Source organism: Caretta caretta, chromosome 23 (assembly GCF_965140235.1).
Source record: "Caretta caretta isolate rCarCar2 chromosome 23, rCarCar1.hap1, whole genome shotgun sequence".
NCBI lineage: Eukaryota > Metazoa > Chordata > Testudines > Cheloniidae > Caretta > Caretta caretta.
The window spans coordinates 11,243,345-11,313,818 of NC_134228.1; the positions used below are offsets into that span (position 1 = coordinate 11,243,345).

The 70,474-nt window shown below is 51.7% G+C and overlaps 2 protein-coding genes across 6 annotated transcripts; both read right to left on the reverse strand.

Annotated features, from left to right (window-relative positions):
• Positions 1-12,922: 12,922 nt before the first annotated feature.
• On the reverse strand, positions 12,923-25,590 carry LOC125627956 (epididymal sperm-binding protein 1). Its single transcript, XM_048832609.2, has 9 exons — positions 25,483-25,590; positions 23,394-23,540; positions 22,693-22,857; positions 22,184-22,339; positions 18,889-19,053; positions 18,301-18,465; positions 16,391-16,555; positions 15,323-15,476; positions 12,923-13,130 (listed from the first exon to the last, which is right to left on the reverse strand). The coding sequence occupies exons 1-8, from the start codon at positions 25,547-25,549 to the stop codon at positions 15,328-15,330; spliced, it is 1,179 nt and encodes a 392-aa protein (XP_048688566.2). The 5' UTR covers positions 25,550-25,590; the 3' UTR covers positions 12,923-13,130; positions 15,323-15,327.
• Positions 25,591-33,117: 7,527 nt separating this feature from the next.
• LOC125627959 (leukocyte immunoglobulin-like receptor subfamily B member 2) lies at positions 33,118-44,246 on the reverse strand. 5 transcript variants are annotated; one of them, XM_048832614.2, is made up of 11 exons: positions 44,120-44,246; positions 43,913-43,948; positions 43,105-43,377; positions 42,266-42,556; positions 39,937-40,050; positions 38,838-38,957; positions 38,398-38,425; positions 38,209-38,234; positions 37,806-37,843; positions 34,916-34,960; positions 33,118-34,112 (listed from the first exon to the last, which is right to left on the reverse strand). In XM_048832614.2, the coding sequence occupies exons 1-11, from the start codon at positions 44,148-44,150 to the stop codon at positions 34,065-34,067; spliced, it is 1,050 nt and encodes a 349-aa protein (XP_048688571.2). In that variant the 5' UTR covers positions 44,151-44,246; the 3' UTR covers positions 33,118-34,064. The 5 variants fall into 5 exon arrangements, 3 of the variants coding, with proteins under 3 accessions (XP_048688571.2, XP_048688572.2, XP_048688570.2); XR_007354123.2 differs by having other exon boundaries at positions 34,058-34,112; positions 34,916-37,168; XR_012665849.1 differs by lacking the exon at positions 33,118-34,112 and adding an exon at positions 35,073-37,168 and having other exon boundaries at positions 34,869-34,960.
• Between the last annotated feature and the right edge of the window lie 26,228 nt (positions 44,247-70,474).

Below are 70,474 nucleotides of genomic sequence, written 5' to 3' on the forward strand. Positions count from 1 at the left end.
CTCCTCGTTCTGTCATCTGCTACCATTGAGAACAGTCTAGAGCCATCCTCTTTGGAACCCCCTTTCAGGTAGTTGAAAGCAGCTATCAAATCCCCCCTCATTCTTCTCTTCTGCAGGCTAAACAATCCCAGCTCCCTCAGCCTCTCCTCATAACTCATGTGTTCCAGTCCCCTAATCATTTTTGTTGCCCTTCGCTGGACTCTCTCCAATTTATCCACATCCTTCTTGAAGTGTGGGGCCCAAAACTGGACACAGTACTCCAGATGAGGCCTCACCAATGTCGAATAGAGGGGAACGATCACGTCCCTCGATCTGCTCGCTATGCCCCTACTTATACATCCCAAAATGCCATTGGCCTTCTTGGCAACAAGGGCACACTGCTGACTCATATCCAGCTTCTCGTCCACTGTCACCCCTAGGTCCTTTTCCGCAGAACTGCTGCCTAGCCATTCGGTCCCTAGTCTGTAGCTGTGCATTGGGTTCTTCCATCCTAAGTGCAGGACCCTGCACTTATCCTTATTGAACCTCATCAGATTTCTTTTGGCCCAATCCTCCAATTTGTCTAGGTCCTTCTGTATCCTATCCCTCCCCTCCAGCGTATCTACCACTCCTCCCAGTTTAGTATCATCCGCAAATTTGCTGAGAGTGCAATCCACACCATCCTCCAGATCATTTATGAAGATATTGAACAAAACCGGCCCCAGGACCGACCCTTGAGGCACTCCACTTGATACCGGCTGCCAACTAGACATGGAGCCATTGATCACTACCCGTTGAGCCCGACAATCTAGCCAGCTTTCTACCCACCTTATAGTGCATTCATCCAGCCCATACTTCCTTCACTTGCTGACAAGAATACTGTGGGAGACCGTGTCAAAAGCTTTGCTAAAGTCAAGAAACAATACATCCACTGCTTTCCCTTCATCCACAGAACCAGTAATCTCATCATAGAAGGCGATTAGATTAGTCAGGCATGACCTTCCCTTGGTGAATCCATGCTGGCTGTTCCTGATCACTTTCCTCTCATGCAAGTGCTTCAGGATTGATTCTTTGAGGACCTGCTCCATGATTTTTCCAGGGACTGAGGTGAGGCTGACTGGCCTGTAGTTCCCAGGATCCTCCTTCTTCCCTTTTTTAAAGATTGGCACTACATTAGCCTTTTTCCAGTCATCCGGGACTTCCCCGGTTCGCCACGAGTTTTCAAAGATAATGGCCAATGGCTCTGCAATCACAGCCGCCAATTCCTTCAGCACTCTCGGATGCAACTCGTCCGGCCCCATGGACTTGTGCACGTCCAGCTTTTCTAAATAGTCCCTAACCACCTCTAGCTCCACAGAGGGCTGGCCATCTCTTCCCCATTTTGTGATGCCCAGCGCAGCAGTCTGGGAGCTGACCTTGTTAGTGAAAACAGAGGCAAAAAAAGCATTGAGTACATTAGCTTTTTCCACATCCTCTGTCACTAGGTTGCCTCCCTCATTCAGTAAGGGGCCCACACATTCCACACAGTAAGGGGCCCACACAATCAATCAATCCCCCATCAATATCCCCCTTGGGTCAGTAATCTATGGCTGCTGTAGGAGCTGCCAATCAATCGATCAATCCACCAACCAGTCCATCCCCCAGTCATTCTCCCCCGCTCCAGCCCTGTGATCTCACCAGTCCACTACAGGCTCTGCGGGGAGCCTGACTTCAGCCCTTAAACTCTGATTTCTGTTCCTCCCAACCACCCTCCTCAACCCCTGCAATGCAGGGTGGTGTCACCCAGTGGCTAGAGCCCTGGCTGTTCATCCCAAGGTTCTCCCCAGCTCTTCACAAAGGAGGCTGGGCTGGCCATTTGACAGATGGGGAAACTGAGGCATGGATCGGGGCCCTGCCCAGGGGCACGCAGCACAGCTGGGTCCATGGTGGGTGTTCAGGTGACCCTGGAGGGTCCTCTAGTACTGTGGAGGGCAGAAAATGCGTGCCTCATGTGGGCAGAAATGAGAGGGACCAAGCACCCTGGCAAGAGGCGGGCAGTGGGATTGCCCATTTCTGAGCCACCTTTAGCAGCCATCCAGGGGGCAGTGTGGCCTAGAGGCTAAAGCCTGGTTCTCAGGACTCCTGGGTTCTATTCCCTGCTGTGCCAGGCCCTTTCACTTTTTCTGCCTCAGTTTCCCTCCCTGCACAATGGGGCAAGCAGCCCTAGCCTCCCCCAACACTTGGTGTGCTGCAGTCTGGGAGAGCTGGGGAGGTGCTGTTCCATATACCCAGGGTGGGGGAAACAGGATGTCCCAGACCCACAGGGGGGCTGGTTTGGGGCAGGAGGGCCAGGCTGGAGCTGGGGAAGGCCCCATTCCCTGTGGGAGTGAGGTATGGTTGGGTCTTGGATCTTGGGGGCAGACGGTGACAGCAGAATGTTGTGGGAAGTGCAGGGGGTGGGTATGACAAGGGAAGGGGGCCAGTAGTAGGTGGTGGTGACAGGGCACAGGGCAGGGGGCTGGAGGCTCAGAGGTTTGGTCCAAGGAGGTGGAGAAGCCATGCGCTTTCCCTTAGGGACATAGTGAAGAAGGGGCCCCCCGATCTCTGGACCTGTGGCTCCGTGACCCAGGACTGTTGGCATTTGAGCCGGGATGTTTTGCTTTTTTCCTGGTAGGGTGTTAAAATGCAGGAACTTGCTCACCATGCCCGGCCAAATCTCACTGCCAAACCCACCCCCTCCCCCTGCAAAGGGCCCTGTTGGGTTTGGTTCAACCACTTCTCCTTCTCCACAAGATTATTTGCTAAAATCCCAGGGGTGGGAGTCGCTGTGTATTACAGATCCATTGGCCCTCTGTGATGTTATTGACATGAACAGTGACCGTATAGATCAGTGTTGCAACCAAGATCCTATGGTTGCCCAAAATCTTGTACAAAGGAGATCAAGTAAGGTGTCTACAAAAAGGTTGCAATTTTCTGGTTATGATTATGCTGTCTGTATGTGGTGTATCATTTTTGTATTTGAAGTTATGAATACTGACTATGTACTTGGGGATTGGTCCTGCTTTGAGCAGGGGGTTGGACTAGATGACCTCCTGAGGTCCCTTCCAACCCTGATATTCTATGACTCTATGACTCTGTGACTTGTATCTCAATGTGTTTGATTCTAAGGGCACGTCTACACTGGCAAAGTTACAGAGCTGGCAGTTACAGCGCTTCTCAGATAGCGCCGAAGGAAAACCGCTGTTGTGTGTTCTGTCGGAGTGTGGGAACATCCGGGCCCTGCACCCCTCTTCCTGGGATTCACTCTGACTCTCAGCCAGCCAGTAAAACAGAAGGTTTATTGGACAACAGGAACACAGTCCAAAACACAGCTTGTGGGTACACCCAGGACCCCCTCAGTCAAGTTCTTCTGCGGGAGCAGGGAGCTCAGACCCGAGCCCTGGGGTTCCCTGCATTCCACCACCCAGCACCAAACTGAAACCAAACCCCGCCGCAGGCTCTCTCCTGCAGTCTCTCTCCACATTCTCTGGGCAGAGGTGTTACCTGACCCTCCCCCTCCTGGCTCAAGTGACAGGCTCTCAGGTCTCCCATCCCCAGGGCACATTCCCAGGTCAACACTCCCCCCTCCCTGCTGCGTCACATGTTCACACTGGCAGCTGCCTGTGCAATAGCACGTTCACACTTGCGGCGCTATTCGGAGCGGTGCACTCTGGGCAGCAATCCCACACAGCATCTCCTTCTCTTTTGCCGCTAAGACTTGTGGGAAGGCGGAAGGGGTCGCGGGGCATCCTAGATCCTGTCCCAATTGCCCCGTGATGCATTGCTTCACATCCCAGAAATCCCTGTCCTTCCGTCCGCATTTGGCACCATCTTTCAATGGTTTGTGTACTGTGCCAGAAAGAGGCTGCAGGAATGGATCCTGAGCTGTTGACAAGAATGCTGTTCGCACTGGCCAACACGTCACGAATGGCAGTGGAGTTATTCCTTAAACTACCAAGGCAAGAAGAGTGCGACATTGATCTCACCACACGTAGTAGCTATGACATGAGAATGCTTGTGGCATTCACGGAGGTGCAGACCACAGTGGAACGCCGCTTTTGGGCTCAGGCAACAAGCACTGAGTGGCAGGATCACATCGTGATGCACATCTGGGATGATGAGCAGTGGCTGCAGAAATTTTGCAAGAGGAATGCCCCATTCATGGGACAGTGTGATGAGCTCTCACCAGCCCCGCGGTGCAAGGACATGAGAATGAGAGCTGCCCTGCCATTGGAGAAACACGTGGTGATTGCACTGTGGAAGCTAGCTACTCCAGACTGCTACCGATCAGTCGCTAACCAGTTTGGAGTGGGAAAGTCGACCACTGGATTTTTGTTGATGGAAGTGTGCAGGGCCATTAATGGCATCCTGCTCCAAAAGACCGTGACTCTGGGCAACGTGCGTGAGATTGTGGATGGCTTTGCACAAATGGGCTTCCCTAACTGCGGAGGTACGACAGATTGCACGCACATTCCAATTCTGGCACCAGACCACCTAGCCACCGAGTACATTAATCGCAAGGGGTATTTCTCAATGGTTCTCCAGTTGCTTGTGGATCACCGTGGGCATTTCACAGACATTAACGCAGGCTGGTCTGGAAAGGTGCATGACGCACGCATCTTTCAGAACACTGGCCTGTTCAAGAAGCCGCAAGCAGGGACTTTTTCCCCAGACCAGAAGATCACCACAGGGGAAGTCGAAATGCCCATTGTGATCCTGGGAGACCCCGCCTACACCTTAATACTGTGGCTCATGAAGCCATACACAGGGCAACTTGACAGCAGTAAGGAGCAGTTCAACAACAGGCTGACCAAGTGGAGAATGATTGTGGAGTGTGCATTTGGCTGTTTAAAAGGCCACTGGTGAAGTTTGTATGGGAAGCTGGACATGGCTGATGACAATATTCCTATGCTTATAGCCATGTGCTGTACGCTCCATAGTATTTGTGAAGGGAAGGGTGAAAGCTTCCCTGAGAGCTGGACCGCAGAGGCTCAGCGCATGGAGGCTGAGTTTGAACAGCAAGAGACCAGGGCTATTAGAGGGGTACAGCGCGGGGCCATAAGGATCAGGGATGCTTTGAGGCAGAAAGTTGAAGCTGAAAGCCACTAATATTTGTTGCTATGCTTGGGATTGCAATGCTTGTAATGCTAGGAGGTTATTGGTGCACATGATGCAAGAAGGGGCCTTAACATAACTGTATGTTGCTTTGCAGTGCTCTTTTTGCTTTCACTTAATAGAATAAAGATTGCTTTCAAACAAACACAATTCTTTTACTGAAAGACAACAACCAGAGGAGAGAGCCAAATGAAAAAATTCATCAGCAGGGAGGGGGATGGGAGAATGGAAGGAATGGGGGAATGGAAGGTCTCAAAAGGAGGAGGGGTCCCGGGATGGCTACAGATTTGTGTATGTCCAGGGATTGTACCCAACCTTCTCCTTTGGAGTATGATGCAGTGGGGCCAAACTGCAGAGGGATGGGTGTTGAGTTCAGGGGGTATTGGGAGTCCACACTGCTGGACTGTGAGGAGGGAGGAGTGGAATGCAGCGGGTAGAGAGTGGAGCCAGGAGGTCGATAACAGTGTGTTGGCGGTGTGTGGGGGGAGCTCATAGGAAAGAATTTTACAACAGCAGCTGCAGGGGAGGGCGGGCGCAGAGCTGCTCGGTTTGAAGAGCTAGTACCACCTGGAGCATGTCCACTTGACGCTCCATAACTGCTAAAAGCCACTCCATGGCTTCCTTCTGGTGTGCCTCATTCTCCTTTCGTTCCCTCTTCTCACTGTTCCACCTCTCCTTCAATTCCTTTTTCTCAGCAGCAAACTGCATCCTTTTTCTCTGCATCACTGTAGAGTGGCCTGATAATCATTCCTGTTCCCACACTTTCCACAGGAGGTGATCATTATGGAAGATATCTTGCTGCTGAGGGTGAGCAGGGAATCAAGGGAGGGTCTTCTCCAAACATGCGGCTTCCGCCCTGGCCCCTATGCGGCTAGCCTGTGTGCAGCTTTGGTTCCCTCCCCCCACCCACCATGACGGCACAATGGCATAGGAAAGTTACCATTAATGGGGCAAGAAACAAAGCAGCTCTGCTGAGGAACCTGGGGAAGTGGATTGCCCAATATCTCCACAAGAGTTTCCTGGAGATCTCTGAGGGAGATTCATGTGAAGTGAGGGAGTGTATCAACAGCCAGTTCTGCTGCTCAAACTAGGCAGGAGGTGGGAGACAAGCCTGCTTTCTGCAACCCTCCCACCCCCAGCAACTTGCTTCAGCAATTCCCCAAATCAGATCCACTTACCAGGGGCCTCCTCTCCTGTTTGCGCTTCACCAAGATCCGACTGATGTGAGTGGCTAGGCTCCTCCGGTGTAGAGAAGAGCTCCTGGCTGCATGCAATTATGACCTCTGAGTCATCCTCTGCCTCTGGCCCCTATGCGGCTAGCCTGTGTGCAGCTAGGGGTCCCCCTCCCCCTCTTCATCCAAGAATGCCTCCTCCTGGCTCAGTCCACTCTCAGCTGGCAACGAAGTCAATAAAGTATCCACAGGGGACTTCACAGTGGAGGTGGGGTCACCACTGAGTATCACGTCCAGCTCTTTGTAGAACCGGCAGCTCATGGGTGCAGCACTGGAGTGGCAGTTTGCCTCCAACGCCTTGTGGTAGGCGTTCCGCAGCTCCTTCACTTTGACCCTGCACTGAAATGTGTCCCAGTCATGGCCCTTTTCTGTCATGCACCTAGAAATCTGTCCATAGGTATGATCATTACGTTCTGTAACCTTTTGAAAACTTTGTAACTTTTAGTCATTGTTAGCATAGTCTTTTAAATTTTGTAACTTTTGCAAGCTTTGTAACCTTTTCAGTGACCACTTGTATAACCTCCAAGCTTTGCAATATTCCATCACGCAATCAGGGAGAGTGTGAACAAGGGAGTGTATGTGGGACTGGGTGGAGAGGAACTGCAAGGAGAAAAGAGCCGGGAGACAGGAGCCAGGTGTGTCTGATGTAATCTGCCCTGAGAAGACAATCACAGGGTGCTGTAAAGAAAAGAAGAACCTGGTATGCATGAAAAGAACAAGGTCTGGGAATGCTTCTTGGTGACGGACACAGAAGGAAAACTCAAGTGTACATGACAGGAGCCGTCCAATTCCAATAAAAGGAAGAGAGCACGTTCACAAGCCCCTCTTCTTGACCTGGTCGCCGGCCCAGACCTATGACCACATGCAGACATACCAGATCTACTATGCTTCGGCTTCTCAGCTTCCTCTGCTGTTTCTGGTAACTCTCCGCCTGCGTGAGTGTGTGGGTACATGAGGATATGAATGTGTTGAATGTGTACATGCATGAATCAGCTACATCCCTTTCTATTTGATCCAATAGCAGCATTTAATAAAACCAATATAAGTGTAAACCCAAGGGTTGGTTTCTAGTGAAATCTAGGTAACATTAGTGGTGGAGAATGCGGGTAACCACCGATAGGGTACACTAGAGGAAAGGGGTGACATGGAGTAGAAAGCACGTACAGGTAGCCTAGGAATCCCGGTGCACCTGCTCCCCCTTCCTGTTTTTGGGCATGATGCCACTGTTCAGAAAGGGAAAGAGGTCCCCCCCAAATCCACAATGGAGGGGAAGGTGGCAAAAATTCCCCTCCTCCTCCTCTGGGCACACTCCAAGGGTGGTGACCCATGCGTCCCAGGGTGGTTTCATCAGGGGACACCATGGTGGACATAGAAAATATGTACCAGAAATATTGTGAGTTTTATCATCTGGATTCAAAGACTAAGGATTGGGCGGTGGCATGGTTGTTGTGGCAAACTTGTTGTGCTTGGCAAACTGCTAATGCGGATTATAATTCTGAAACTATGCAAGTGAAGCAGGAGTTGGAGTGAGTGAGGGCAGGAAGGGAAATGTGGAAGGCACAAGCGCAAGTGGCAGGGGCAAGTTGTCAGCACCTAGCAATCTCAGCCGTCAAGGCTCTGGAGAGAGCTGAACAGGCCGAGGAAGAGAGGGAACAATCAAAGGAGTTGGAGGTCAAGGTGAAGTGTTTGCAGGGATTGCTGTTAGAGCAGAGAACCCATCCAGGCGGGAGAGCAGCAGGACCTCCAGGATCAGGGACAAAGATGCCGCTCCAATATGACCCTGGAGACTGGGACATAGGGTATGACCCCGACCCAGGATGGCTGCCAGATGGGGCAGAAGCTCGGCTGGCCCTGGTGGTAGCTACGCAATGGTTAACTTTCCAGCACGGTCCCCCAGCCCAGGGAGGGAGCCCCGGATCCATAACCAGGGTAACTGTGCAGGAAATAGCCTTGACCCCCCCTGAAATAACTTCTCTGACCCAGGGATTAGAGCTGGCCAAGGTAAGCAAATTCTCGGAATGGGCATATCAATTTTTGGCGGCGATAGAGGATCAAGGGTTAAACCCAGAGGAGGTTAGGAAGCTGTTGAGGATGGCATTCACAGTACCGGGGTGTGGTACGGGAATTGCACTGCGGATGCAGGTGACCAGACGGTGGTAGTCCCCGTTCGCACTGGTTCACAATTTGGCTCAAGGAGAGGCATTGCAGGAGGTCAGCCATCAGTATGCAGCAGGCTCCTCTGCTCCTGGGGAGACCCTTGCTGTCTTTGTGGAGAGAATGGTATTAGCAGGATTGTTAACTGGGCAGTATCCAACCCGTTTCCTGGGGGTGGGGAGGGGCAGGGAGCGATCCCCAGGACCCTGTTTGAGCTTGTGTTTCCAACAGCCAAATCAAGGCTTATTGCAGCAATATTGCCCAAAGACATTCAGATGGCTATGGGAGTGTGGAGGTATGGAGAGTGCCTAGACATATCACACCTTAAGAAAGCAGAGCTCCAGGCCACCAGAGTGGTTGGTCAGCCTGGAGCTGGGCTCCCGCTCCTGTCGCTGTGGCCGCAGCCCCAGTGCCTTGACACAGGTGCCCCCAATCGGACACCAGTTGGTTCCGCACACAGTTGTGAATGGCCTTAAAGGATCATGGGGAACTCATGGGCCAGTGGGCTGGGAAACCCAGGGAGTCCCTAGCACTATGCTGTATTCAGCTTGGGCTGAAGCTCCTGGAGCTGTGGGGGTGACACTGGGGCCAAGAAAGCAATTTAAGATTAGGGGGGCCCCGACTCCCCAAGTCCACTGGGAGAGGAAAGCATCCAGGGATGGAGATTGGTGGGACCTCTGCAGGTGGGTTCGAGAGTAAGGTTGCAGGTGCACCTTCGGGTGGGGTGGGGCCACATGAGAGCCCTGAGACATCTGAACTAGATTTTGTGGTGCTAGTGGACACCAGCACGGCTATCTCATTGCTTCCCTGCCCCGTGCTGAGATTGCCAGTCCAGGGAACTATTGAGATCCAGGAATTTGACAGCACCTCGGTGCAGGGGCAAGTATTGGGATGACTGGTCACCCAGTTGGGGAATCTTACCCAAAGATGGTCCTGGATTTATAGCCCAACAACTACAGAACCAATATTGGGCATAGATTGCTTGCGGGAGGGAGGAATAGTGGTTGATTGTGCTAACAAAGGTTTATGGAGGACCCCAAAGAAAGACTGGACCCCTGAAGTAAGGAAGGGAGATACCAGATTGCTGACACTTAGTATGTTGGGAGTGGCAGCAGTGACTGGAGATAGCAAGGAGGAATGGAGGAAGCGTTTTCCCCAGGCATGGGTGGCCCACAAGTTGGACTGTGGTAAATGGACTGGAGAACCAGTGAAAATAGAAGGACCAGCGGTCACCCCACAGAAACAATATTCTATCCCCACTGTGGCACGCTGGGCTGTAGCAGAGATAGTTAAAGAGTTGGAAGAGCAGGAAGTAGTGAAAAGAACGACTTCCTTCCTTAACTCCCCCGTATGGCCTGTGAGGAAAGCTGATGGTGTTTCATGAAGACTGACTGTTGACTATCGGAGAATCAATGTGATGACCCCGCAATGGGTGCCAATAGTTGCAGATATGACCCAGGTGTTGCAAGACATACCAAGGGAAGCGGAAAGTAAATGATGAAGAGGACATCATTGAGAAAGTGACCTGGATCGGTTGGCAAACTGGGCACAAGTGAACAATACACATTTTAAAATGGCAAAATGTAAAGTCATGTATCGAGGAACAAAGAAAATTGGCCATACTTACAGACTGGGGGACTCTCTCCTGGGAAGCAGTGGGTCTGAGAAAGATTTGGTGGAAGTCATGGTGGATAATCCCAGTGTGATGCTGTGGGCAAAAAGGGCTAATGTGATCCTGGGATGAGCAAATCTGGGAATCTTGAGTAGGAGCAGAGAGGTTATTTTACCTCTGCATTTGGCCCTGGGGTGGCCACTGCTGGGACCCTGTGTCCAGTCCTGGTGGCCACCATTCTAGGGGAAACAAGGATACTGAGAAGTTGGAAAATGTTCAGAGAAGAGCTGCAAGCATGATGGAAGAATTGGAAAACTTTGACTCCAGGAGCTGAGTTGGTTTATTTTAACACAGAGGAGGTGGAGGGGGGAGGATCAGGACCTACACGAGGAACAAATATTAAATAATGGACTTGCCAGTCTAGCCGACAAAGCTCTAACAAGATCCAATGCCTGGAAGTTGAATTAAATGAATTCAGACTGGAAATAAGGCGTACATTTTTAACAGGGAAGGTAATTAACCCTTGGAATGATTTACCAGGGGTCACGGTGGGTTCCCCATCACTGGGGATTTTTATAACAAACCTGAATGTTTTTCTAAAAGATCTGCGCTAGCTCAGACAGGAATTGTTTCGGGGAAGTTCTCTGGCCTGCGTTGTACAGGAGGTCAGACTAGATGATCACAATGGCCCCTTCTGGCCTTCCAATCTATGGGATCTATGAACATTTGGACTTAAACCAGCTGCAGCTGCATTGGAGTCAATAGGGCCAGATCCCCGGCTGGTGGCAATCGGCCACAGCTCCATCAGCGTCAATGGGGAGAGCCCCCAGCTGGTATGAACCAGCCATTGCTCCATTGGAGTCAATGGGGCAGGCCCCCAGCTGGTGTCAATGGGTGCTGTTCCATTACTGCCATCAAGTCGGCATCACTCCATCATTTAAATACTGACCCACACCCACTAAGGCCAGCTGGGGATCTGGCCCCCTTGCCATTTGCAAACACGGAAATGATCAGTTAAGGCACCTAAAGATTCATGACAGGACCTGAGCACTGCTGAAAACTCAGATTGTGTGTTCTTGTCACCTTCGAAATAAGAGGTGAAAACTTGACCAGAGCTTTGCCATTGATGTCACTGGAGCCAGGACTTCACCCAACCTCAGGAAGAACACGGAGCCATTTCCACTGGGCATTTTGGGTAATTTCCCTCCAACGCATCAATCATGGACATAAAACTGGTGAGGCCAGGCCAGACCCAAGATCTGTCTAGTTCAGTATCTCTGGCAATGGAAGCATGACAAGCTTCAGAGAAAGCACTGGAGAAATGTGGGGTAATCTGTCTCCCAGGATGTTCCCTTCCTGATTGTGACAGGCTGGGTCACAGAAACCCCCTTGGGACCGCCACCTGATGTGCTGAAACTACCTCTGAGCCCATTTTCCCTGGCAGCTTGGGACTTCAGTACCCTGCCTTGTTGAGCCAGACACGCTTTCCTGCTGCAAACACAGACCCAGGTCTCAACCATGTCCCCCAAAAGCTGCCGACTTAACTGAAAATAGCTTAGAAAGTGCTCCTGTCTCTAGCAGCCAGATACCCAGTTCCCCATGGGATCCAAACCCCAAATAAATCGGTTTTATTCTGTATAAAGCTTATACATATATGCACAGCTGTTTGCTCCCCCAGGTATTAAGTACTTACTCTGGGATAATTAGTAAGCAAAAAGTGATTTTATTAAGTATAAAATGTAGGATTTAAGTGGTTCCAAGTAATAGCAGAGAGAACAAAGTAAGTCACCAAGCAAAATAAAACAAAAATATGCAAGTCTAAGCCTAATACAGTAAGAAACTGATTATAGATGAAACCTCACCCTCAGAGATGTTTCAATAAGCTTCTTTCACAGACTAGACTCCTTTCTAGTCTGGGCCCAATCCTTTCCCCTGGTACAGTCTTTGTTCCAGCTCAGATGGTAGCTAGGGGATTTCTCATGACTGCAGCCTCCTTTGTTCTGTTCCACCCCCTTTTATAGCTTTGGCAAAAGGTGGGAATCTTTTGTCTCTCTGGATCCCCCACCCCCCCTTCTAAATGGAAAAGCACCAGGTTTAAGATGGATTCCAGTTCCAGGTGACATGGTCACATGTTCTGTGAGACCCCAAACCTTCATTTTTCCTGGCTTGACTCACAGGAAGGCTTGCAAGTAAACAGAGCCATTTACAACCAATTGTCCTGGTAAATGGGAGCCATCAAGATTCCAAACCACCATTAATGGCCCACACTTTGCATAATTACAATAGGACCTCAGAGTTATATTTCATACTTCTAAAAAGAAAAGGAGTACTTGTGGCACCTTAGAGACTAACCAATTTATTTGAGCATGAGCTTAAGGTGCCACAAGTACTCCTTTTCTTTTTGCGAATACAGACTAACACGGCTGTTACTCTGAAACCTGTCTTCATACTTCTAGTTTCAGATACAAGAATGATATTCATACAAGTAGGATGACCACACTCAGTAGATTATAAGCCTTGTAATGATACCTTACAAGAGACCTTTTGCACGAAGCATATTCCAGTTACATTATATTCACACTCATTAGCATATTTCCATAAAATCATATGGAGTGCAACATCACACTGACCACTAAGAGCGATCACCTTCAACCCTGAAGCAGGAGGATTTATAACCCTTCCAATAAGCCATGTTCATTGGGAAATGCCCAATATGCATCAGAAGCAAAAGCCATCGCACTGTCCTCATCCCAGGGAAATGGATAGGTCATTGATTGCCTTCTGCCTGGACACAGAACTCACAGACACCATGTTTCAAAAGGTGCTTTATTTGAATTTACTAAAATCAACTAGAGAAATGAGCACATTTGGATTTGGATTCAAGGGTGATTATGCCACCGGCATCTGTTGATCAGAAGCAATCTTTGTTGGGAGGGCAGAGGTGTCCAGAGCGGGGCTCATTCCTTTTATTTAATTTCAATTTTCATCATTCTGTCTCCTCCCGGCACTGGGGCGGTCACCTGAAAAGGACAGAAGGACAGACATTCAGCACCACTTCATTAGCTATACAGCAGGATGGCAGAAAAGGATCTAGGGGTTAGGGTGGATCAAAAATTGAATGAGTCGACAGCATGGTGAGGTTGTGAAAAAGGCAAATATAATTCTGAGGTGTATTAACGGAAGCATCATATGTCAGACATGGGAAGTCATTGTCCTGCTGTAGTAGGCATTGGTGAGGTCTCAGCTGGAGGACAGTGTCTAGTTTCGGGTACTGCATTTGAAGAAAGATGTGGGCAAATTGGAGAGAGTCCAGAGAAGAGTGACCGAAATGATCAGAGGTTTAGAAAACCTGACCTAGGAGGGAGATTGAAAAAATTGGGCAGGTTGAGTCTTGAGAAGAGAAGGCTGAGTGGGGAACCTGATAACAGTCTTCAAATATGCAAAAGGTTGCTAGAAAGAGGATGGAGAACAATTGTTCTCCATGGCTACCGAGGGAAAGACAAGGAGGAATTAGCTGAGTTTGCAGTTAGGTTAGATACTGGGAAAAACTTGCTAGCTCTACGGATAGTTCGGCTCTGGAGCAGGTTACCTAGGGGAGGTTGTGGCATCCTCGTCATTGGAGGTTGGACAAATACCTGTCAGGGATGGCTTAGGTATATTTGGTCCTGCCTCAGCATGGGGGGCAGGAGCTGGGCTCTTCAGGTTCCTTCCAGCCCTATATCACTATGATTCCATAGTTGGGTGGTTGGTGGATGTGTATGTTGGATGGGTGACTGTGGATAGAGATTATGAGTGCGTGGATGGATGCATATGGGAATGTACGGATGGGTGTGTATGGTGATGAAAGATGGATGGACACAGAGTTGCCAGATTGGGGCCCTCTTGCGCCAGGCGCTGCCCAATCACAGAGTCACTGAGATTGGGGGCCCCTTGAATCGGGTGCTGCAGATGGTCCCTGCCTGGAAGAGTTCCCAGTGTAAATAGACAAAGGAAGGAGGACCACCCTGTGACGTTGCGCTCCACATACTTTATGGAAATACGCTTATGAATATGACATAACTGGAATATGCTAAATACCCCTTATATGGTGTCATTAGAAAGCTTGTAATCTACTAAGTGTGTTCATCCTATTTGTTTGCATGTATTATTTCTATATCTGGAGTTAGGAGAATAAGATATAAACTTGTATCACTGATGTAAATATATTAAGTGGAGGCCATTAAAGGTGCTCCAGAAACAATCAGTTGTAAATGGCCTTAGTTACTTGAAAGCCTTCCTGTGTACATGTGGGCCAGCCCATGGGGGATGGAGACTAGGGGTCTTTCAGTGACATGTGACAATATATCACCTGATAACGAAATCCATCTTTAATCTGGTACTTTTCTATTTAGAAGGAGGGGTGGGGATCCAGAGAGACAAAAGATTCCCGCCTTGTGCCAAAGCTATAAAAGGGGGTGGAGGAGGACAAAAGAGGCTGCAAGTCATGAGAAGACCCCTGCTTACCACCTGAGATGTCTGCTGGAACTAACAAAGACTGTACCAGGGGAAAGGATTGGGCCCAGACTAGGAAGGAGTCTAGTCTGTGAAAGAAGCTTATTGGAACATCTCTGAGGGTGAGATATTACCTGCAGTCAGTTTCTTAATGTATTAAGCTTAGAGTTGCATGTTTTTGCTTTATTTTGCTTGGTGACTTACTTTGTTCTCTCTCTTATAACTTGAAACCACCTAAATCCTACTTTTTATACTTAATAAAATCATTTTGTTCATTAATAAACCCAGCGTAAGTAATTAATACCTGAGGGAGCAAACAGCTCTGCATATCTCTCTACCAGTGATACAGAGGGCGAACAATTTATGAATTTACCCTGTATAAGCTTTATACAGAGTAAAACGGATTTATTTGGGGTTTGGAGCCCATTTGGAGCTGGGTGTCTGGGTGCTGGAGACAAGTACCTGCTGAGCTGTTTTCATTTAAGTCTGCAGCTTTGGGGGTATGGCCCAGACCCTGAGTCTGTGTTGCAGCCGGCTAGCATGTCTGGCTCACCAAGGCAGGGTTCTTGTAGTCCCAAGTTGGCAAGGAAAACGGGCTCAGAGGTAATTTCAGCACATCAGGTGACAGTCCAAGGGGATCTCTGTGACCGAACCTGTCACACACACCCCTAGTCCAGATGGGAATGCTATAAACAGAAACCATCCCATTGCCCTGTCCTACCTGTCTCAGGCAGGACAGTAGCTCCACTGATGGTCCCGGTCATAGTTGTCTGTGCTGGAACACCAGAACTTCCCGCTAGACGCCCCCAGGTTGGTGCAGGTGTGGAATTTAAACTTCTTGTAGATGAAGGGAAAGACACAGGGCTTGTCATAGTCTGCAGACCAAACACACCGACAGCGGGTGAGCACTGTGACCAGAATCACAGGTAACGCATAGCAAATACAAGTGGCATCAGACCACGAGCAAACACTTTGTTAGATAGTTCCCCAGGCAGCTCAAGGCTAGGGGGGAGAGTGTGGCCCTGTGACAGGGGCGCCAGGCTGAGCAATGAGAGACTTGGGTGCTATACCTGGCTCTGCTGGGTGACCTTTCGGAAGGCACGGCCCAGCTCCATGCCTCTGTTTCCCCACTTCTGCAACATGGGGCTAATGAGCCAAAGATGCCAAGGGGACAGGCAAAAAATGTCTGTGCTGTTGGAGGTTGCATATGCAAAATGTGTTAGGTGGTTTGTGGGTCCGTGAGAAGTTCATTTAGCCATCTTATATATGCACAGGTGGTTAGACACAGCCACACCTCAGATGTGTTTTAGGAGTACATCCTCTGTGGTTATTACATGCATTAGTCAAGGCCTTTAGATACTAGTGTGAGATCTGGGGCCCCTTTTGCTGAGATTGGGGCACTGAGTGTCACCCAGACACAGAGTCTCTGAGATCGGGGCCCTGTCACACCGGGCGCTGCCCAGACACAGAGTCACTGAGATCGGGGTTGTGCCAGGCTCTGCCCAGACAGACAGAGACCGACAGTCCCTGTCTCAGAGCACTGACAATCTAAACAGCCAATAGAAGGAGTCCCTCTGCTCGAGGGCGATTTGGGGGATGGTTTTAAGAACTGCTCCCCATGAACTTCAGCTTGCTCAGCTTTTCCTAAGGGGCGGGGGATGGGGACCAAAAAACCAACCAACCAGTTCCTAATTGACTCACCCAAGGAGTCTATGATAGAATTGAACCAGGTCTCGGTGAGCTGAACACCTTAACCGCAAGGCTCAGCTTCCTCTGCCCCCTGCCTTACCTGGCGTGGAGCAGTAAGTCCACTTCTTGTCCACGTCGTAATTCCTGGTGGTGCTGCACCACAGTTTCCCTGAGCTCTCCCCGTCGCTGGTGCAGGTGTGGTGCATTTGTTTTTTGTAGAGGAAGGGGAACGCACAGCTCTTTCCTGCCGCGTTCCCACCCAGGACTAGGGAGGCAAAGATAGTTATAGGTGGTTATAGATAACACCAACATGCCCACCTGCCTATGGACTAACAGCTGCTGCATCCCACAATGATCCGGCCACCCATCACCAACAGCCAAGAAATCTCAAGTAGGCTTTCATAGATTCCAAGGCCAGAAGGAGTAATGGTCTCAAGTTGCAGTGGGGGAGATTTAGGTTGGATATTAGGAAAAACTTTTTCACTAGGAGGGTGGTGAAACACTGGAATGCGTTACCTAGGGAGGTGGTGGTGGTGGTGGTGGTGGTGGTGGTGGAATCTCCTTCCTTAGAAGTTTTTAAGGTCAGGCTTGACAAAGCCCTGGCTGGGATGATTTAGTTGGGGATCGGTCCTGCTTTGAGCAGGGGGTTGGACTAGATGACCTCCTGAGGTCCCTTCCAACCCTGATATTCTATGATTGTGATCATGTAGTCTGACCTGTGGAACACAGGCCAGTGACTGTCCCCCGGTTCTCTCTGTGTTGAACTCAATAACTTGGGTTTCACTTAAGTATCTTCTAGGACAGCATCCAGTCTGGATTTTATGACATTGTCATGGCTAAAGTATCTTCCAGGAAAGCCAACACAGGGCTGGGACAGGAACCTGGATTTCCAAATCCCACTGGGGTCAGACCCTCCATCAGTTCTGGATCTGATTCTATGGCTGTTCCGAGACCCTGGCCTTGAACCTTTCCTGAAAGAATCCTTAGCTGCTGGGAGGGGCGTGTTGTAAGCCACTATCCCACCCACCAATCAAATAGACACCCACTGCCCAACTCGCATTGGCATCCAAGTGTCACAACTTCTCACTGGCTCGGGGCACAGCAGAGATGTGATGAGATTATACAGGAGATCTGGAGGCCCCTGAACAACTCGGTAAATAGAGGTGGATGAAACTTTTCAGATGAAATGTTTTGGTGAAAAGTATGGACTCAGTGAAGCCAAAATGTGTTGTGAATTTGTGTCAGTTTTGTGGGATTGTTCGTGTCGGAAAAATGACCAAAAAGTCAGAAAAAGTCTATTCTTCAATTTGAAACAACTTCAGCTTTCAAAATCTCCTTCTATTTTATTAAAACCAACATTTAGAAAGTTTTTTAAATGCTCAAAATTGAAATGAAATGTTTCATTCCACCCAAGGGTATTTTCAGTTCAATGAAAATTTAAAACAAATAGTTTTTGGGATCCACCCAAATCAATTTTGTTTCCTGATTTTTTAATTCACAAAAAGCATCAAAGAAAATTTCAATTCCAGTATCCACCCAAAATGTTTTTTTCCCTGATCTTACAAATGATGGAAAATTTTGAACACGTTTGTTTCCGGGATCCTCCCAAAACACATTGTCCCCCGATTTTTTTGATTAATTAAAAACTGTGAAATATTTCGTTTTCTGGACAACCTGAGACAAATGTTTTTCTAATTTTTTGACTCACTGAAAATGTCAGACATTTCATCTTAGGAATGCACTTGAAACCATTTTTCTGACTTTGCAATGCAATGCCAATTTTTAAAAAAAAGATCTTTCATGATCCACCTGAAATAATTCCCCCCCCACCCGATTTTTTGATTCAATGACAATTTCAAAAAATTCATTTTCATGGCAATCCATGAGAAGCTCCTCCCCCCACCCCGATTTTTCAGAATCACTACAAATTAATTATTTGCCCAGCTGTATGGGAAAAGACAGAGTCAGATCTGCCCCAAAGGGAACATACAAAGAGACTGGATACATTACTGGTATCGGGGCAGTAGCTCCACAGCTTATCCTGGTCGTAGTTGTGAGTTGTGGCGCACCAGAAATTTCCCATCTTGTCTCCAGCGTTGCTGCAGCTGTAAAATAGCTGGTTTTTGTAGACAAAAGGAAATGTGCAGCGCTGGCCATTGGAGTTCCCCCCGTAGGCTACAAAGGCAATGAGCAAAGCAGAATGAACAGCAGGAATGCCAAACAGAGCGACCGTCGTGGCTGTTTTCTTAGCAAAAAAGAAAAGCCTGGGTGGGGGTGTCTCGTCTCACTGCTGCAGCAAAAGCCAAAGATAATTTTTTACAGTGGGTGAATGGCGTTGTGTCTAGGAGCACGGGATCATCCCAGGGGCCCATCTAGCCTGGTATCCCGTCTCTGACAGCCGCATCACAAGGAGATGCCATGCAATCTGGCTGCACAGGGGAAGCCATTTGTGGCATGCAGCTCCTCCAGCGAGCTCATTTGGCCCGCAAGACTGGGTGACAGCCCTAACTATGCTAGAGCTCCATGTACCGGCATGTCCTCCACAAACCCGTTACTTCTGTGCTGACACAGAGCGCTCTGGTCGTGACCGGGACTCACCCTTGCTCAAGCAGAAGCGCCAGAGATGGTCTTTGTCATAGTTGGGAGTGGTAGCACACCAGGGCCTTCCCATCTGGTCATCGACGGCCGTACAGCTGTGGTAGGTGTTGCCCTTATAGATGAAAGGGAAAACGCAAGGGGAGCTGTCTGAATTTCCCCCTGCCGCTGGTGGAGAAAGAGGCAAGGGAGGAAAGAGTTAAAAACAGGGCAGAAGGTAGGACACAGGGTGGGTGATTTGCTGGGAGAACTGGGTGCGAATTTTCCCAACAAAACTATTTTTTTAAAGTTGAAAAAATGCCAATTCATGGGAATTAAAAGTGTTTGAGCATTTTGATGAAAGTTGCTGGTTTTGACGCATTTCCCGACTTGAAAAACATGTAGGAGGGAAAAAAGCGTGGAAACGTTTAGACGTGTTCGAAATGGGGGAAAAAGATCTGGGTTCCCGGTTGGGAGCACCTTTTTGCTTTGAAATGTAAGTAGAGTCTGAATGAGCTCTCCCCTGACATCTAGTGGTGAGCTGCGGAAGAGGATTTCAGAACCTGATCTCACTTGCATGGGCACACCCACCCTGCCTAGGTGCTCAGCATGATGGGATTGCTTGCCCAAATGGTCACTTTTGGCTGGTGTAGGATCCCCAATCTCCTTGTTAGTGGGGCAGGAGTAATAAAGGGTTGCTATTCTTGTTGTGTGAATCATGGGCAGCAGAACTGTACTTGGCATATCCCAATAGAGGGACCCACCCTCAACTGAATGACACTCGCCAGGCAGGGGACATGGGTTCCAAAGCCTAGTGAACTGAGGGAGGGTGGGGCAGATGTTTATGGGTGGTGGTGTGGGCTGTGCCCAAGGGCCCCAGACACTCTTTGACCCTTCCTCTCTCTATTGTGTAATAATTTAAACTCAACTGAGAGTCTTGTTACATGCTGCAAAGCTGAAATCACTGATATCTAGGTCTAAGTATTAGACCTGCTTTGGGACAGTGCCTCTGATGCAAGAGATTGACCTGTGTGCAGGAGCAGTGAGGTTCCCCCACTAACAGCTGAAATCATTGAGAGCTGTATTAAGTGATGGGCCCTGAAGACATCTTAGTGAGTGGCCAGCAGGGCAGCTGGTGGAGAGGGTCAGAGCAGAGCCCTGCAGAGAGGGGTGGCAAGTGAATTCCTGAGCAGTGGAGCGAGTAAGGTGCCTCCTTACCCACCCTCCCTCCACCCATGGTGGAAGGTGAACTCTGCAGATGTGCCTCTGAAATCTAGGTCTGCACTGACCAAGGACAACAACTGTGAGTGGGGTGCAGAGAAGGGATGGGCATGTTAAAGGAACTTTTGGTTGCTGGACTTAAGACCCTGAGGGGAAAGGGACATGCCCAACTTACTTGGGGTGGGTCTTTTGCTCATGGCTTATGCTTATGAACCCTGTTTGTGGCGTTTTCCCAAATTAATGCAGAGTTACTTCTCTCCTTTTATTAAAAGTTTCTATTCTACACTCAGACCCTGTGCTTGCAAGTGGGGAAGTATTGCCTCTTAGAGGTGCCCAGAAGGTGTTGTGTAATTGTCCCAGCTCACTGGGTGGGGGCTCGAGCTGGTTCTCTGTTATATTGTTGAAAAGGAACCCTAGATACTGAACCCTGCCCTTGTTGCTGTCAGCTCTGACTGGCAGAAGGGTTACAGAAATGTAAGCTAATTAGAGTAAAAAAACATTTAAAAAAGAAAAAAAGGTTGAAATGGAAACAGAAAGTTTCAAAACAAAACTTTTCAACTGAGCTGAACTGAAAGAGTTTGGCTTTTCAGTTCATGTATATTTTTGAGGTTTCATTTTTTCCCCCTCCAATCATAGAATCATAGAATATCAGGGTTGGAAGGGACCCCAGAAGGTCATCTAGTCCAACCCCCTGCTCGAAGCAGGACCAATTCCCAGTTAAATCATCCCAGCCAGGGCTTTGTCAAGCCTGACCTTAAAAACCTCTAAGGAAGGAGATTCTACCACCTCCCTAGGTAACGCATTCCAGTGTTTCACCACCCTCTTAGTGAAAAAGTTTTTCCTAATATCCAATCTAAACCTCCCCCACTGCAACTTGAGACCATTACTCCTCATTCTGTCATCTGCTACCATTGAGAACAGTCTAGAGCCATCCTCTTTGGAACCCCCTTTCAGGTAGTTGAAAGCAGCTATCAAATCCCCCCTCATTCTTCTCTTCTGCAGGCTAAACAATCCCAGCTCCCTCAGCCTCTCCTCATAACTCATGTGTTCCAGACCCCTAATCATTTTTGTTGCCCTTCGCTGGACTCTCTCCAATTTATCCACATCCTTCTTGAAGTGTGGGGCCCAAAACTGGACACAGTACTCCAGATGAGGCCTCACCAATGTCGAATAGAGGGGAACGATCACGTCCCTCGATCTGCTCGCTATGCCCCTACTTATACATCCCAAAATGCCATTGGCCTTCTTGGCAACAAGGGCACACTGCTGACTCATATCCAGCTTCTCGTCCACTGTCACCCCTAGGTCCTTTTCCGCAGAACTGCTGCCTAGCCATTCGGTCCCTAGTCTGTAGCTGTGCATTGGGTTCTTCCGTCCTAAGTGCAGGACCCTGCACTTATCCTTATTGAACCTCATCAGATTTCTTTTGGCCCAATCCTCCAATTTGTCTAGGTCCTTCTGTATTCTATCCCTCCCCTCCAGCGTATCTACCACTCCTCCCAGTTTAGTATCATCCGCAAATTTGCTGAGAGTGCAATCCACACCATCCTCCAGATCATTTATGAAGATATTGAACAAAACCGGCCCCAGGACCGACCCTTGGGGCACTCCACTTGATACCGGCTGCCAACTAGACAATCCCAGAGGGGAAAATTTTTGAATTCCCAAAAATATTTCTCAGCTTTTTGACACCTTGGAAGAAAATCCAAGGTGTCGATCGGCAGCACTGGGCAAAATTTTGGTTTGGTTTGGTTCAATATGGGTACTGAGGTGTTCCTTGCTCCTACAGGACCTATATACAAATGAATGTTTCTTGCCCACTCATTTTGTTTGACCGTTCAGATACCACAGTAATGGAGACAGTAAAAACCCCTGGAGTAGAATAGAGCATTGCCCAGACACACAGTCACTGAGATTAGGCCCTGCCATGCCGGGTGCTGCCCAGACACACAGTCAAAACCAGGAATGGAACCCATGTGTCCTGATTCCCTTTCCTGTGCTCTCTCCACTGGGCCATGCTGCCTCTTGCCCCCATAGTCTGTGTTCATACCAGCTGCAAAGCAAACCCACCCCTTAAGCCTCTCCTGGCCCCACGTACCTGCCATGCCGCAGTACCTCCATTTACGGTCTGCTTCGTAGTTGCTCGTGGTGGCACACCAGGGCCGCTTGCTGTCATCCGTGGTGCAAGCCGTGTACACCCTGCCTTTGTAGCTGAACGGGAATGTGCAGGGGCCCTCCGAGTTCCCGCCAAGCACTGGGAGAGATGGGACGGGGGAGACAAAAAGCATGCTGGGTAATGTGGCTCATACTCAAACCAGAATTGCCCCAAGTTGAGCCTGTTTCCAGGTAAATAAAACCCCTCACCTCCCCAAGCCCCCCAGCAGCCTGGTCAATGTCCCCCATCCACTGTGGGATAGTGCAGGGAATGGGGGACTAGGTTATGGGGCACTGGCAGAGCTGAGTTGGAGGGAAGCCCAGGGCTAGGCTAGAAGGGGCTGTGGGTCAGGAGTGAAGGGCACCAACAGGGCTGGGTGAGTGGGGGGACGTTGGGTGTGGCCGTGTTCCCTACCCATGCCCCCGGCTGGGGAGCCCCCAGAGGCACCGTACTTGTGTCAGGACAGTAGCTCCAGCGCTGGTCCGTGTCGTAGTTTGCTGTGGTGGCGCACCAGGGCAGGGCCCCTTGGCTCCGCTCCGTGGTGCAGGTGCGGAAGGTGCGGCCCTGGTCCACGAAGGGGAAGAAGCAGGGCTGGCCGCCCGTGTTCCCGCCATAGGCTGGGGGGAGACACAGGCAGGGACCGTCAGGGGGTGGGAAGCCCTGGGGGCAGCGCAGATGGGTGCGGACCCCTCACCCCACCCTGGACAGAGCCTGGAGAGGAGGGTAAGGACCACCAGAGTTGGGGACCCTGCTGCCACCGTGCAAGGGTCTGACCCATAGTCAGACAGACAGATGGGCAGAGGTGTATTGGGCTAGACAGACAGAGTAAGGTATATGGGGCTAGACAGACAGACCAACTGGGTGGCTCTGCCCTGCCCAGCTCTGGAGATGTCGCTAGGGCAGGTGCCAGGAAGACGGTGGCCGAGCGCCTGGACATGGGCCAGACTCACCAGCTCCAGGCGTGTGGGATCACAAATGGGGAACATGACGCTCCTCCGTGCTGCCCCCCATCCCCATCCCAACCCCGGGCTGCCCCACATCTCCATCCCTTCCCCCCGGCTGCCTCTGTCCCACTCTCGTCCCCTGGCTTCTCTCCTGTCCTGTCCCCCAGCTGTCCCCCCATCCTGTCCCTGTCCCACCCTTGGGCGCTCACCCTCCTCAGAGCAGAACCTGTAGGCCTTGTCCCGGTCGTAGCTGGCCGTGGTGGCGCACCAGGGCCGGCTGCTGTCCTCGGTCGTGCAGGACGTGTAGACCTTGCCCTTGTAGGTGAAGGGGAAGATGCAGGGGGCAGGGTCCGCACCTGGCCATGAACAAGGGGCAGAGATCAGAAAAGGGGGCGATGGCCACCAGGGGGCCCCTCCAAGCCCAGCAGGGAGAGCCCTGGGCCGGGAGTCAGGAAGCCTGGGTTCTAGCCACGGCTCAGGGAGGGGGAGGGGTCTAGTGGTTGGCGGGGGCGTTGGGAGCCAGGACTCCTGCTGTCCATCTCTGACCCCCTACCAGGCTGGTATGTCTCGCACTGCTTCACAAAACACTGTGCTACTCTATACAACGACAGCGCGTCCCTCAACACCCACTGCACTACACATGCCCACTGCCACCCAGCATCCACTACGCCACAACCCCCACACCACGATACTAATCAAAAACACACTGCTCCATAACACACAGCGTATTACACTCCACAACAAAACAGTCCCCTGAACAGTACCATACGGCTCCACAACACAACATGCTGCTCCACAACATGGTCTGTTACACTTTACATCACACAGCTACACAACGACAGACTGCTCCTCGGCACACACTCTTCTACACTGCACACCAACACGCTGCTGAAGAACAACACAATCTACTACACTACAACCCACTGCTCCACAACAGAGACTTTATTACACAACACAACAGCACACTGCTCCACAACATGCACTCTCCTCCACTACACAACACACCATTCCACTGCATTACAACACACTGCTCTACAACACGTACTTTACTAAACACAACACACTGCTTCACAACATGTACTGTACTACATAACACAACAACCTACTCCACAACACAACACATTGCTCCACAACACAAAGTGTATTACACCCCACTGCACAACAAAACAGTCCCCTGAACAACACCATATGGCTCTACTGCACAACACGCTGCTTCACAATATAGAAAAAGAATAAAGGGACACAAATCAGACGTCAAGAATTATAAAACATGCACAAATAAGTCAGAGAACACTTCAGCCTCCCTGGACACTCAATTACAGACCTAAAAGTGGCAATTCTTCAACAAAAAAACTTCAGAAACAGACTCCAAAGAGAAACAGCAAAACTGGAATTAACCTGCAAAACTAGACACCATTAAATTAGGCTTGAATAAAGCCTGGGAGTGGATGAGTCATTACACTAACTAAAAACTATTTCCCCATGCTAATTTTTCCCCTGCTGTTACTTACACCTTCTTGTCAACTGTTTGAAATGGGTCACCCTGATTATCACGACAAATGTTTGGTTTTTTTCCTTCCTGCTGATAATAGTCCACCTTAATCGATTGGTCTCGTTATAGTGGGTATGGCAACATCCATTTTTTCATGTTCTCTGTATATATATCTTCCTACTGTATTTTCCACTACATGCATCTGATGAAGTGGGTTCTAGCCCACGAAAGCTTATGCCCAAATAAATTTGTTAGTCTCTAAAGTGCCACAAGTACTCCTCGTTCTTTCTGCTGATACAGACTAACAAGGCTACCACTCTGAAACCTGTCACAATATAGTCTGTTACACTTCACACCACACAGCTTCACAACAGACTGCTCCTCAGTGCACACTCTCCGACACTGCAGACCAACACTCTGCTGCAGAGCCACACAATCTATTACACCCACCATGCACTGCTCCACAACACAGACTCTACTACACTACACAACATACTGCTCCACAACATGCATTCTACTACACAACACAACATGCACTCCACTGCACAAGAACACACTGATCCACAACTTGCATTCTACTACACAACAGCCTGCTCCACAATACAACAGCACACTGCTCCACAACGTGCACTCTACAGCACTACCCAACAACACACCACTTCAGAACATGCACTCCACTATAACACACTGCTCCACGACATGTACTTTACTACACAACATAACACAACACCCTGCTGCATAGCCACACACTCTACCACACTACACACCAACACACACCGACCCGAGACAGCCCCTGCCTCCCTTACCCTGGGTCCCCTCGCAGAGCAGTGCCAGGGCCCAGGCCAGGACGCACGTAGCTGCAGGTGAAGCCATTGTCCTGTCCCCACTGTCCCAGCCCCGAAGCCCCAGACCCATATATACAGCCTCCCTTGGGGGCTCCACCCCTTGGCTGCCCCCCAGGAGATTCCCTGCTTGCAAGATGGTTTGCTGCCTAACCACTCTGCTATGCCCATGGCAAATCATTAGCCCTTTGCTTCCTGAAACCTGAGCTCCCTGGATGCCAGAATCTTCCCCACCCTGCTGGCTTGGGAGCACACCCTGCGCACCTCACTCCTTGGTCATGTCGAGGACTTGAACCCCAGACGGCACGGTTCGTTGTCTGACCGGAGAGAGACGGGCAACACCAGCAAGGTCCAAACACAAAGCTCTTTATTGAAGAGTGCACACAACAATAGAGAGCAGCCCGTCTCCAAAGAGAACCAGCAGCCTCTAAGTAAAACTAAAGGTTTTTATAAACAGTTTCATCACGTCACAAATTTATTCATAAAGCAGCCCACCCCTCCCCTATGTTAGTTAAAATCCTCTTTCTCTATAGGCATGCTCATCTACCCCCCTTATTGTTGATAACTTTTAGCAAATCATAGTGCTTCACTAACTTTCTTATTGGTATGGTTGTCAACCAGGAGACGAGGAGTTAAAACAGACATAACACAAGAGCAGGGAGTGGAAAACAGCGCCTCTGTATCTCAATCTAATCTAATCGCCTTTTATGATGAGATTACTGGTTCTGTGGATGAAGGGAAAGCAGTGGATGTATTGTTTCTTGACTTTAGCAAAGCTTTTGACACGGTCTCCCACAGTATTCTTGTCAGCAAGTTAAGGAAGTATGGGCTGGAAGAATGCACTATAAGGTGGGTAGAAAGCTGGCTAGATTGTCGGGCTCAACGGGTAGTTATCAATAGCTCCATGTCTAGTTGGCAGCCGGTATCAAGTGGAGTGCCCCAAGGGTCGGTCCTGGGGCCGGTTTTGTTCAATATCTTCATAAATGATCTGGAGGATGGTGTGGATTGCACTCTCAGCAAATTTGCGGATGATACTAAACTGGGAGGAGTGGTAGATACGCTGGAGGGGAGGGATAGAATACAGAAGGACCTAGACAAATTGGAGGATTGGGCCAAAAGAAATCTGATGAGGTTCAATAAGGATAAGTGCAGGGTCCTGCACTTAGGACGGAAGAACCCAATGCACAGCTACAGACTAGGGACCGAATGGCTAGGCAGCAGTTCTGCGGAAAAGGACCTAGGGGTGACAGTGGACGAGAAGCTGGATATGAGTCAGCAGTGTGCCCTTGTTGCCAAGAAGGCCAATGGCATTTTGGGATGTATAAGTAGGGGCATAGCGAGCAGATCGAGGGACGTGATCGTTCCCCTCTATTCGACATTGGTGAGGCCTCATCTGGAGTACTGTGTCCAGTTTTGGGCCCCACACTTCAAGAAGGATGTGGATAAATTGGAGAGAGTCCAGCGAAGGGCAACAAAAATGATTAGGGGACTGGAACACATGAGTTATGAGGAGAGGCTGAGGGAGCTGGGATTGTTTAGCCTGCAGAAGAGAAGAATGAGGGGGGATTTGATAGCTGCTTTCAACTACCTGAAAGGGGGTTCCAAAGAGGATGGCTCTAGACTGTTCTCAATGGTAGCAGATGACAGAAAGAGGAGTAATGGTCTCAAGCTGCAGTGTGGGAGGTTTAGATTGGATATTAGGAAAAACTTTTTCACTAAGAGGGTGGTGAAACACTGGAATGCGTTACCTAGGGAGGTGGTAGAATCTCCTTCCTTAGAGGTTTTTAAGGTCAGGCTTGACAAAGCCCTGGCTGGGATGATTTAACTGGGAATTGGTCCTGCTTCGAGCAGGGGGTTGGACTAGATGACCTTCTGGGGTCCCTTCCAACCCTTATATTCTATGATTCTATGATTCAAGGACTGTTCCCAGCACATCTGGTACAAAAATGCAGGAATGCAGGCCTCCCCTTTTTTCTCACCCTCTGTAACTTAAACACATATTCCTTCATTCTACTTTCAGAGACTTTCCCAGCAGCCTCTCTTAGCCTGACTTTGGTTTGGTTGGCATAACTGCCTCCTGTTTAGCTTTTCTCACCTAATAGTCCCCCCTTTGTCCCCAGAGTGCCATAGGGGAACTCTTGGGACATACTGGTCTCTGTGTGGAGTGACTTTAAAATATTCACTGGTTGGTAGAGCACAGCTTGGTACCCATCTAACAGCCACATCTTAACATAACATACAAAACTATTAGGCCACAAACAATTACAACGGCACTGCGAAGCAAGTTATGTAACCAGCCACCTATATCTGGAACCCAATTGAACAAATTGCCCCACCATGAGTTGACTTGCTCTCCTCCATGGTCTTTTGCAACTTGCATAAGGTGGTTTGCTCTTTCCCAGGTGGTGTTATAAACGTCCGGAACATATACACAGCATTCTTGCCCAATTAACGTACATGTTTCTCCCTGAGAGGCCAGCAAAATATCTAATGCCAAGCGGTTTTGGAGAACCATCTGCCTTAGTTTTTTTTGTTTGGTTGCCAAATCTACTAAGACGCCAGCAGTGGTATTTGCCATCATCTCCAACACTCCCTGAATTCTCATGACTCCTTCCCCAATATGCCAGGTGGCACCTCCACAGGCGAAGATAAATCCTGCACAAGCACCCGTCCACTCATTGAGGGCACACCAAGTAAGGGGGCGAGAGTCATTTGCATCTTCCTCAGCCCCTCTTACATTTCTGATTTTCCCTTTAGGGAGACGTGTGCGAAATACTACAGGTGGTTCTAACCAAGCCAAGTAGCAGGATCCACTCCATGAAGGAGGGAGGGCTAAGTATGCCTTGTTACCACACACCCAGTATACTCCAAAAAGGGTAGGAGTGACTTTGGACCAGGTATTATTAATACGTTCGTACCATCCGGTCCAAGATGGGAGGAGGGAGAATTTAGCCGCGGAGGCGTTAGAGGAACATAAACACAAAGTATGAGTTGGCAGGTTATACCCAAGCGTACAATTTATAACGTAATGCTCAATCAACTTATGATCTTTATACAAAAAATGTTTTTCCCCATGCAGACTGCACTTGTTACCTGCAAATCTATATCACGCGGAGATGCAAGAGGTTGCCCCATCCAGGAGAGAGATATTAGGACCTCTTTTACTCCCGAAATGAGTGCCATTAAAGTAGGCTGTGCACTCACTATTACCCAAAGCTATTTTCCCTTCTCTTAAGAGGCACCATTGGCCAACTCGTTTCCAAACTATTAGATACCTGCTTTCAGAGATGCCGGTATCAGCCCAGGTAATATTTCAATTGCCTGAAGAATTTTTTCAGGACGGGGTCCAGGTCATATTCATTGCACTAAGGGGAATAGGAACCATGGGAAGACTTTTTTGGCTATCTGCTGGTATTAATGGGCACACCCAGCATGAAGTGTTTTGTAGGGCTGGCATACGAGATTTCATTTCATGGGCAAGACGTATAAATGTGTTAGAACTGTGTGATTCTATAGTCTCAACTCCCCATACCACCAAAAAAAAAAATAACAAATAACAAACAGATTAAAAACACAAGAACCCAGTTTAGAGAACGGGGCCATCCTTCCCTGAGAGGGCACCACCAACTCAAGGTTTTTTTTAGCTGCAGCCGGAGCTTCAGGTCGCCCAAAGGGGTAGCAGTCCATTTGTCTTGAGCACAGATGTTGTCTGCTTCTGATTCACCCAGTTCATGGTGGGATGAATGTGCGTAGCTTCCTCAAAGTCCGACGCCAACTGCTTCTGGGGAATCTTTTTACAGGTCAGGTTCCCTAGCGGTGCTCCTCTTGACTCTGGTATGATGGATCCAGGTGGGTAGCTCCTTCAGTCGGATAGCGGTAGGGCTCACCAGAAGGGTTTCAAAGAGTCCCAGCCACTGTGGTTGAAGCGGAGTCTTCTGATATGCTTTTATCCACACAGGATCACCTGGTAAAAAAGAATGAACAGCTTCCCACAAAGGTAAGGACTGGGAGTGTGCAGAGTATTGTTGCAATGTCAGTAGATGTCTCTGCAATTCTTTCACATAAGTCTCTGTGGCTTTGGTCATATCAGTGTCATTGGGAACGGATATCAAAGGAGCGAAGGTTGGGGGTATATGTCCAAACAGGATTTCGTAAGGTGTCAGTGTCACTCGGAGTTGTTTGAATGGTGTAGAGAGCTAGAGGAAGGACTTTAGTCCATCTCATATTGAATTCCCGGCATAATTTTGTCAAAAGATTTTTTAGAGTTCCGTTCATCCGCTCCACCTGGCCCATTTTGTTCCTACCGGTCAGTTCGTTACAAATTTTTGCAGTAAAATGAGTACCTTGGTCTGAGTCAATTATTTCGGGGGGGGACGGACAAATCTTGGTATAATTTCATTAAGTAATACCTTACATACAGCAGTTGCAGTCGCTCGAGCGGTGGAATAAGCTTCCAACGGTCTATTATGACTAATAAATGCCGCTTTCCTTCAGAGGGAGGTAAATCAGTAAAATCAATCTGTACATGCTGCATAGGTCTGTGAGCCCACCTGCACCCCCAGGTGGTGCTTGCTTATTTACACCCCTTGGGCTACACTGCTGACACAGAGCACACTTTTCTACTGTCCTTCTGGCTAGTTCGTAAAGTCCTGAGGAAACAAACTGTCTTAACATAATCTGGGCCATTTTATTTGCTCCCAAGTGCGTATTTTTGTGGATCTGTTCCATCACTGCACTCTGCTGGTTTTTAGGTAAAACAAAACGACCATTACACTTCCACATTCCCATGGAATTGGGCTTAGCTCCCCATTTTTCCCAGATTATTTTTTTACTATCTGGGGCTCGCTGTTGCCAGGTTAAAAGAGGTGAACGTAAATCTAATTGAGTATTTTGTAAGGCAGCGGTTCTAGCAGCCTCATCGGCCAAGCGGTTACCTATTGATACAGGATCAGTGTTTTACAGATCTCACAGATGCTTGGGCACATTCAAGCCCCCTTCTTTCTTGGCTGTTAGCAAAATCCCAGCTGTGAGTAGTGTCCTTGGGCAGGCCAGCGTCTTATCTTTGGACCGAGCCTGCCAGCTACCGCGTTGAAGTAGCTCGTCCTCCGTTTGTTCTTTTTCTTCTCCCCTTCTTGGCTTCTATTAACCTGCAAAGGAAACTTTCACTTTCCACTCACACACCTTTGTTCAAAAATGAACACATATACATTGCCCATTATACAGCACTTTAGTCTTATTGTTCAATGTATACCACATACACCCTTCTAGTAAAATGACTTTATTATGGAGCTTTGGAGCAACAAGCCAGGACAAGCACACCCACTTTTGAGGAATCCACTTGGTACAACCTCTGGCGTCCAATAGCTTTCCTCCCTCCCCAGCCCTCTGGCTAGCAATTTGAGGTAGCCAGAAGGATCCCATGTATAATACGGGGAGTGGGTTAACCTTTCATGTCCTTGCTTCCAAAGACTGTTGGTGTGTGAATTTTAACAACAATTTTTTTTTCCAATTAAAAGATCTGGCCAATGAAATTTATTTTTCTTTCTTAAGCAAATGTATTAAACTTTAGTATATTACATTTTCCTGATATTATCCAAACACTTTTTATTCCAAATTGAATAAAACAAGTATCTGCATTTTAATTTAACCCTTCTATTTAGTTTTAAACTAAACTGTCCTATGAAAAATTAAACACAGCAATTCTGGCCACAAGACAAATACCACAAGACAGGACATAGAACACAGAACAGAATTCCTACTGTGCCAGTAAATTGATATGTTGAATTGCTTTTCATCTGGCATCAGTTTTCTCTGATTTTCTGAAAGACAAAAAGAACATAGATCTACCCCTTCTGGGTACTCCTTTTCTTTTTGCGAATACAGACTAACACGGCTGTTCCTCTGAAACCCTTCTGGGCAGTCAGTCATTCTTAACATATTTCCTTTTTATACAAATACCCTTGTTAATTGCAGGCAAAACAGAGGAATTACCCATATTTTCTTGTATTTGTTTCATAGGCAGCCCAGGTTTCAGTGGCTTTTACCTTATCAGTTAGGTAATTTACATTAAAACAAATGCTTTTCGGCTTGCTTTTGGACCCACAACTTAAAGATTTTTACTTTAAAAAGGGCACAATAAACTTTACCAGACTTTTAATTGCCTTTTACTTTTAACTCCTGTTTTCACAACACACAACTCTAAAAAGGAAAACACCAACTATTGTAGCCCCTTAGAGTCTAATAGGATCTTAATTAAATAGCATTATATATTTACATTCCTTTATACATTTGGGCAGTTAAGTTCCAATAAAACCCCTTATGTTCTTTTAGCTAATTTGACTAAATTTTTCATAGCCAAATTATTTCAATCATATAGTCTCTTTGCCTGGATTTATTTACAGACATTTCTTTGAAAAAAAGGCCTATTTTCCCTTCAGAATGGCTGCAAAGAAACCAAAAATTCTTTTTCTTTAGCATAATTCCCTCCAGCAACTACAGAGTTAATGTCTCACTTTCTTTCCTTAAATCACTTGCTTATTCTCCAAAACGACGCCCCAATCAACTCAGATTTTAACATTCCAAGTATTATTCCGGGATTTACGTTTTCCATTCCTGTAATTATTTACTCCTCTTTTTTCACTATGCCCTCCAAGTTTCTAACCCGTTTTCCAATCTCTCTGTTTCCTGTCTGCTTGGGCCCGATCCTGTTTTTCTCTCTGAACTGTCCCTTCCATGAGCACCAGATTTGTTCCACTACCAATTTCACAAGGAGGGTGGGCTTCTTAACTAGCCCCCCAGCCCTCCTGGTCTCTTCTCTTAAATATTCTCACTCACAAGGGCTACCCGAGTCCTCCCCCATGAGGCTTGTCACCTGGACAGAACACACGGCCAATTGGCGGTTTAACTATTTAATTTCCTCTTATGGCAGACACACTGTTGTTACGGCATATGCTGAGCACAAATGGTTAAATTTTGACAAGTCTCTGAAGGACTGGTACTTGCTTAGCCAGTGCTTCCTTTTCTGCCTGGAAGTCCTGGTTTAAGGCTTGCAACTGGTCCTGGGAATAGGTCAGAAAGCCGAGGGTAAGCCGGAGGAGGGGCAGAAGCAGGCATAGCACAGAGCGGGGCTGGAGACCCCTGAGATGAATAAGAAAAGGAGGAGGAAAGAGGACGTCCTTGACTCTTCCATACAAACAGCTTCGAAAGCCATACGTCCTTCTTTTGGCTTATAATTATACCATACAACAAATAATCCATTTGTCCCGGTCTAAGATCAACCAGAATATCTTTTAAGGAATCCATCCTGTCTGTGGAAAAAGTTCCGCAGGCCGGCCAGTCCTTAGTCGGAAAGTGGTGAAAGCTGGCCATTGAACCTGACATAAATTATTCATCTTTGATTTAGTTAACCCAGTAGTTCCAGAGATTCCCTTCCAATCTCTGAGTATCAGAGACAACGGGGCGTCCCCCGGGCATTTACTGCCAAATTGTCCCATCCTAGGTGGAAAGGGGACTCAAACCCACAATCCCCAACTCTTATTATCAAGCGATTATTATCACGGTTCGTTGTCTGACCGGAGAGAGACAGGCAACACCAGCAAGGTCCGAACACAAAGCTCTTTATTGAAGAGTGCACAGAACAATAGAGAGCAGCCCGTCTCCAAAGAGAACCAGCAGCCTCTAAGTAAAACTAATAGGTTTTTATAAACAGTTCCGTCGCATCACAAATTTATTCATAAAGCAGCCCACCCCTCCCTTATATTAGTTAAAATCCTCTTTCTCTATAGGCATGCTCATCTACCCCCCTTATTGTAGATAACTTTTAGCAAATCATAGTGCTTCACTAACTTTTTTATCGGTATGGGTGTCAACTACGAGACGAGGAGTTAAAACAGACATAACACAAGAGAATCATAGAATCATAGAATATCAGGGTTGGAAGGGACCCCAGAAGGTCATCTAGTCCAACCCCCTGCTCGAAGCAGGACCAATTCCCAGTTAAATCATCCCAGCCAGGGCTTTGGAAGAGCAGGGAGTGGAACCTCTTACACAACAACCTTTGTACAATATTTGCTGCAAATATATAACAGTGGTTGCAACAATGATCTATACCGTCACAGGTTATGTGAATAACCTCACCCCCCTACCCCCACTCCCCAACGCAAAATTGATGCAAGAAGGGATGACACAAACATCACTGACTGCATCCCAAGAGCTCCCCACCCTTGGTTCTGTTTTACTACAGCTAGTATTGGGTTAGAAGCCGTACCAGCGTATAACAGAAATGATTTATCAAAGTCATGTTCAATAACATGATTGAATCTCTTTACAAACTCAAGGTAGAACAATAGTGGATTGGATCTGCTCTTGCAGCATGGTTCCTGTGTGTCTCGTGATTTTCCCAAGAGCTAAAGAACATAGCAACTTTATCCATACAAGCTCTGGCAAATGTTTGGAACCCAATTAATATCAAGACAATGTAGATATTAATGTTGTCCATACAATAGGAATCTTGGCATTTAGCCATGAAAGTAATCTGGTAGTGTGCCTCAGTCTCCCTTTTCATACAGCACATCAGGCCTGGAATGTCTTTTCCCCTGTGAAAAGTTTCAATAACATTTACAGGTATTAACTGTGAAACATCAGTATAACAAAGCCTTTTAACAAAGTGTGTTTTCATGTATTTCTTTTAACATGTTCAAGGTTTTTTTCAAAAGATTAGGCACATTGGACATTTTTACAGTTCTTGGTAATAGCAACACATTAGTTACAAAAATTACCATTAGCAACAACAACAAATTCATTGCAAGTATCCATCTACAATCATGTTTGTCTTGCCACACCTTTGGCTCAATGCCACTGGGGTTTGGGCCTTTTAGGGTTAACTCATGGCTCTCCTTTGCAAAATTAAGGTCTCTCCTTTCCTCCTTGTCCTGAAGGATCAAACCTTGACTTCTCTTGCTTAAGAGAATTCACTGTCTGATTGGGTGTGCTCTCTTTGCTAACAGCTATTAGCAAGTGTCAAGGTTCCTTCCCCACTCTGAACTCTAGGGTACAGATGTGGGGACCTGCATGAAACCCCCCTAAGCTTATTTTTACCAGCTTAGGTTAAAACTTCCCCAAGGTACAAACTATTTTCCTTTTTTCCTTGGACTTTGTTGCTGCCACCACCAAGCGTCTAACAGATATATAACCGGGAAAGAGCCCGCTTGGAAACGTCTTTCCCCCCAAAATCCTCCCCAAACCCTACACCCCCTTTCCTGGGGAAGGCTTGAAAAAAATCCTCACCAATTTGCATAGGTGAACACAGACCCAAACCCTGGGATCTTAAGAACAATGAAAAAGCAATCAGGTTCTTAAAAGAAGAATTTTAATTGAAGAAGAAAAGTAAAAGAATCACCTCTGTAAAATCAGGATGGTAATAGAGAATCCCTCTAGGCAAAACCTTAAGTTACAAAAAGACACAAAAACAGGAATCTACATTCCATTCAGCTCAGCTTATTTTCTCAGCCATTTAAACAAACAGAATCTAACGCATATCTAGCTAGATTACTTACTAAGTTCTAAGACTCTATTCCTGTTCTGTCCCTGGCAAAAGCATCACACAGACAGAGAAAGCTTTGTTTCTCCCCGCTCCAGATTTGAAAGTATCTTGTCTCCTCATTGGTCATTTGGGTCAGGTGCCAGCGAGGTTATCCTAGCTTCTTAACCCTTTACAGGTGAAAGGGTTTTTCCTCTGGCCAGGAGGGATTTTAAAGATGTTTACCCTTCCCTTTATATTTATGACAACATCATATGTTGACGTGGGTACTGGCTGGAGGCCTGAGGCTGGGCACTTTAAGGGAACTGTGTTGTTTGGACTTCTGAGTAACCAGGGAGGTGATACCGAAGCTGTTTTGTGCTGGCTTGGGAAATCTAAATCTTGGAATATCCACCAGCTTGTGGGGTTTGTCCGCCCCGTTCTGTTTGCAATTCACCCTGATGGAGTGACCTCAGCTAGCTCCCACCGGGACCACCGCTACAGAGGAGAAGGGGTGACTGTGTGGGGAGAACACTGAGGGGACAGAAAAGAAAATGGGGGACCCTGAGGCTGAGGAGGCTGGAATGGGGGGGAGGCTGAGCAGGGGGCAGTGACAGGGGAGACTGCTGGGGGTAGAAGTGGCAGCTCAGAGGGTACTCAGGGGGTGCTGCCTTCCCCTCCTCCTCAGACCCTCCAACAATCCTGCCCCCCACAGCTCTGACCTTCTGCAGGGGGAGCCTGTCTGCCCTCAAACTCCTGTCCCCCATCCCAGCCCCTCTGCCCTCAACCCCCCTCCCAATACCCTCAACCTACTTCCCTCAAACTCCTGGCTCTCCCGCACCTGGCTCCCCCCAAACGCCAGCCATGGGGGGGCCCAGAAGAGCCAGAGGCTAAATCGCTCTCTGTCCTGTTGTGTTCATGGAGATGCAATAAAGAGCCAAGGTGCGAACACGCCCCAGACCCTGCCCCACACTGAACAGGGTTAAACACGAGCCAGGGGCAGGGTCCAGAGCCCGCAGCCTGCTCAGCTCCACGGCAAACCCCCATTGACCCCTGGGACTGGCTGTTACAGCAGAGCAGGAACCAGGGGAGCCATGGCAGGCACCGTGTGAAACGCGGGGTTTGTTCCAGCCCCAACATCGTTCGCTGGAGCGAGTCTCTAGCTGGAAAATCCCCCAGGTTTGGGCGTCTCCCCACTGGCCCCAGAGACGCTAGCGACTTGTCCTGGGGGGCAGAGGAGCCGGCGGAGCTGGGCTGGAGCCGGTATCGCTGCGGCTGCTGTTAAAGTCTGACCCGGTTTCCTCCCGGGTTGGGGGTTCAGCCGGGGGAGGGGCGATGGCATTGGGGTCCCTCTCTCCAGCCGCTCTGCTCAGGATGTCTCTGCGGAGCAGGGTCCGGACGGCCCGGGGGGCCCAGGAGACAGGGGTTGGCAGCCAGGATGTTGAAGTGACTCTCTTTCTTTAAGGCCCCCAAAGGGTGGTGGATGGCACAGCCCATCCCCGCAATATTTTATCCACCAATGAAGCTTCATTTCCGACAACCCCAATTTTAGGTCACAAGTTTCTGTTCCCCCACTTCTCCCATGTCCCAGGCAGGCCCCTAACCCAGCCCTCAAGTTATATCCAGCACCTGGGTAAGGGGCACGCCTGGAAAATGGGAGAAGCGATCCTGTCTGCCCCAGGTGTGACACACACTGCCAGCGCGGAGACAGGGGGGTTGTGGGGTACCTGAGGGGGGCAGTTTGTGGTTCTGTGTTTATTACAAATCTGGAGATTAACAGGATGCAAAATAACACAAACAGCCTCCTTGCTGCGTCCTGTCCCTCCCCTGGTGCTGAACCCCATGACCCTCCACATGTGGGGCTGGGTGGGGCAGCACCAGCTGTTGGAGGGTTTCCGGGGGGGCTATACACGTAATCTGTTCTCTGTGTGAGGTGACTCCCCCCCAGGATCACACTATGGGGGGGAGGGTGCCCCCTGCGTCCCGGGGGTGCTGCCCGTGGGGGTCCTAGCTCACGTTGATGGCGGCATACAGGACAGGCTCGGGGGCACGGGCCGGCCCCCCCTGCTTGACCTGCAGCATCTGGCAGTCCAGCTCAGCGTAGGTGAGTCCCTCGGTCCCAGGCTCCTGGGGCTGGGAGGGGAGAGAGTCACTGTGTGTAGTGTGTGTGTGCCAACACCAACACACACAGAGCCACACTGCACATAGCGATGTGCGCACACACAGAGATTTGCACACACACACAGGTGAACTTACGCCAACGTAGCACACAGATGTGTGTGCTCCCCCCACCTCCCTGAGGGAGCAGGTGTACACAGCAGCAGAGCAGTCCCAACCCCTCCACCAGAGGGCAGCGACATTCACACACGCGCACAGCTGCTCTGACACGCTCTGTCCTGTCCAGCGGTGGGCTCTGGAGAGCAGTGCTTCCTCCCACCCCCTCTCCACGGACACTCCAGCCCACAGAGCCCCATGGGACAGAGATCAGGGAAATCCTCCCTGGCCCGTGCCGCACCTGCCCCCCCTGGAATTCTGCTGACCCTCCGCAAACCTCAGACAAATGCAAACATTTGGGGGGAAGGTTTGTGGGGGGGGTGAGTTTGTGGGGTGCAAGATCAGCCTCTTATTCTCAGTGTTCTGGGTCTCCCCCCTCCCTTCTGTCCCCCAATCCCGGGGGGAGCCCTGTTGCTGATCCCTGTTGCTCTAGTGGGGCCCACAAAGGGCCAGATTGGTGGGGCGGTGGATGTCTTGGGGAGTGGGGAGCACTTACCAGGACATCCAGCTGCTTCCCTTGGCACATAAGGGTGTCTGTGGAACAGAGACAGTCCCAGTGAGGGGCTGGGTCCAGATCAGGGCCCGGGGCCTGGCCTCCCACCCCACATCTCAGCCCTTTGCAGAGTGGCCCACCTTCCCCCCAGCACACTGGGCTGGGGCAGGGACACTAGCTTCATGGTGCAGCAGGGGAAACTGAGGCACAGAGCAGGGCAGGGGCACCCCCAAGGGGATGCAGTGAGACAGGGCAGAGATGCCTCGTCCCACAACAACACACAGGCTGCACCCCACATCAGCCTGTCCTCCCCCGCTCAGGACACAGCCCCCACCAGGGGACACCCACCTCTCCCCTCTTCTCCCCTTCCCTCCTCCCCATGGCTGCCCCCTCGTGTGTGACTTACCGACTGTGGCTGCAGCCTTGGACTCTCTACAGGGACAAAGAGAGAGAGATCATAACAAACCCAGGAGTCCTGCCTCCCAGCCCCCCTGCTCCAACCCACTAGACCCCACTCCCCTGCCTGAGCCAGGGAGAGAACCAGGAGTCCTGTGTCCTGGAACAGGTAGATTGAGGGGAGCAGAGGGGGTCTCACCTGCTCTCTCTTGGTGTTGGTCCTTTCCCTGCAGAGACAGGAAGCAGAATCGTCCATAAGTCGACCCGGATCCCCATGTACCAGCCCTGCCCCTCAGCCCCATAGGGCAGCCAGGACAGGGGGCTCAGGAGGGAGGGAATCCCCCTCAACGCTCTGCCTGGATACCCTAGAGACAGGCTGAGACTTGCCCTCTGCAGCACAGCACCCCCTATGGAGCCCCCCACTCCCTGCAGCACAGCACCCCCTATGGAGTCCTCCGCCCCCTGCAACACAGTGCCCCCTAGGGGGGCCAGCTCTCTCTGCCAGGGGAGAGTGCCCCCTGCTGGGCCCCCTGCTCCACCCCCTTGGTTTCCTGGCCTGTCTCCCACCCAAGCGGTGACCCCTTTCCAGCCCGGTTTAGCAGCGGGTTTAACCCTTCCCTCGCTGGGCCGGGCACTCACTTCCTCGGGTTCTTCTGTGGCAGAGGATGCCCAGGAGAAGGAGGAGGCTGGCGGCCGCCGTGCTCACCCCGGCGATGACAGGACTGCTCAGCTCCGGTGCTGCGCTTGGTTCCGTTCCACCTGGGAAGAAGAGCGGCTGGTTCATTACCTGCTACCCCAGCCCCGCCCCCTCGAGGCCTCAGGGACCCACAGCAGAATATGCTATGGAGCTGGGAGGGGCAGGAGCAGAGGGGATGCTGGGTAATAGTGGTGGGGGGGGTGTTCACTGCCAATGACAAAGGGTTGTCTTGGGGAGAGGGCAGAGTGTGTGTAGGGGGGTGAACCCCAGGCCCCATGTACCCAGTGAAGCCAGCTGGGCCCGAATCCCACACCCCGGCTCCCTGGGTCCCGCCCCTGTCCCGGGAATTTCCCTGTAGCTTCAGCTCACTTCTGCGTAGCAATCATGTGGGTGGGGCGAAGGCAGTGGGTGGAGCTTGTGGCTGGGGAGGGTGCTTTGAGATCATTGGAAGAATTATGCTCCGCTGAAGCGATCAGCAGCGGAAAACGTAACGGTGCTGTCATCGCAACAGCCGTCATTAGGTTCCAGAGTCAACAACGTGTCACTCTGAATGGATGGGTTCAAGTGTTAACACCATGTCTATCTGAATTGATAGGTGCCAGGGTTAACCCCCCTGCTGGGCAGAACCCTGCAAAGGGAGAGCCCTGCTTCTGAGCCGTTCCCCTGGGCTATCTGCAGACACAGGCAGACAGATGGGATGCATGGGACTGTTATCCCCGGCTCTCTGTCCCCGGTCCTGTTCTCCCAGGGGGATATGCACCGAGTTGTGCCCCACATGGGTGGCTTTGTGGTGCCAGGGGGCAGCACAGCATCCCGGTCTGTGGGGCCCCCGGGGTGGGGCTGTGCATTGTGGGGAAGCTCTCCTGGGCTCTGCCCCCACCAAGCCAATCTGGTATCTGTCCCGTGATATCCCCCCAGCATATGAAATGAGTTGGGGGCCTGTCAGCCCAGATGGGGCATTCGCTGTGGAGATCTTCGCCCATCACACCCAAACAGCCCTTTGTGGCTCCCTCTGGGGGCGGCTGCTAGGACAGCACAAACCTGTTTCTGGGGGAGTTGATGGTGATTTCCTGCCCCCAGCCCCAGTACCTGGCCACGCACTGCCTGGGTGAGTCGGAGCCGGCGCCGTTATCAGCTGAGTCAGGTTGGTTCCCCCTGCGGGAGTAGAACCAGCATCTGTCAGGGTCTGGGGTGCAGGGGTGAGAAAGCTGGAGCCCTGGTGTCTGGGGTTAGTTATACAGGGAAACCAGTGATGGGGGCTTTTCCCTGAGCTGAGGGAGAGGATGGGACCCAGGGATTCAGGCTGGCTCAGTGCCCCAGGGATCGCAGGAGGGGAGGATCAGCCCAGCGAGACCCTCAGCACAGATACAGCCCCTGCCTGGCTCCACAGAACTGGAACTGCAATCATTAATTACTAGTATTAATTACCAGGAGCCCCTATCCTGGGCCCCGTGTGCTCAGAGCTGTACGGACACCAGACACAGAGACGGTCACTGCTCCACTCAGGTGCCATTCACACCTGGAGTCACTGCAGAGCAGCTCTGGGCGCGGCTGTTCCTATTTTGGAGGAGGACGCCCCTGTGTCTATAGAGCTAAAGGGGAGCTCGTCTGCCAAACAGGGCTGTATCAAACCAGGGGGCGCGAATTCCAACAGCCCAGACATGCTCTGAGATCACCAGCGGGGATTGGGAATGACACTGGATTCATCATTTTGGGTCCAGTTTTCATGTAGACAAGGTCTTCGTCCATCTTTCTATCCCTCATCAGATGCACTCCCATCTGTCCACCACCCTACCTTCCCACAGACCCACATTCCCACAGACTGGTGGCCATAGGTCCCCATGGATCAATCCACCATCCTCTGTGTAGAAGACTTGAACCCATCAGTTCTGTCTTCTGGGACTGTCCCCCTCCAAACAGCCTGAATGGCCCCGTGGGTGTCTGATCCGGGAACCCTGTTCCCTGGGGGGTGAAATGTTCCATTTCTCCCACCCACCTTCTCCCTCCAGCTCCATTGGGGGGGGGGGGGGGGGGAGGGAGGGATCTGGCTGCCAGGGCCCAGTTGGGTCAGTTCCCTCTGTGGGATTAAACCAGCACCCAGGCCTGGGGTGGGAAGGAGCTGAAATGGTGACTCAGTGACTGGGCCACTCATCCCATCACCCAGCGTATGTTATGGGTTCAATTGTCCGGGCAGGTGGGGGGTGAATTCAGCGCTGGGGCAAGTGCTGGCTGCACAGCCCCTTGGCCCTGGCTCCTTTGTGCATCCCTAGAGCAGGGCAGCCGGGGGAGCATCCCCCTGGAAGAGGTCCCTGCTCTGCAGTTCCCCCTGGGGGCAGAGATCCTCCCTCTCTTGGCCCCGAACCTCCAGCAGCTGTTGCTCCCCCCTGGCTGGGAACCTCCCAGTGACTCCGTCCCAGCTCCCCAGCCGGGTGTCCCCTCTGCTGGGCCCAGGGTTCAGGGCAGAGCCGGCTCTGAGCATCCCATTGGGGCAGACACCCCCTGAGCGTCTAGCTGGGTGTGGGGCTGTGATGGGAAAGTGGATTACCTTCAGTGTGGGTCCCCTAAGGACTATCGCAGAGAGAGCATCTACCCACCTCTAGCAGAAGATCTTCCCAGTAAACTGGAAGAAGCTATAAAGAGGGGAAGTGACAACATCCCTTGGCCTCACTCCCCGCACAACTCAGCCCCTGGAAACACGTCTGGAGGACAAAGACTTTGAACTCGGGAGGGTGATCCCGGCAGGAAGGCAGTTCCAGTCTGTGTACTGAAGATCTGTGACCTGTGGGTACCAGCTACCAGGGGGAGACACTGCTTGATTCAAATCCTGGTTAGTTTGTAGAACTCAGACTGCCAGTTTATTTTTGTTTCGTAAGTAACTGACTCTGATCTCTATGCTTGCTAGTTATAATCACTTCAACTCCATCTCTCTGGAGTTAATAAATCTCTTTTCTATTTGATCTCAAACAGTGTGTTTCGGTTGAAGTGCCTGGGAAATCTCAGCTCAGGTTACAAAGGCTGGTGCGTGTCCTCTCCCCATCGAGGGAGGGGCGGACTGGGTAATGAACAGACACTGGCCAGGCTTCTGACCAGTGCAGGATGGTACCAGGCCCGGGATCTGGGAGGGACTTGGCTGGCGCGACCCTATTAAGGGTTCGTGAGAGGCTGGGAGATCATTCCTGTAACTCCAGTGGGTGTGTCCCTGGCTGTGGATGGCTGGGTAAGTGCAGGACCTGCCAGAGGTTTGTAGCTTGACATCAGCATCACAGTTGCGAGGGATACCACAGGTTGGTGGGACAGAGGGTCCAGCGGTTCCATAGACCCACCCCAGGAACCCTGTCACAGAGCGGAGATACTGAGCCGGGCCCCTCACCTGCTACCATCAGCTCCACGGGGTCGCTGGGATGCGACCAGACGGAGGGGTCCAATTTGGTGCCATATTGGCAGCTGTAGCTCCCTGTGTGTCTCCGGCTCACGTTGTGGATGGTAAACTCAGCCACGTCCCCAGCAGTCTCTGCCCAGCGCCGTACGTCCGGGTTTCCAAGTTTATACATGAGGAACGTCGCTTTCTGGCATCGACACTCACACCGGATGGTCACAGTTCTCCCCAGGGTGACTCCCCTGCTGGGGTTCAGGGAGATGGAGGGTTTGGGGTAGCTGAGCTCTGCAGTGAGAAGGAGACAGGCCGTGAGACAGGACCCGGCACAGTCACTGCGCCCTGTCCTCGCCGCACGGTCCCAGACCCGGGACCCCTGGGAGAAAACCCAGCCAGAGGAACCTCTCCGAGATCCCAGAGATTCCTGGGAGCTACGACCGAAACTGCCTGAGGACCTAAATCCAGAGCACCCTCTGTACCTGTCTATCCACTTAATAGTCCCCCCGAGCCTGGGAGCCAGGACTCCTGGGTTCTGTCCCTGGCTCTGGGAAGGGAGTGGCATCTAGTGGTTAGAGCTGGGGGGGCCTGGCAGTCAGAGGTGCTGGGAGCTGCACAGGCACAGTGAGAAAAAGCCCCCACCCTAAAGCCAACCCCGACTCTGTAACCAGACACAAGGTGCAGGGAGGATGATTCATACAAGGGGAAATGGAAGCCCGGGGAAGTAAGGGACACCCCAAGGACCCCTGGGGGCAGGGATCCCCCCTGCGTCAGTCCTGAATCTACAGCGACTGGGAACCCCCCCCCATGACTCTGTCCCCGCTCCCCGGGACCCTCACCTGCTACAACAATCCGCAGGTAATCATGGGGCTCCGGCTCCGATCTGGAGCGAGATCTGCAGTGGTAGAACCCTGCGTCTTCCCGTCTGGCGCTGGGGATGGTGAATTCACCCCCGTCCCCAGCAGCGTCCAGCTCCTGGATTTGGATTCCATCTTTATACAGAAATAACCTCCTGGCCTCGCACCGACACTGACAGCGGATGGTGACGGCTGCCCCCGGGACGATCACCCCGCTGGGGCTGACGGAGATGGAGGGTCTGGGCTCAGGGAGCTCTGCGTTCACAGGAGTGAGATGGGGAGACACAAACCACTCCCCACGTGTCTTAGTGCCCAGCCCCAGGGATAGCGCCAGGGCTAACAGACACCTGCATCCGATGAAGTGAGCTGTAGCTCACAAAAGCTTATGCTCAGATAAATTTGTTAGACACCTCACTGCATCTACAGGGAACCTGTGGGATGGATTCTGATCTCAGCGCCCCCAGGGTCAATCCGGAGTCACCCCTGACTGAACTGGGGGCAGGGCAGGATTCTGATCTCAGTGCCCCCAGGGTCGATCCAGAGTCACCCCTGACTTCACTTAGGGCAAAGCCGGGTTCTGATCTCAGCCCCCCAGGATCAATCTGGAGTTACCCCTGACTGCACTGCGGGCAGGGTTGGGTTCTGATCTCAGTCCCCTGGGATCAATCCAGAGTCAACTCCAACTGAGTTTTGGGGGAAGGTTCAGGTCTCAGCTGCTCTTTTCCCCTCCACCTTCCCCCCCCCCCCCCCCAATCCTTAACACTTAGCACTGAGCAGCACAGATACTCACCTCTAGACGCTTTGCTCTGCCCGGCCAGCCAGCAGCCTGGAGAGGAGACATCTTGTTAGGGACCAGATCCCAGAGCGACTGGATCCTACACTCTGGTCTCAGATCCCACCATGGGCACACTCCCAGGTCTCAGATTCCCCCATGGGCACACGCCTGATCTCAGATTCCCCCCCATGGGCACACGCCCTGGCTGTCTCCAAGACTCACCGAGGAAGAGGACGGTGAGAGCAGAAACCATGATGGGGCAGTGAGGGGGCCCCTCAGCGCTGCCACCAAAGCCGCAGTGCCTGGCTCCACCAAGCCCCAAATAAGGAACTCAGCTGGTGGCTGCAGCTGGAGGAAGTTGATGATGTCTTGTCTCTTCCTGCATCCATCACATCTTGTCTTTAATCTGCAGGCGAAATCTAACACAGCCAAAGTAAGCAGCAGTCATTGCAAAACCGAGGAAACCCTGAGACCTTCAGCCTGGCCAATCACCATGCAGCTCACAGCTTATTTGTGTCTGTGGGGAGCGGGGACAGGTCACCCTCAATTTCTCCTGCAGCCTTGGGGAAGGTGCAACAGGCTGGGAGCCAGGAGACCACAGGGTCTAGTCTTCAATCTTCGCCTGACCACGATTTCCATGCAGATTCCCCCCTCCCATCCTGTCCTTTCTTACATTCTGGAATCAAACTTCACCGGTGACCCATGTAGGTAAAATTAATACGTGATCATGCAATTAAAGGCTGGCTTTGTAATGCATGTGCATGGGGGGGCTGAGTTTAGGTTGTATCTGTGGCATTTCCCGGTGCTGGAGGGTTTGACTCTGCAGCCTTCCCGCTCAGCCTGCAAACCTGCCCACACGCACAACACCTGCCCTGGCACCGTGTGGGGAGCGGGCGTGATGGGGAACACCTGGGTTTGCTGCCCCTTGCACCATAACTGAGCAGGGAGGACGGCTTTACGCTGTAACGCCTGGTTCAAAGGGTCTTTTCTCAGCATGTGAATTAAATAAACCAGGTTGAAAGGAAAACTGGAGCAAGAGAAATTCCATCCCGTGCACCCAGCTGGGAGAGACCCAGGGACCTTCTAATGCCCCTGCAGAGACCCTGCCCCCGAGCTGGAGGAGACACTGTCAGTGGTTATGTGCCCAGGCCCCTAGAGAGGGACATGACACAGGCTTTGTTTATACGCCATTGGCTAGAGGGCAGGAGGAAGCTGGGGGTCATGACTCAGTTCTGGGCTCTGGCAGAAGAGTGGGGACTAGTGGTTAGAGCCGGGGGGTGGAGCTGGGGCCAGGACTCCTGGTGTAACAGTCGTGGTGTCGCCCCTCCAGGGCTCGCACACAGCACTGGGCCAGGCCAGGGCTGCATTAAAAGTGCTTCAGCTTCCCGGCCAACGGGTTCCCATGAGCCTCCTTCAATCAGCCCCCTCGTCACAGGACCCCGACCCCCCTGCTCAACAGACCCCCGGGAGCCTTCACCCCCAGCCCCGGAGAAGAAGGGAGACGAGCAGCAGATTCATTGCAAAGCAGGGTCATTCCCCACAACCCATGGCCTGACCGCCTCCCTTCAGCATGACCCCCCCCAGGCCTGACCCCCCCGAGTCTCCCAGTTTAGCTTATGTCACCCCACACCCCTCCTCCTCGCATTGTGCCCCCTGGCCCATGTCCCCTCACAGACCACTGGCCCCTTCCCCCCCACAGCCCAGCATCTCCAACCTGTCCCCCCTCACAGCGAGCCCCGCACTAGCTATGGCCGCCATCTCCCATTGTTCCCCAAGAGAAGGGACCCCAGCTGCCCTCAGTTAACATGGCCGCCCCGTCACCCCCTGCAGCCCTCGCAGGGCAGCCAGGCTGCTCCCTGGCTAAGATGGCCAATGCCTCAGCCTGGGTGTGGGGAACAATCCTGCCCCCCCGGAGTGTCTATAGGGGCAGGGAGGGGTGACTGTGGGGCTGGGGGCATTACGGGTCATGGAATGTGGGGCGGGGGGATGTGGGGGGGGGAAACTGAGGGGACAGAAAAAATGGGGAACCCTGAGGCTGAGGGGGCTGGAGCTGGGGTGGGGCTGAGCAGGGGGCAGTGAAAGGGGAGGCTACTGGGGGTAGAAATGGGAGCCTGGGGGAACTTGGGGGCACCTTCTCCCTCCTCACTCCTCAACCCCCCCCCCAAATCCTGCCCCCCAGCTCTGACCTTGTGAGGAGGGGAGCCTGGCTGCTCTCAAACTCCATCCTGGCCCCTCTCCCCTCAGCCCCCATCCCGACTAACTTCCCTCAAACTCCAGGCTCCCCGCATCCGGTTCCCCCCAAACACCTGCCATACAGGGCCCAGAATGCCAGGGGCTAAATCCCTCTGCACCCTGTTGTGTTCATGGAGATGCTTCTATGGGCACAATGTTCTGAAGATTCAGAGCAGGCTGCATTGCGGGGACAGGAGGACGGTGAAGAAATTTGGCAGCATGTGACCTCCAGAACAAGAAAGGGGAGCGTTCATGTACCAGCAACGCAGATACAGGTAAGCAACCGTTTTCATGTTCTCTCCACAGGTACTAATGCGGAGAGTGGACTAGATGATACATCTGGGGGAAGGGAGCAGAAGGAGACTCCGCCAACTGGAAGGCATGAAATGCACTGTCCTAGGGATAGGGGTTCCACGACCACCGCTCCCAAGAGAAGGAAGCAGGTGGTGGTGGTCGGGGACTCTCTTCTCAGCGGGACTGAGTCATCTATCTGCCACCCCAACCGGGAAAACCGAGAAGTCTGCTGCTTGCCCGGAGCTAGGATTCACGATGTGACGGAGAGACTGCTGAGACTCATCAAGCCCTCGGATCGCTACCCCTTCCTGCTTCTCCACGTGGGCACCAATGATACTGCCAAGAATGACCTTGAGCGGATCACTGCGGACTACGTGGCTCTGGGAAGAAGGATAAAGGAGTTTGAGGTGCAAGTGGTGTTCTCGTCCATCCTCCCCGTGGAAGGAAAAGGCCTGGGTAGAGACCGTCGAATCATGGAAGTCAACGAATGGCTATGCAAGTGGTGTCGGAGAGAAGGCTTTGGATTCTTTGACCATGGGATGGTGTTCCAAGAAGGAGGAGTGCTAGGCAGAGACGGGCTCCACCTAACGAAGAGAGGGAAGAGCATCTTCGCAAGCAGGCTGGCTAACCTAGTGAGGAGGGCTTTAAACTAGGTTCACCAGGGAAAGGAGACCAAAGCCCTGAGGTAAGTGGGCAAGCGGGATACCGGGAGGAAGCACGAGCAGGAGCGTGTGCGAGGGCAGGGCTCCTGCCTCATACTGAGAAAGAGGGACGATCAGCGAGTTATCTCAAGTGCCTATACACAAATGCAAGAAGCCTGGGAAATAAGCAGGGAGAACGGAAGTCCTGGCACAGTCAAGGAATTGTGATGTGATTGGAATAACAGAGACTTGGTGGGATAACTCACATGACTGGAGTACTGTCATGGATGGATATAAACTGTTCAGGAAGGACAAGCAGGGCAAAAAAGGTGGGGGAGTTGCATTGCATGTAAGGGAATAGTATGACTGCTCAGAGCTCAAGTATGAAACTGCAGAAAAACCTGAGTGTCTCTGGATTAAGTTTAGAAGTGTGAGCAACAAGAGTGATGTAGTGGTGGGAGTCTGCTATAGACCACCGGACCAGGGGGATGAGGTGGATGAGGCTTTCTTCCAGCAACTCACGGAAGTTACTAGATCGCAGGCCCTGGTTCTCATGGGAGACTTCAATCATCCTGATATCTGCTGGGAGAGCAATAAAGCGGTGCACAGACAATCCAGGAAGTTTTTGGAAACTGTAGGGGACAATTTCCTGGTGCAAGTGCTGGAGGAACCAACTAGGGGCAGAGCTCTTCTTGACCTGCTGTTCACAAACTGGGAAGAATTAGTAGGGGAAGCTAAAGTGGATGGGAACCTGGGAGGCAGTGACCATGAGATAGTCGAGTTCAGGATCCTGACACAAGGAAGAAAGGTAAGCAGCAGAATATGGACCCTGGACTTCAGAAAAGCAGACTTTGACTCCCTCAGGGAACTGATGGGCAGGATCCCCTGGGAGAATAACGAGGGGGAAAGGAGTCCAGGAGAGCTGGCTGTATTTTAAAGAATCTTTATTGAGGTTACAGGGACAAACCATCCTGATGTGTAGAAAGAATAGTAAATATGGCAGGCGACCAGCTTGGCTTAACAGTGAAATCCTTGCTGATCTTGAACACAAAAAAGAAGCTTACAAGAAGTGGAAGATTGGACAAATGACCAGCGAAGAGTATAAAAATATTGCTCGGGGATGCAGGAGTGAAATCTGGAAGGCCAAATCACACCTGGAGTTGCAGCTAGCAAGAGATGTTAAGAGTAATAAGAAGGGTTTCTTCAGGTATGTTAGCAGCAAGAAGAAAGTCAAGGAAAGTGTGGGCCCCTTACTGAATGAGGGAGGCAACCTAGTGACAGAGGATGTGGAAAAAGCTAATGTACTCAATGCTTTTTTTGCCTCTCTCTTCATGAACAAGGTCAGCTCCCAGACTACTGCACTGGGCAGCACAGCATGGGGAGGAGGTGACCAGCCCTCTGTGGAGAAAGAAGTTGTTCGGGACTATTGAGAAAAGCTGGACGAGCACAAGTCCATGGGGCCGGATGCGCTGCATCCGAGAGTGCTAAAGGAGTTGGCGGATGTGATTGCAGAGCCATTGGCCATTATCTTTGAAAACTCATGGCGATCGGGGGAAGTCCCGGACGACTGGAAAAAGGCTAATGTAGTGCCCATCTTTAAAAAAGGGAAGAAGGAGGATCCTAGGAAATACAGGCCAGTCAGCCTCACCTCAGTCCCTGGAAAAATCATGGAGCAGGTCCTCAAGGAATCAATTCTGAAGCACTTAGAGGAGAGGAAAGTGATCAGGAACAGTCAGCATGGATTCACCAAGGGCAAGTCATGCCTGACTAATCTATTTGCCTTCTATGACGAGATAACTGGCTCTGTGGATGAGGGGAAAGCGGTGGACGTGTTGTTCCTTGACTTTACCAAAGCTTTTGACATGGTCTCCCACAGTATTCTTGCCAGCAAGTTAAAGAAGTATGGACTGGATGAATGAACTATAAGGTGGATAGAAAGTTGGCTAGATTGTCGGGCTCAACGGGTAGTGATCAATGGCTCCGTGTCTAGTTGGCAGCCAGTCTCAAGTGGAGTACCCCAAGGGTTGGTCCTCGGGCTGGTATTGTTCAATATCTTCATAAATGATCTGGAGGATTGTGTGGATTGCACCCTCAGCAAGTTTGCAGATGACACTAAACTGGGAGGAGAGGTAGATACACTGGAGGGTAGGGATAGGATACAGAGGGCCCTAGACAAATTAGAGGATTGGGCCAAAAGAAATCTGATGAGGTTCAACAAGGACAAGTGCAGAGTCCTGCACTTAGGATGGAAGAATCCCATGCACCGCTACAGACTAGGGACCGAAGGGCTCGGCAGCAGTTCTGCAGAAAAGGACCTAGGGGTTACAGTGGACAAAAAGCTGGATATGAGTCAACAGTGTGCCCTTGTTGCCAAAAAGGCCAATGGCATTTTGGGATGTATGCGTAGGGGCATTGCCAGCAGATCGAGGGACGTGATCATTCCCCTCTATTCGACATTGGTGAGGCCTCATCTGGAGTACTGTGTCCAGGTTTGGGCCCCACACTACAAGAAGGATGTGGAAAAATTGGAAAACGTCCAGCGGAGGGCAACAAAAATGATTAGGGGACTGGAACACATGAGTTATGAGGAGAGGCTGAGGGAACTGGGATTGTTTAGTCTGCAGAAGAGAAGAATGAGGGGGGATTTGATAGCTGCTTTCAACTACCTGAAAGGGGGTTCCAAAGAGGATGGATCTAGACTGTTCTCAGTGGTAGCAGATGACAGAACAAGGAGTAATGGTCTCAAGTTGCAGTGGGGGAGGTTTAGGTTAGATGTTAGGAAAAACTTTTTCACTATGGGGGTGGTGAAACACTGGAATGCGTTACCTAGGGAGGTGGTGGAATCTCCTTGCTTAGATATTTTTAAGGTCAGGCTTGACAAAGCCCTGGCTGGGATGATTTAGTTGGGGATTGGTGCTGCTTTGAGCAGGGGGTTGGAGTAGATGACCTCCTGAGGTCCCTTCCAACCCTGATATTCTAAGATTCTATGAAATAAAGGGCCCAAGGTGCAAACATGCCCCAGCCCCCGCCCCACACTGAACAGGGTTAAACACGGGCCGGGGGCAGGGTCCAAAGCCCGCAGCCTGCTCAGCCCCGCGGCAACCCCCCATTGACCCCTGGGACCAGCTGTTACAGACACAGCAGAGCAGGAACCAGGGGAGCCATGGCCGGCACCGTGTGAAATGAGGGGTTTGTTCCAGCCCATTCCCTGGAGCGAGTCTCTAGCCGGAAAATCCCCCTGTCTGGGTGTCTCCCCACTGGCCCCAGAGACGCTAGCGACTGTCCTGGGGGGGCAGAGGAGCCGGCGGAGCTGGGCTGGAGCCGGTGTCGCCGCAGCTGCTGTTAAAGTCTGACCCCGTTTCCTCCCAGGTTGGGAGTACAGCCGGGGGAGAGGCGATGGCGTCGGGGTCCCTCTCTCCAGCCGCTCTGCTCAGGACGCCTCCATGGAGCAGGGTCCGGACGGCCCAGGGTACAGAGAGTGGCAGCCCAAGGGTGAAGCCAATTTCCCTCCCCCCGTCTCTTTAAGGCCCAAGTCCAGAGAAGGGGCCCATGAACCTCGTGGCAGGCGGCACCTGGGGGGGAGTTGGGGCCGATCAACTCTGAATTGATGATGATGCCGGGCTGAGCACGGGGCAGGCTGAAGCCTGAAAAGCAGGAGCTAGGCAGGGGTTGGTGGTGAAGGTCTCCCAGTCTAGAGAGGGGAGGGGGAAATCAAGGAGAACAGATGCCCTGGATGCCGGCCCCAAGGGAAGGGGCCCCGGAGGAGGGCGGAGAGGGACCCTGATGGAGAGGAAGCAGCCCAGGTTTGGGATGGGACACAGGTTGGCTGCTGGTTGTAGGTCTCTGGGCTGGACCCTGGAGTGGCAGGCGGGCCGGGGTTCCCCTACCAGCCAGGGGGGCAGTGGCACAGAGCGGGCAGAGGAGCAGGAGCCTGCCTGGACCAGTCACCCAGTGGGAGTTTGATACCCCAGATGGGGAGGACCAGAGCGACCGGCCAGAGGCCAAGCCCCAGAGAGGGGGCACCCAGAGTGATGCAAAGGGAGCAGCCGGGGTCTAGGCAGTGAGTGCGAGACCCCAGGGTGAGAGACCGAAGGAGGGGGCATCGGACAGGATATGAGCTAATCCCCAGACGCGGCTGCAAGGAGGCTCCCTGGTGGTAAGTATAACACACCTAAGCCCTTTTGTTCTCACTTTAAACTGATTTTTATGGAAAAAATCCCGGGTTTTATAAAAATTCAGTTTATTGCAGTTTTCACCCTTCATTTGTATCATTCAAATATATCAAAAATAACTTGTTTTATTAGGAAAATACCATTCACATTGCCTGAGAGATCTGTATTATGCTAAAATGCTAGTCTGTGTGGATATGCAGAGCTGCCTGTTGAAGGAAAGCTATGGATTAGCCTGGAAGATACACCCAATAACCAAAGAGGTGCGCATGCAAACACTGACACGAGTGCGCATCTGAACGTACCAATGAATCTCACACGCCCACCACGTACACATTTCAAGCTGCCAGCAGAGGACGGGTTAAAGATCTGACACACTAAAATAGGAAGAAAACGACCATCTGTCTCAGAACATGGTTCAGGACACAAGGCATCAAAGTTATCGGCTAATAGTTCTAACTCTACAACAGGAAACTGTTTATTCAAATGAAAAGTTTTATTCGGGGCACACGCCCTGGTTTCAGATTCCCCCCTCCCACTGACACACGGCCTGGCTGTCTCAGATACTCACCGAGGAAGAGGATGAGAGCAGATGCCCCTCACCCAGCTCCACCAAGCCCCAAATAAGGAACTCAGATGATGGCTCCAGCTACAGGAAGCTGACGATGGCTCATCTCTTCCTTAGAGACTAACAAATTTATTAGAGCATAAGCTTTCGTGAGCTACAGCTCACTACATCGGATGCATACAGTGGAAAATATAGTGGGGGCATTTTAGATACACAGAGAACATGAAAGAATGAGTGTTACCATACAGACTGTAACAAGAGTGACCAGGAAAGGTGAGCTATTACCAGCAGGAGAGCGGGGTCGGGGGACGGGGGGGAACGGACCTTTTGTAGTGAAGACCTAAAAGTGGCAATTCTTCAACAAAAAAACTTCAAAAACAGACTCCAACAACAGACTGCTGAATTGGAATTAATTTGCAAACTGGATACAATTAATTTAGGCTTGAATAGAGACTGGGAGTGGATGGGTCATTACACAAAGTAAAATTATTTCCCCTTGTTTATTTCCCCTCCTACTGTTCTTGTAAAGTGCTGGAAATGGCCCACCTTGACTATCACTACAAAAGGTTCCATACCCCGCCCTCCACCCCTGCCCCGCTTTCCTGCTGGTAATAGCTCACCTTTCCTGGTCACTCTTGTTACAGTCTGTAATGCAGCTTATGCTTATGCTCTAATAAATTTGTTAGTCTCTAAGGTGCCACAAGTCCTCCTTTTCTTTTTACGGATACAGACTAACACGGCTGCTACTCTGAAACCTGTCATCTCTTCCTGTGGCACCTTAGAGACTAACAAATTTATCAGAGCATAAGTTTCGTGAGCTACAGCTCACTTCATCGGATGCATTCAGTTGATAAAATCTCCCCACTATATTTTCCACTGTATGCATCCAATGAAGTGAGCTGTAGCTCACGAAAGCTTATGCTCAAATAAATTGGTTAGTCTCTAAGGTGCCACAAGTACTCCTTTTCTTTTAGGAAAGGGAAAGATTTCCAATCTTGGATTCCTTCAGTTCTCCAGGGTCAATTCAGCCTTGCCCGAGCAACAATCACGGGTGACTCCAGATTGACCACAGGGGGGCTGAGATCACAATCGGCTCTGTCCCCATTACAGTTGAGGGTGAATTGAGATCTGCCCTGGAAGGATTCATGGGACAAATCTGGGTCTTTTGAGCAAGCGGCTCCCAGGACAGGCCCCCCAAAACAACATGTTTGCAAAATCCCCCGGTTGTTCTAACAATTTCCTGTCCACACCTGGGACTCAAAGTGTGGCTCTGCTCCTTTGCCCCAAACCGCTCTCAGCCACTGGGGATTTAGTTCCGCTCTGCACGGTGCCAGCAGCCCCTTCGGGGTCAGGATATTGCCAGAACTATTCAGGGGGACCTTGAGAAGGCTGGGTCGGGGTGAACCTGATCCACAAGTAAAGCAGTGAAACACGCGTGGACAGCAAGCTGAGGGCTGAGAAACAACGGTGCATTGCTCCAGTCCCTCTGCGTGTCCACTTCTTAGAGCCCTGACCTGTTCCCTGGATCCACTGCCAGCTCCCTGGGCCGAGTTCAGGTCACTGCGGGGAGGCTGGTGCCTATTTGCTGGGAGGCAGAGCTTTGAGTGCAGGTGAATTCATCCTGTGTGGGGCCCATCCCTGTAATGAGTGGGGTGAGGTCTCAGTCCCCCCATCCAGGTGTGGAAGGGAGCAGATGTCTGACAGGATCATCCCTTTGGGTGACCTGTGCCCCTCACCGCCCACCCACATCCCTCATCCTTAATTCGGAAATTCCCCCAGCTTCCCCATTCCTCACAGATACTCATGATTTAACTGGGAATTGGTCCTGCTTCGAGCAGGGGGTTGGACTAGATGACCTTCTGGGGTCCCTTCCAACCCTGATATTCTATGATTCTATGATTCTGTCCTGACACTCTGCTTCGCCCAGCCAGTCAGCAGCCTGGGGAGGAGATGGGTCATTAGGGACCAGATCCCAGAGCAACTGGATCCTACACCCTGGTCTCAGATCCAGCCCCCCAACACACACCCTGGCCTCAGATCCCCGCCATGGGCAGGGGTGAAAGTAAGTTAGAGGACTTACCGGTACACCAGAGTCCTGAACAGGGTGAGTGGCCTTAACCAGAAGAGGCAGGACCTTAAATCCCCGGGCCCTTTAGGGCCAGGGCTCCAGCTGCTGCTACCCTTTAAATCACTGAGGAGCCCTGGGGGCTCCTGGCTGCCACCACTACCCCAGGACTCTGGGCTCTGGCAGGGCTTTAAAGGGCCCAGGGCTCTGCTGTGGTAGCGGCTGCCAGAGCTCCGAGCCCTTTAAATTCCCGCCTGAGCCCTGCTGCTGAGCCTGGGGTAGCAGCGTTGGGGCTCCATCGGGGATTTAAAGGGCCCTGGGGCTCCAGCCGCTGCTACCACCCCAGCCCTTTAAATCCCCGCCAGAGACCCCCAACCCCTACCCCAGGGCTTCGGCAGCAGGGCTCAGGTGGGGATTTAAAGGGCCCCGGGGCAGTAGCAGTGGCTGGAGCTCCGGGGCCCTTTAAATCCCTGCCTGAGCCCTGCTGCCTGAGCCCTGGGGTAGGGGTGGGGGGGCTCTGGCGGGGATTTAAAGGGCCACGGAGCTCCAGCTGCCACTTCCGCCCGACCCTTTAAATCCCCGCCACAGCCCTGCCACCACTACCCCAGGGCTTTAAATTGCTCTCTGGGAAAGCCGGCCCCGGTAAGGCACACTGGCTCTTACCGGTATGCCGTACCAGGGCGTACCGGCTTACTTTCACCTCTGCCCATGGGCCCACGCCCTGGTCTCAGATCTCCCCCCCCATGGGCCCACACCCTGGTCTCAGATCCCCCCCATGGGCACAAGCCCTGGTCTCATATCCTCCCCCATGGGCACACACCCTGTATGTCTCCAATACTCACTGGGGAGGAGGACCATCAGAGCAGATGCCATGATGGGGCAGCAGGGGGCTCCTCAGCTCTGCCACCAATGACCTGGTGCCCAGCTCCACCTGCGAATCCACTTCTTGCGTATCCACCGAGCCTGAGGCCCGAGTGCGAGCGGAATGAGGAACTGCGCCGGGGGCTGCAGCCCCAGGAAGCCCATGATGCGCTCGGCCCCTTTCTTCCCCATCAGATGGTTTCTCTGCCAAATCTACCGCAGCCAGAGCAAAGCCAGCTCCCTGAAGCTCCCAGCAAACCACATCCCAGCAGTCGGTCTCCAGCGAGCAAGATGCAGCTGAAGACCTTTTTGAGTCGATGCTGCTCGGTTATAGGACGTACAGGTGTCCTTTGCTCTGTATACTGTAGAAGTGGGTGAAGGGATGGAAATGTGCAAGGCTAGCTGGGTTTGAGTTGCTCCACATTCCCCTGTGCAGATAAGCAGTGTGTTAATGCACACCAAGATTTCACGGGAATCCTCCAGAGAGCTCTCTGGGAAACGTTCCCGGAGGTACTGGCCATTCCTCTGCTGGAGATTCCTGGGCAGAGCTGCTTTGTTCCTTCCCCATTGTAGGAAACTTTCCCGTGCCACTTGGCAATTGCTTGTGCAATGCAGCACACCGGTGAGCAGCATAGGGACTGGGACTGAAACCACACGCAAGTAGTAGATGCATCCTTGCTTCAGGTCAGCAGTGAGAGATCTGCTTTAATGACCCCCGCCTGTGGAAAATGGTGGCAGAATTTACAATCTTGTCCCTACTCACCTGCACTGTTCCCCTGGAAACATCGCCTGCACTCTTTGCCCCAGTTTGAACACCCGCCAGTGAAGACACACAAAAAGCTTGAAAAGTTTCTGGAGGGGATGGGATGACGAGACATCCCACAACAGGGTAGAACAGGACATGGTTAGCATAGAAATCAGTGACTTTCAGCCAAGTCCATATTGGGGGAAGGGAAGCCCAGAGCCATGGCTCTGGCCCTCTCCTTACGCTCCCAGCCAGCCCAGACTGACCCGCTTCGAGCTGCCTGGCCCCAGACCCCCCCATTGCCCCTCCTCCAGCCTTTGTCTCACGCGGGGCCCAGCGTCACCTGGTCGCATACCCCTCCTAGGCTCAGGTTACGAAGGGGTCGGCCATAGCATACATGTAGATAGCTGGAGCAACCCCCACAGAAGTCACACACCCTTATTCCCACCACTTAGACATTGGTGCAATACACAGGGAAACTGAGGCACACACAGTATTCATGCAAAACAGTAGGACTCACATACAAGTGGAAAATCCCCACTTCATCACAGGGACATTAACCATTAAGACAGCTATCTAGTGATATGGTGGATTCTCCATCACTTGAAGTCCTCAGCTCAAGACAGGACCTTTTCGAAGTGGAAAGTTGTGGGCTTGATGCAGAAACCACTGGGGGGAGGTTCTCTGGCCTGTGTTAGCCATCACTGTGGTCCTTCTGTCCTTGAGATCTATGAAACTATCAACACATCTACAAAGTAAGTCCGTGTGGATCCATACGGCTGGGACCATGGGAAGCAAAACCTCTGTCCTATTCCACATAGGTGGAAAATTCCCTTCCACCCAATGGAAACACCAGATGAAGCTCCGCCTCTGACTTCACACTCACAGTGCTTCTTGCTATGTCTCCCTCTTTGCATTATCCCCCCCTGGCCCCGATGCTGCCGAACATTTAAGCATGTGCTTTGCTGATGCCTCTCTTTTAGCTCTGTACCTATTGGTTGGGCACGTGGGAGGGTGGTGAGTGTGAGGCGTTACTGTACCTTTAAGGTCTAACATGATACTTGGCAGAACACCATCGATTTGTCAGTCCTGGGGACCTAGGAACAGAACAGACAAGACACAATTTATTGCATGGACCCACTTGTATGATGCGTTTACCGTATTTTCTTGCTGATGTCATTCTGACCCAATTAGAGCCACTGTAGACCCAATTGGTTTAATTTGGGAGGCAGAGAATGGTATTACCCTTAATAATAGCACCGAGCTTTTATTTGTTTCTCCAAGTGACAGTTAAGAGATGACTTTGCCCCAGTGTACAAGTCCCGGCACTGTGCGAAGGCATCATTAGCTCCGTGTTACAGATTGGGAAACTGAGGCAGGGAGAAAGGAAAGCCTGCCTCCTGCTGGCAGTAATGGCCTCCAACCCACTGCAATACACCCTCTTCATGAGCGACAGGGTCTGCGCCCAACTGACAGCCACGCCATGGAGCAGAGCTTTCCTGCTATGCGCTTCCCATCCAGGTTCACTTTCGTCGGCCAAGCTTCATCATCCGTTCAGCCTGCAGGTTCCAGGCCATGTTGAGACTGGCCTGTTTGGACACCCAGATTGTGACACCTCAGTCCCTGGAAAAATCATGGAGCAGGTCCTCAAAGAATCAATCCTGAAGCACTTGCATGAGAGGAAAGTGATCAGGAACAGCCAGCATGGATTCACCAAGGGAAGGTCATGCCTGACTAATCTAATCGCCTTTAATGATGAGATTACTGGTTCTGTGGTTGAAGGGAAAGCAGTGGATGTATTGTTTCTTGACTTTAGCAAAGCTTTTGACACGGTCTCCCACAGTATTCTTGTCAGCAAGTTAAGGAAGTATGGGCTGGAAGAATGCACTATAAGGTGGGTAGAAAGCTGGCTAGATTGTCAGGCTCAACGGGTAGTGATCAATGGCTCCATGTCTAGTTGGCAGCCGGTATCAAGTGGAGTGCCCCAAGGGTCAGTCCTGGGGCCGGTTTTGTTCAATATCTTCATTAATGATCTGGAGGGTGGTGTGGATTGCACTCTCAGCAAATTTGCGGATGATACTAAACTGGGAGGAGTGATAGATACGCTGGAGGGGAGGGATAGGATACAGAAGGACCTAGACAAATTGGAGGATTGGGCCAAAAGAAATCTGATGAGGTTCAATAAGGATAAGTGCAGGGTCCTGCACTTAGGACGGAAGAACCCAATGCACAGCTACAGACTAGGGACCGAATGGCTAGGCAGCAGTTCTGTGGAAAAGGACCTAGGGGTGACAGTGGACGAGAAGCTGGATATGAGTCAGCAGTGTGCCCTTGTTGCCAAGAAGGCCAATGGCATTTTGGGATGTATAAGTAGGGGCATAGCGAGCAGATCGAGGGACGTGATCGTTCCCCTCTATTCGATATTGGTGAGGCCTCATCTGGAGTACTGTGTCCAGTTTTGGGCCCCACACTACAAGAAGGATGTGGATAAATTGGAGAGAGTCCAGCGAAGGGCAACAAAAATGATTAGGGGTCTGGAACACATGAGTTATGAGGAGAGGCTGAGGGAGCTGGGATTGTTTAGCCTGCAGAAGAGAAGAATGAGGGGGGATTTGATAGCTGCTTTCAACTACCTGAAAGGGGGTTCCAAAGAGGATGGCTCTAGACTGTTCTCAATGGTAGCAGATGACAGAACGAGGAGTAATGGTCTCGAGTTGCAGTGGGGGAGGTTTAGATTGGATATTAGGAAAAACTTTTTCACTAAGAGGGTGGTGAAACACTGGAATGCGTTACCTAGGGAGGTGGTAGAATCTCCTTCCTTAGAGGTTTTTAAGGTCAGGCTTGACAAAGCCCTGGCTGGGATGATTTAACTGGGAATTGGTCCTGCTTCGAGCAGGGGGTTGGACTAGATGACCTTCTGGGGTCCCTTCCAACCCTTATATTCTATGATTCTATGATTCTATGATGTTCTCCACCAGCATTTTCACCCTTCTTTGCCCTTGTGATGTACGTCTGCATCATTGTGGCTGTGCTGAGGATCCACTCCACCCAGGGCAGGGCCAAGGCTTTCTCCACCTGCGCCTCCCACCTCACCATGGTCCCGCATCTTCTACAGGATGGCCACGGTCACGTACCTTCTCCGGATGGGCATTGCCGTGTTTTATACGGTTGTGGCTCCCAGGCCGAACTCGTTGAGCTACAGCCTGAAGAAGAAAATAGACAAAGGGTGCTCCAAGGAAGTTAGCGGGTGGGAAAGTTCATTCCTGAGGGCCACTGATAGCTTCCATTGGATTGTTATGGTCACTATCCTCCAGGACGGGCACCTCCACGCTTGCTGCATTCTGCTCGTGGAAACTTCCCTTTGGCCAGTCACACTTTGCTGTATTGGAGGACGGGCGGTGCCCTCAGTATAATTTTGCCTGTTTCTAAAGCGGCTTTACAAAGAAATAAAATGAAAACGAAAGCAAAAGGTGTCCCCATTTCATTCTGTTAAGCCACAAGGACCACAGGTGTTGACTTTATGATTTCCCCGGGGGTGCACGAACCCTGCTTCTCCCCACTCCTCCACGCCACCCATTCCCTCAAGGCCCCACTCCTGCTCTGCCTCTTCCTGCCCCATTCCGCCACCTCCCCCGAGCGTGCCCCACCCTTGCTCCGTGTCTTCCTGCCCCCACTCCTTCCTTATCCCCCCAGTGCCTCCTGCCCGCCGCTGAACAGCTATTTGTTCCCCAAGAGTGCTCCAGCCCCAAAGCCAGCGCCTATGGTCGGTAGGTGACCAACTTTTCAAAAAGCAAAAGTGGGACACGTGCAGGAGCCCCGCCCACCCATCTGTGGCCCCGTCCTAGCTCCACCTCTTCCCTGAGGTCACAGCCCCTGCTCCTCCTCTACCCCCAAGACTACAACCCCTGGCCAGGCCAGGCTGGAAGCTGGAACTGGGCCATGGTAAGAGCTGCCCAGGGAGCCCAGGCCACTATGGAGGAGCCCTGGACCTTCCAGCTGCCCTGGGGTGCCAAAGAGCAGCCCCCGGCCTGTGTCCCCACCCTCTGGGGCCCTGAGATACCTCAAAATTCTCAACTTTTTTCTCAGCTTTAAAATGTGGAATTTTCTTGTTGTTTGGTTTTAAATATTCCCCTGTGGGAACTGACACTCAGTCACTGTAGTGTTCTGTTTAAAAGCCTTCCGGAAAGTAACTAGCCTTGAAACAGAAGTGAAAGCAGGGTTCCCAACTCTCATGATTTTGTCGTGAGTCACACGATACTGATTGTTTTCCTTAAAGCTCCAGCTCCTGGAGTCAAGTGGATCTGTGCTGATTTCAGCCTTGATTCTTAAAGAAAAACGAAGTTTCTAGCCCTCAAGGCTGTGGAGAAAGCTTCAAAATGTGACCCCAGGGCACCCTAATGGCTCAAAAAACAGAAGGCAAATAAGAAGAACCCCACGTCTATTATTTGTACATAATTTCAGGCTTTTAGAGACAATCTCATGATTTTTGGTGAGCCTGGTTCATGATTTTTGACCATTTGGGGTTGGCAGTACTGTGAAAGTGTTATTTTCATGCCTGGTTAAAGTCACTTTCTCGTCAATTATTTGTAGTGGGGTAACACCCCCTAGAGCCCCAGGCAGGTGCAGTATAAACTCACAGAGCCTTGCCCAAGTAGAATGTTTCCAAAATTAAATGATCTAGTCCAAGCTTGGGGAACTGCAAAAAGTGATAGAAAGTACTCTAATGACAGGTTTCAGAGTAGCAGCTGTGTTAGTCTGTATTCGCAAAAAGAAAAGGAGTACTTGTGGCACCTTAGAGACTAACAAATTTATTTGAGCATAAGCTTTCGTGAACTACAGCTCACTTCATCGGATGCATGCAGTGGAGAATACAGTGGGGAGATTTTATATACAGAGAGAACGCAGTTTCCCTGGGTGTTGCTGGTTTAACAAGGTGTTGGGAGAGGGAGTTTGTTGTTACAGAGGACCCGCGAGGGAACTTGGGACCCCGGCCAATGGCCTGGAGAATGGAGACCCCAGTGACTGGTGACCTGGTGACCAGGAGGCCCAGCTCAGGAGTCACAGCTGGTTCTGGCCAGTGGGAGGACAATGGGCTGTGAAGAGAGGACCCTGGTGACCTGACCAGCCGGTTCCAGCCAGAGGGAGCCAGAGGACAGAAGAGAGGAAAGGAGGCCCAGATGACCCTGTTTACCTGGATAGAAGACAATGGACAGAGGGGGGCTTGGGGCCGGTGATATCAGATGCCCAGCTGGGAAGCAGGGGGGCTCTGGGTTGGAGAGAGGGAGCAGGCAGAGCCCACCTGGATGCAGGGGAGACTTGGATGTGCTGAGGGAGGCCAGGCCTGAGGTCCTGAGAGTTTCCTAAGCTGTTTTCAGATGATCAGTAAACCCTCTTGTTTTACACTGGCTGAGAGTCGCTCCAGTCTAGAGAACAGGGTTGCATTACTTCCTCTGGAAGTGGAGGCCCTGGGGGTCCAGAGCAAGTGGACTCCCTGAGGGGGCCCACGGCGAGAGACAGGTATGCTAAGGCTCACAAAGGTGTGGCTCCAGAAGGCGGAGGGGCTTAACCCCCAAGAAAGAGTGGACCCCCGAGAAGGGCTGTCTTACTGAAGGAGGTTCCCCCCAGGGACTGTTCGGGGCAAGAGTGGGCACAACCTGTGAGTCCATGACACCGGGACATTTTGGGCCCGTTCACTTGCCGAACACGTGGCCCCCAAATAGCAGATCTCTCGTGGGGGGGGTCCACTGTCTCACCCCTGCCTTGGACCCTCAGGTACCTCACAATGCCTTGCCGAAATAATTCCCAAGCAGGCCACTCACGAACAGCCTGAGTTCCAAGCTCCACCCTGAGTGTCCGTGTGTAACTACAGCCTGCCAGCAACACCCTGGCTGTCACCAGCCCTGGTTATACTGCAGGGTGACCCCGACACACCCCCAGTGCCATATTTCCCCCATAAAGCTATGTCCTGTGCTGGCCAGCCCTCTCCTGGACAGCACAAGTTCTATTCAGTCCATTGTTTCTGTCAGAGAATAATATGCACACAACTGGATCCGCTAAAACAATACAACAAGTTTATTAACTACAAAGAGAGAGATGTTAAGTGAATACTAGTCAGAAATGGATAAAAGAAAACTAAAAATAAGACATTTACTAATCCCTAACTTAACAAACTACGTCCGGTTCCAGCAAAGTTTCTCCCCGCATGTGTTCGGCAGTCTTACTGACCCAAACGCCGGTCAGGACACCTCTCCCAGAGTCCAACAAATGCTTCCTTTGTTGCTTCCGGTGCAGTGAATGTGATGGGCAGGGAGAGAGAGCGGGGTCCTTGGGATATTTGTCCCTCCTTTTTGTAGTTTCTGTCCCCCTCTTGAAAAACATTCCAAGATGGGCACTAGGAGACAAAAAGTCTGTAAGGAAGGACGTTCCTTCTGGATTTTTCACCTGTTTGGGCTGTCTTTGTCGTCCCTTCCTGCTTGATGATTCTGTTTACCCATCCACACAGACATGGTGCCTCCTAAACCTCAGCTGGGGATTCATCTTGAAGAAGGGAAAGAGCTGTAAGAAGGAAGGGCCGAAGCCACAAATCATTCCTCCCTTTCGCTCTGCCCACGTCACCCATGACACCTGAAGAACAAAGGGAGCAGCACTGGGCTGGGGGAGGGATCCTGACTGAACGAAGTTCAGCCTGTAGGACCTGCTGGAACATGTGGTGAGAGAGACCTGGCTTTGGATTCACTCTAGTTTGTTAAGTTGGGCCCTTGTTTTTTTTTTAATTTTATTTTTCTTGTAACCAATTCTGACTTCTATGCCTCAGAAATTTGTGTTCACTTAAAATCGATCTCGTTGTAGTTAATAAACTTATATAATTGTTTTATCTAAACCAGCGTGTGCTTGGATTGAAGCGTTTGGGATACTCCATTTGAGAGAACAGGATTGATGCATTTCATTTTCTATTGATAAAATGACAGACTTTATACAAGCTTGTGTTGTCCAGAAGCGAGCCGGGCAGTACAAGACACACAGTTCTGGGGAAAGTCTGGGACTGGGAGTGTGCTGGTGTCTCCCTCCAGTGTAATCCAGGAGTGGCTGGCAGCACTCACACAATATAACTGGGAGTGACTTACCTGCTGGAGGCTGGGTGTGAGCAGACCAGGAGTGGTCGCTACCACAGCGCAGCCGTGTCAAAGGCACCTGGGATGCTGTAGGATTGAATATGACCATTTATCCATTGATATTATCACCGTTATACAATTGCAGCAAATTTTGTACAAAGTACATCATGTGAGGTGTCACTGTAAAAGTGACACTCTATCAAGGCATTGGGAGCATGAGGGGCAGCAGTCTGGGGTGGGGCAGTTACACTGCCTGCAGAGAGGTGATCCCAGGGGAGCCGGCGCCTCTGTGGAGGAAGGAGACAAACACACGGACCGAGACATGAAGCCAAGAGCTGCTCTGAAGCTTTATTGGTGTCCATCAGAGAATGACCAAAACTGAGTTTGCCATGCACAGAGTTAGCCAAACCTGACCCCCAGCATGGGCCCTGGCATCTGCCCTGGTACAATCACCCCCACCCCCACACCCCACACCTGTGTCCTGCATGCCATGCTCCAGACCGGAATCCCACCCCCTACTCCATTACTGGAGGAGGGAGTGTGTCTGCTGAACTGGAAAGGGGGGCAAACCTGCAGGGGAAACCCAGATCCCAGATCCCAGGGGTGTGGGCACCCTGGAAATGAGATACAGAGAGAGAGGGAGGGGAGATCACAGGGCAATCCCAGTGCCCAGATAGCCGGGGGATGGGCACTTTGAAATGAGAGAGAGAAATAGAAGGAGAGGTATATGAGAGGCATGGACAGATGGGCTGAGAGATGGATGGGCTGATGGATGAGTGGGTTGCAAGATGGATGGATGGATGGGTTGAATGACAGATTGGTGGAGGAATGGGTTGACAGAAAGATGGGTTCATGGATAGACAGTTGGATGGATAGATGTATGTATGTATGTATGGGTTCATGATTGGATGGGTTCATGGACGGACGGATGGCTGGATGGGTTGAAGGACGATGGATTGACGGATGGATGGGTTGACAGATGGATGGGTTCATGGATGGACAGATGGACCGATGGGTTGAAGGACAGGTGGATGGATGGGTTGAAGGATGGATGGGTTGGTTGTTGATTGATTGCATCGCAGCTTACAATCTCCTCCCACCTTGGCGTCTACCCCCATGGACTGCCTTCGGGGCTGGCGTGGCTGGGTTTCTCACTGCTCTTAGGCAGGAGTTCTTGTTGACGTCCTTCTCCTCACAGCTGTGGCAGCCCTGTTCATCACACTGGTACAGGGGCACTTTACAGAGCGTTTGCCAGGAGTTCCATACAAGCTGCTTTCCCCGCCCTCTGTCTTGTTGGAAAACCTCCTTGAAGGCCAAGGCACGGCGGTCTTCATTTATGGCACCGAAGATCCCATCCATGAGTTCTTGGATGTGGTGGTCGTCCTTCAAGTTGAGGCAGGTGCCCAGGCAGGGGGCAAAATAGGTGAAGAAGATGAAGCAGCCATTCCAGCCGCATGGGTTGTTCAGAAACCACCTGGTATAGCGGTTGCTACCAAACCATTGTTCCAAGGCACGAGTCACCTGGCACTTGAGCTGGCCCCGAGACTTATCCAGGAGGCGGGAGACGGGGCTCACCTCATTCTGGTCCAGGCTGAGCATCAGCCACTCAGAGTGCAGGGAGCGGTTGTCCTTTTTGTTGGGTTTGGCAGCGACGATGTGATCCCCCTCGTACAGAAAGTCCTCCTCCAGCTTGGATTTCATCGCCTGGAGCTCGGTCACGGGCAGGTGCTTCTGCAGATCATGCGGGCTGGTGCCTTTGCACACGGACCAAGGCAAGGAGATGGCCACTGCGTACTGAATGGTGGGGATGGGAGCGGTGACAGGGTGATACCTAGGGGAGAGGGGGCAGGGGGAACGTGAGCCCAGGGGAAATCACACACTGAGTATGGAGTTAATGAGCATGAACTGTGCAAACACCTGCACAGCCCACAAACATTCATAGAATCATAGAATAGAATCATAGAATATCAGGGTTGGAAGGGACCCCTGAAGGTCATCTAGTCCAACCCCCTGCTCGAAGCAGGACCAATTCCCAGTTAAATCATCCCAGCCAGGGCTTTGTCAAGCCTGACCTTAAAAACCTCTAAGGAAGGAGATTCTACCACCTCCCTAGGTAACGCATTCCAGTGTTTCACCACCCTCTTAGTGAAAAAGTTTTTCCTAATATCCAATCTAAACCTCCCCCACTGCAGCTTGAGACCATTACTCCTCGTCCTGTCATCTGCTACCATTGAGAACAGTCTAGAGCCATCCTCTTTGGAACCCCCTTTCAGGTAGTTGAAAGCAGCTATCAAATCCCCCCTCATTCTTCTCTTCTGCAGGCTAAACAATCCCAGCTCCCTCAGCCTCTCCTCATAACTCATGTGTTCCAGACCCCTAATCATTTTTGTTGCCCTTCGCTGGACTCTCTCCAATTTATCCACATCCTTCTTGTAGTGTGGGGCCCAAAACTGGACACAGTACTCCAGATGAGGCCTCACCAATGTCGAATAGAGGGGAACGATCACGTCCCTCGATCTGCTCGCTATGCCCCTACTTATACATCCCAAAATGCCATTGGCCTTCTTGGCAACAAGGGCACACTGCTGACTCATATCCAGCTTCTCGTCCACTGTCACCCCTAGGTCCTTTTCCACAGAACTGCTGCCTAGCCATTCGGCCCCTAGTCTGTAGCGGTGCATTGGATTCTTCCATCCTAAGTGCAGGACCCTGCACTTATCCTTATTGAACCTCATCAGATTTCTTTTGGCCCAATCCTCCAATTTGTCTAGGTCCTTCTGTATCCTATCCCTCCCCTCCAGCGTATCATTCATCCTCCCCCTGCACCTCCAGAAACACCTCTCCCATCTTGGGGCCCCATGTCCATCCTGAACCTCCAGAATCACCCCTCCCATCTTAAGGCCCCATGTCCCTCCTGCACCCCCAGAATCACCAGTTCTGAGGCAGTGGCTCTAGGTAATCCTGTGATACCAGTAGACACAAGGGGTCCCTGCTGCTCCCTTTGTGGCTAGGAGAGTGGGGCAGGCCCAAAACACACACACACACCCCAGGCTGGTCACTCACTCATGGACGTAATCCACGATGGCTTTGAGCACGTCTGGGTTGATGCTCCCGGCGGTCTCTGGCCTGAAGCAGAGGAGAAGGGACAGCAGCAGGAGTCCAGTCCTGGGTATGCGTCCTGGCACCTACACAGGACCCTGCAGCATCAGCGCCCCTGAGCCATGGGCACAAACCCAGAGCCACCCAACGGACATCTACTAGCCCCTGCAGTGCTACTGACAGGAGAGGGGAGGGGGTGCCCCTGGAGCTTGATGGGGTGGGTGGGTTGGGGTAGGTGAGTGGCAGAGGGGACCCACATGGAATTACGTGAGGCAGGGGGCAGGTGGGCAGCATGGGCCAGGAGGTGGGGGTAAGGGGGACTCATCAGGGTTTCCATGGAGCAGGGGCAGGGGGGATTCACCAGGGTTTCCATGGGGCAGGGGCAAGGGGGACTCACCAGGGTTTCCATGGGGCAGGGGCAGGGGGGACTCACCAGGGTTTCCATGGGGCAGGAGCTCGGGGTACCGTCCCACACTGACAGAGGCTCACACCAGACCTCTAGTGATGGTCTCAGCTCACAATCCCTCCTCTTATAGCCCCATTCTCCCTCCCTCCCCATCCCCTCGCTGCAGAGGGGCGGTGCCCACTCCTGCTGTCCAGTGACCAGCCCAGGGGAGGTGGCAGCAGGCACCATTCGACTGCTTCATTCAAGATAGCTTTTAAAGGAACCTCCATGGGGCTGAGACAGGAGGGATGGAGGAGATGGCAGCAGGGACCCCCCCCACCTAGGATGACAAGGGATGCCTCAGCATAATCCCCAGCTGCCAGGGTCTAACTGCTGGGACAGGGCTGGCAGACAGTGCCCCACTTAAACACAGCTCCCCCCTTTCCCAGTGACTGGCTCAGGCTCTCTGCAGCATCACTGCATCCATCACACAGGGGGGATTTGCCTAGTCTGGGAGGGAATGTCTCGGACAATGGATGGGGATGGTAGGTGATGAGGCCTGGGGCAGATGAAGGTGTGCTGAGGGCTGGGGAAGACAGGGTTGGGGAATGGAAGGTGGTGAGGGCTGGGCAGACTGCAGGCTGGAGTGCTGGAGTGCTGGCCCCACCCGGGTGGGCCTGGTTTGTCTCATGCTGGGGGTGACAGGGTGAAGTTGCTGATTTTCCACCATGTGAGCAAGGGCCACAAAGCTTCACCGCAACCGAGGGGCCTCACATCTCTGTCCTCGTGTCCAGTGCCCACATCTCTGTCCATGTGTCCAGCTCTCTCCCACCTTGTCCAGCCAGCCAATGGGGCAGGATGCCTTTCATAAATATAAAGGGAAGGGTAACCACCTTTCTGTATATAGTGCTATAAAATCCCTCCTGGCCAGAGGCAAAACCCTTTCACCTGTAAAGGGTTAAAAAGCTAAGATAACTTCGCTGACACCTGACCAAAATGACCAATGATGAGACAAGATACTTTCAAAGATGGAGGGGTGGGGAAAAAAGGGTCTGTCTGTCTGTGTGATGCTTTTGCCGGGAACAGATCAGGAATGCAGCCTCAGAACTTCTGTTAGTTAATAAGTAATCTAGATAGAAATACATTAGATTTCCTTTTGTTTAAAGGCTGGTAAAATAGCTGTGCTGAATGGAATGTATATTCCTGCTTTTGTGTCTTTTTGTAACTTAAGGTTCTGCCTAGAAGGATTCTCTATGTTTTGAATCTGATTACCCTGTAAGGTATTTACCATCCTGATTTTACAGAGGTGATTCTTTTACCTTTTCTTTAATTAAAATTCTTCTTTTAAGAACCTGATTGATTTTTCATTGTTCTGAAGATCCAAAGGTTTGGGGCTGTACCAATTGGAGAGGATTCTTAGGGAGAGGGGGGAGAGGTTCTAGATGGGACCTTAGAGCACACACAGGGATGGGGGTTCCATACTGGAGTTCAACTCTCGCCCAGGGATGGGACATAGGTTCTAGGCTGACGCCAGGTGCACATGCCGGGGTGGGTGGGGTTCTAGATTGGAGGCCTTCACACACTCGGGGACAGGGTTCTAAATCCAAGGCTGACACACGCTCAGGGGGCGGGGTTCTAGATCAGAGGGTGACACACACGCAGGAGGGGCGGGGTTCTAGATCGGAGGCTGTCACACACTCAGGAGGGGACACCATAGGGTGGGTGAGCTGCGGCGGTGGAGGTGGTGGCCCTTTCCTTTTGCACCACGTGTGATTTTGCTGAGTCCCCCTCACCCCGTACAATTAACACCAATAAAGTGTCAGATCATCCTGGGTCCTCGCATCCGTGCATCTGGCACCCTCGTCTCTGTCCATGTGTCTCGGCTTTCCAGGGCACATAAGGCCTCCCAGTCTCCCTGCCAGTGCCCTCTTCATCAGGCCAAGCCAGGCCAGGCTCCATGCCCACAGTTCTCTCTGGGGCCCCCCACAAGCCCAGGCACAGACGTCACCCCTTAGGAGCCAGGCACCCCATCCCAACCCGCATCAAGCTGCCAACGGCCCCAGCCCAACTTCCCCCTCTGCCGCAACCGCAGCTTGAGAAATAAACAGCCCTTGCAGCCGTAGTGGTGGCACAAGGTCTGGGAGGCCGGCAGCCTCCAGCCCCTGGTGGTCTTGTCCCTGGCAGTGTGTGGGGAGTGGGCGGAGGCCTCCCTCCCAAACCCCTCACCCTTCCTCTGGGGGCAAAGGCACCTCCCTGCCTCTGGCCCCAGCCCTGTGACCCGTGGGGAATCCAGCTGGGATCTGGGTTAGAACGAGGAGCAGGGCGGAGGTTGGGGGGGTCCCCAGCGGGAGCAGAAGAGAAGGACGAGGGTGGAGCGGGTGTCTCTGGCAGGTGCAGGGGAGCAGGGGCGGCGTGAGAGTGTCCGATGCGTGGGAGCAAGAAGCTCAGGATTGGTGGAAAGATCCTCATCGGGGAACAATCCTTGTCCCAGCGGTCACAGATGACTTCCAGTGAGCAGCAACGTCAGGTTTCCCTGTGAGCCAAAATCCCAGCCCACACTCAGTGGCCAAGCCTCGCCCACCCGTCACATCGGGCTTTGGCCTGCTGGTTCTGGCAATCGAGGCTCACTTCATCCCATCTGCCTCCTTTGGTCGATCCCTCAGGCCAGTCCCATGCCCCACATTTGGGTTCTGGGAGCTGACGACACCCGCAACAGAGATCAACCGGGAACTGGGGTCTTACCCAAACTTCCGCCTCTCTGGAGTGTGCCCCGTTGCATCATGCCAAATGCTGTTACAGACAAGGACCCACATTTCCTCCATGGAGGCTCCGGGGTTTCCAGCATGTTGAGCAGAGTTCGGGCGACTGGTTTTGACAGTGAGGGCAGGCGGGCGGTGTTTTGAGCTCCAGGGTCCTGGAGCCGAGTGAGTGGCGCTGTCAAATGATTTTCCAGACAGTTTCTTCACTCTTGGCAGTCCATGGCTTCCTGAGACTTGCGCCCACATGGAAGATCTAATCCTGGGGTGGGTTCCCCTGCTTCTTATTCTCAGAGGGGGCAGGGGTATCCCTTAGGGACCTCCGTGACCACATGCAAGACGTGGAGAAAATTCCTTGTGAACCTGCGGTGAGAGCCGCAGAATCCCAGGAACAACGGTGATTCCTGGAGGATTGTGGGCCTCAGCCAGATGGTGACACCTTCCCGTTCCCTGGCCCGCAGCTACACCGTCTCGCGCTGTGTCCCGCATACCCTACGGACGTCTGGCGGAGAAGGTGCTTGTCTAGAGATACCTTCAGGCCTGCCTCACCCACGCCTGGCTGCAAGGGGGGGCTCTGAGATGGCCTGCGCTATGACCGAGCTGCTTCTCTCCAGTGCCCGACTGGCTCAGCATGCAGAGATTGGGCCCCAAATAGCTCACTGTGGTTCTAACGCAGGGTTAATGGGGGTGGATTGTAGGTGCCGAGAGGGATAAAAGCACAGGAAAGGCCAGCTTGGATCACAGCTGGGGCCTGGCTCCCAGACCCCTCCCATCCTTTGCGGGCTTCCGGTGCTGCCCAGCGAGCAACAGCCTCATAGTGAGGGGGCTGAAAGCATGGCTGGGGGTGTTTTGGGTCACACAGCTATCAGGGGAGCTATGCTGGTGCCTGGGCCCTGCAGCCCCTCGCCCTGGGAAGGGAGTTTATAGCCCAACCTGCCTGAGCGTGATACTCCCCGCACCCCACCGCCCCCACATCGAGCTGGCACAATTGTGGCTTGAGAAATAAACGGCCCCTTGAGGCCGTGATAGTGGCACAAGAGTCATGAGGTCGGAAACCTCCAGCCCCTACGGGAGCAGCCTCTGGTGGCTTCATCTCCTGCAGGGAGCTGGGAGCAGGCAGAGGCCTCTGTCCCTCCTGAGCCCCTCGCCCTTCCTCTGGCCCCAGCCCTGTGACCCCACAGGAGAATCCGGCTGGCACCCAGGTTAGAACGAGGCACCAAGCAGGGCGGAGTAGGGGTCTCCAGAGGGCATGAGGGAGGTACAGCAACACAGCTAGTGTGTCTCCGGGAGAGGTGTGGAGAGGGTGTCTCTGGTGGGTGGGGGAGAATAAGGAGTGCAGGGGAGAGAAGGGGGCAAAGGGGAGAGCAGGGGGCATTTGGCATGGCAGGGGGCACAGGTGTTGCTCAGTCAGCCCTACAGCCCCACAGCTCAGCCCAGAGAAGGTGCCAGGCCAGAGCAGGGCCACAGCTGCTGGCCAGGGCTCCAGGGCACTGGAGTCCTTGGGGAGCCAGGTGCCAGTCAGGGGAATCGGGGCTGGGGCAGCTCCCCAGAGGGATTGGGCAATTCCCCATCGCTGGGGCTCCACGTTGCTCTCGCTCCAGATGAACCCAAGGCCTGGGCTGGTGGCAGAGGGCACGGGTCCAGGACACA

Excerpts from the sequence above, each read along its gene's own strand:
- LOC125627956 (XM_048832609.2), bottom strand. The coding sequence starts at position 25,549 with ATGGCTTCACCTGCAGCTACGTGCGTCCTGGCCTGGGCCCTGGCACTG. Across the intron at positions 23,541-25,482 it reads GCTCTGCGAGGGGACCCAGG|GTGCGGACCCTGCCCCCTGC; the intron begins GTAAGGGAGGCA and ends GTTCATGGCCAG. Across the intron at positions 22,340-22,692 it reads GAGCTACTGTCCTGACACAA|TGCTTGGCGGGAACTCGGAG; the intron begins GTACGGTGCCTC and ends CATCTCTCCCAG.
- LOC125627959 (XM_048832613.2), bottom strand. The coding sequence starts at position 44,150 with ATGGTTTCTGCTCTCACCGTCCTCTTCCTCG. Across the intron at positions 38,426-38,837 it reads CCACAGAAGAACCCGAGGAA|GGAAAGGACCAACACCAAGA; the intron begins GTGAGTGCCCGG and ends CTGTCTCTGCAG. Across the intron at positions 37,844-38,208 it reads CAAGGCTGCAGCCACAGTCG|ACACCCTTATGTGCCAAGGG; the intron begins GTAAGTCACACA and ends TCTGTTCCACAG.